Below are 70,816 nucleotides of genomic sequence, written 5' to 3' on the forward strand. Positions count from 1 at the left end.
CCCCCATATCCCCCATATCCCCCCTCCCCCATATCCCCCCTCCACCATATCCCCCATATTCCCCCCTCCCCCATATCCCCCCTCCCCCATATCCCCCATATCCCCCCTCCCCATATCCCCCCCTCCCCCATATCCCCAAGTGAATCCAGCCCTAACCTTAACCTCTGCAATGCACGCGCAACCGATGGCGTGCATTCATATACCTGCCTAACACTGTTGCCTTTTACCCCTGCCACCACCCCCCCCCCCCCCCCCAGGAGAAGCGCGCACACAACAATAGGGAGCATGTGAGGACTGGAGGAGGGCCCGCTGATGAGAGGCCACTGACCGTACACGAGGAAACGGCCCTGGAACTGGCTGGCGGACCTGAGGACCGGGAGGTTGCTGATGCAGAGGTCGGGGCCCCACGAGCAAGTGAGCCACCAACAGCCCGTCCCCATATCCCCCCTCCCCTATATCCCCCTCTCCCGTATCACCTGATCACTGCCTGATGTCTAACCATGCATGCTTCATTGTGTATCGCAGGACCAAACGTCCAGGCACCCATCCCCGCAGATGCAGACCGCCCGCAGGATGCCCCTCGGAGACCACGGGAGACGGAGAGACCCGCACCCTCCAGCATGCGACGCCCGCAGGATGCCCCTCGGAGACCACGGGAGACGGAGAGACCCGCACCCTCCAGCATGCGACGCCCGCAAGATGCCCCTCGGAGACCACGGGAGACGGAGAGACCCGAACCCTCCAGCATGCGACGCCCGCAGGATGCCCCTCGGAGACCACGGGAGACGGAGAGACCCGGACCCTCCAGCATGCGACGCCCGCAGGATGCCCCTCGGAGACCACGGGAGATGGAGAGACCCGGACCCTCCAGCATGCGACGCCCGCAGGATGCCCCTCGGAGACCACGGGAGACGGAGAGACCTGGAGCAACAGGGAGACGACACCCCCGTCACGTGCGGGAGCGACCACCCAGCGATGAGGGGGGCAGCCACAGGCCCCCGTCACATCCGAGCCAGGACACCACTACCCAGGACACCACTATGCAGGACACCCCTACCCGGGACACCACTACCCAGGACACCCCTACCCGGGACACCACTACCCGGGACAGCACTACCCGGGACAGCACTACCCGGGACAGCACTACCCGGGACAGCACTACCCAGGACACCCCTACCCGGGAAGACGAAATACCGGACAGTGACTCAGAGTGGATGGGTGGAGACGAACCCCCACCCCAAAGTGCCATGGACTCAGAGTGGGACGAAGAGCACGACACAACGCCACTGCTGTCACCAACACCCTCCACCATCGCAGAAACACTCACCACGGTTGGGCACTTTAGTGATGAGGCGTCTGGTACACTCACTGGTGCGCACAACACAGCCGTCCCGGTACAGCAGGTGGAGGTAGGAGCAGCAGAGGGACCGGGCGGTCGGAGGGCAGCCCAGGCCAAGCGAACATCTGCCGCCCAGATGGATCCCGGGTTCCTGCAGTTACCACACCCACACATAGATCCGATGCAACCACCGACACGGAGACGAGCGAATAGGGTGACGGGTGGCTTGCGGCGGCTGCGGTCGCAGGTGGAGGAGTCCACCCGCGTCCAGGAGCTGGGAGTGGTCCCGGTCATGCGTGCCACCCAGGCTGACACCGCACGGGTGGCGTCCGCGGTGGAGGCAATGGGTGCGACGGTGTCAGACATGGGGAACGGTTTGCGAGGCCTGGGGCCTTCCGTGCAGGCGGCGACTGTGGCCCAGGAAATGGCTGCCCTCTCACAGGAGGCCATGAGCCAGTGCCAGCGCCAGATGGCAGAGGCGCTCAACGCCATAGCCCAGTCTCAGCACGCCATAGCCCAGTCTCAGCAGGCCATGGCCCAGTCTCAGCAGGCCATGGCCCAGTCTCAGCAGGCCATAGCCCAGTCTCTGCAGGCCATGGCCCATTCTCAGCAGGCCATCGCTGAGGGCATCGGCGCCAGTGGCCATGTGCGAGCTGGCGTCGCACTGTCGCAGACAGGGTTCGACAACCCCCTGGGCTCCATGGCTGCAAACCTGCAGACCCCTGTCGATACCAGCACGGGCCTCCAGGACTGGCAGCGCCAGATGTCGGGGGCGCGTCGGATGGCCAGTCCGTTCGCATCCCCCACCCATGTAGAGGCCTGGGGGCCATCGGGCACCCCGAGGGAGGAGGAGGTGGTGTGGTCCGTCCCGGCTCCCTCTGTAGGGGAGGTCCCGGTACACCGCGACACCTCGGACTCCCCCCCTTCCGTCCCAGGTGCATCGGGTGGGCAACGGGCAGGACAGGCTGGCAGCTCGCCATCCCAGTCGCCCGGGCCGCAGCCTGGCCCATCTAGGCCAGGACGCCCCAGGAAACGGCCGCCAAAGGGATCCAGTATCAGAGGGCAGGAATCACAGGAGTCCACCTCCAGTTCTGCTGTACCGTCTGGGGAACCACGTAGACGTAGTCAAAGGGCCCGTAAGGCCAAACAATTAGACACTGAGTAAGTTGGCACGGGTGCAGGGCACAGATGAGTTTTAGGCGCTAGGGCACGTGCATGAACACCTTTGGTTATTAAAGTCAATGTTACACCTACCGAAGCTGCCTTTGTGCTCTGTCCAAAGTGTGCGGGGGTGTCATGTACGTTGAGCGCAAGTGTGTGTGTGAGGGGTGGTCTTACCTCAGCCCCAGGTGAGTCTGCCCCCTTCCCCCTGGGCCGCCATCAACATCCCCCGGGCAGAGGACGGGACCGTGCGCTGCAGTGTCACAGCCGCATGCAGGGATGGTCCGGGTGGATGGTGGTACTGTGGCCATGGGTCAGACATAGTCCAACGATGTAGAGCCAGGAGCTCATCGGAGGCGGGTTGTCATCATTCTCCATGGCCTGCGATAGACACGCGTCCACCCGCAACTGGGTGAGCCCGGCCCGTTGTGCCGCAGGTGGATCGGCAATTGGGAGTGGGGGGGTGGTGTGCATGCGGGTGGGGTGTGTGGGGTTGGGGAGGGGGGTGAGGGTGCTGGGTGGGTGGATGGGTGGGGGGTGTGGGTGGTCGGCTGTTGTCATGGTGTGCGGTCTGTGGCCATACTACCCGATTCCCACGCCCATCTAGTCAGTGAAGCGGGCGTCTATCAGTCTGTCCCGTGCCCGCTGGGCCAGCCGGTAACGGTGGACAGCCACCCATCTGTGTCTACCCCGTCTGCCCTGACCATTGCCCCCATCCCCCTCATCTGGGGAGGACTGGGCCTCTTCCTGCTGCTCCTCCACTCCGCCCTCCTCTGCCTGCGGCACATCGCCCCTCTGCTGGGCTATGTTGTGCAGGACGCAGCACACCACAATGATGCGGCCGACCCTATCTGACCGATACTGGAGGGCGCCCCCAGAGAGGTCCAGGCACCTGAAACACATCTTCAGCACGCCAAAGCACCTCTCGATCACTCCCCTTGTCGCTACATGGGCATCATTGTAGCGGTTCTCCGCCTCATTGCGTGGCCTCCGTATAGGCGTCATCAGCCACGATCGCAATGGGTAGCCCCTGTCGCCCAGCAACCAGCCCCTCAGCCGGGGATGGCGTCCCTCGTACATGCCGGGGATGGATGACCGCGACAACACGAATGAGTCGTGTACACTGCCTGGGTGACGGGCGCAGACATGCAGGATCATCATGCGGTGGTCGCAGACCACCTGTACGTTCATCGAATAGGTCCCCTTCCTATTAGTGAACATGGCCCTGTTATCTGCAGGTGGCCGCACGGCGACGTGCATCCCATCGATCGCGCCCTGGACCTTGGGGAACCCGGCAATGGCAGAGAAGCCCACGGCCCGGGCATCTTGGCTGGCCCGGTCCACGGGGAAGCGGATGTAGCGGTGCGCCATGGCATAAAGGGCATCTGTCACTGCCCGGATGCACCGATGCACCGATGTCTGCGATATGCCGGACAGGTCCCCACTCGGTGCCTGGAATGACCCCGTTGCATAAAAGTTCAGGGCCACCGTAACCTTGACGGACACGGGGAGAGGGTGTCCCCCGCCAGTGCCACGCGGTGACAGGTGTGCCAGCAGGTGGCAGATGTGTGCCACGGTTTCCCGGCTCATCCGGAGTCTCCTCCTGCATTCCCGGTCCGTGAGGTCCTGGTATGACTGCCGGGGCCGGTACACACGGGGCGCCCTCGGGTGCCTCCGTTGCCGTGGGGCCGCGACGTCCTCCTCCCCCTCCTCGTCCTGTCGGTCAGGTGTCCCTCCAGCCTGGGCGGCTGCCGCCTGCCCCTCTGCGGCAGCCTGCGCCGCCTCTCTGGCACGCTCCTCCTCCTCCTCCTCCTCCTCCTCCTCATCCAGGGCAACATAGACATGAGCGGCTGCCACCACGGCGGCCAACATCGCTGGATGGTCTGAAAACATGACGGCCTGGTGGGGGGGAGGGGAACGACGACATGTCATCATTGCCCATATCCCCTCCTCCCCCCAGCCAGGTGGCATGGACCGCATGGGTCCAACTGTTGGAGGCTGGCACCTGGCCAGGTGGACCAACTCATTTGCCATCCCATCACCCACCCCGGCACGGACCCCCCCCTCCCCAACCTCCACCCCGGCACGGACCCCCTCCCCAACCCCCAACCTCCACCCCAGCACAGACCCCCCCCCAACCTCCACCCCGGCACGGACCCCCTCCCCAACCCCCAACCTCCACCCCAGCACGGACCCCCCCCCAACCTCCACCCCGGCACGGACCCCCTCCCCAACCTCCACCCCGGCACGGACCCCCTCCCCAACCTCCACCCCGGCACGGACCCCCCCCCCCAACCCCCAACCTCCACCCCAGCACGGACCCCCCCCCAACCTCCACCCCGGCACGGACCCCCTCCACAACCCCCAACCTCCACCCCGGCACGGACCCCCTCCCGGCACTCCCCCGGAGCCCAGCCTACTCTAACCACCCCCCCCCCCCCCCGCCGCACACACACACAAGCCGAGACACACCTCTCCTCAGGCAATCAGTCTGCGGCCACGCCATTTCCTGCCCAGAGCCAACTCCCCAGGCCGTCACTCACCTCCTCGCTGGTCGGCGTGAGCCTGGAGCACCGGGTCACGCCGATGAAAAGGAGGTTTGATTCACGTCGACGTGAACGGTCATCACGTCGACGGGACTTCGGCCCATCCGGAAGGGAGAATATCGGCAGGCCGAAAATCGGCTGCCTTGCGCAGACCCGTGACATTCTCCGCGGCAGCGGCGCCATTAACGCCCCGCCGACTTTTCTCCCTTCGGAGACTTCGGCGGGGGCGGGATTCACGGCGGCCAACGGCCATTCTCCGACCCGGCGGGGGGTCGGAGAATGACGCCCAGAGTGTCCGTCCAGAGGGTCGCTGCAGACCCGATGGGTCAATTGTCCTCCTTCTGCACTGTTGGGATTCTATGGAACTAGGGCAGGGGAATTTTCCCAATGTTCCGACCAATATTTATTCCTCAACCAATATGACTAAAACAGGTTAGCTGGGGCGCGATTCTCCAACCCCCCACCGGGTCGGAGAATCGCCGGGGGCTGGCGTGAATCCCACCCATGCCGTGTCCCGAATTCTCCGCCACCAGAGATTCGGTGGGGGCGGGAATCGCGCCGCGCCGGTCGGGTGCCCCCATGGTGGCCTGGCCCGCGATCGGCACCCACCGATCCGCGGGCGGCCTGTGCCGTGATGGCACTCTTTTTCTTCCGCCTTCGTCATGGTCTTCACTATGGTGGAGGCGGAAGAGACCCCCTCCTCTGCGCATGCGCGGGGATGACGTCAGCAGCCGCTGATGTTTCCACGCATGTGTCGCCCGGCGAAGACCTTTCGGCGCCGGCTGGCGTGGCGCCAAAGGCCTTTCCTGCCAGCCGGCGGAGGGGAAACCACTCCGGCTCGGGCCTAGCCCCTCAAGGTGAGGGCTTGGTCCCTAAAGGTGCGGAGACTTCCGCACCTTTGGGGCGGCTCGACGCCGAAGTGGTTCCCGCCACTCCATTACGCCGGAACCCCCTGCCCCGCTGGGTAGGGGAGAATCCCGCCCCTGGTCATTATTACATATTCCTTTGTGTAATTGGTTGCTGCATTTCTTAGATTAGACAGTGACTACACTGCATAAAGTACATCACTGGCTGTAAAGTGCTTTGGAATGTCCAGTGTTTGTGAAAGTCACCATATAAATGTACTTCTTTGTTTTCACTTTTTCAAATAGCACATGGAGGAACATATCCTCCTTTTTGTAATCGATATCTATTTTGCCACATTCAAATTTTGGTTCCTATTGTTCTTCTTCCATTTGGTTTTGTACATTTGATTTGCAATACAACCGAAAGATGAGTCTCTAATGCAGCATATAAACAAAATGCTATTGCAATGGATCAGGCATTCATTAAACAGTACTAGAGCTTGCTTCTTCTCAGACTTGATGTCCGACTACATCATTCTAACATTTGCATTTATCTACGGTGCCCCAGGATGCAAAGAGATTCTGTAATTTTTAACTTTGATTTGCCAAGAAAATTACAGCGCACCGAGGCAAAACACACTTAAAACGACCTCATTAATATGCATTAAGCAGCATGAAAAACTACTCAGTGCCGTCAAATAAAACAGGTGAAACAGCTCTTTCGTGTACTGAAATGCAGCCAACACACTAAAATGAAATAGGGTTTAGCCTATTTTAATAAAAGAGACATCAAGGTTTGAAGATAATCTATGGAAATACAGTTAAAAACAGGCTCATAAATAGATTTAACGGGACAGGGATTATCCGACCAAAAAACATGGACTTTGATGAAATCTAACAGGCTACACCCTTGAAACAATTACTGTTGTCTACTAATTATATCAATGAATTGTTGGGGCCCTCAAGCTTATTAAGCTACTCAAGTTGTGCATCGTACTTTAGCTCGCTCTCAATCACCATCATAGCACAAAGCATAATGGGGTACTTTCATTATAGCCATGTTCATTATCACTGAAAGCATTGTCTTTGAGTAAAACGCATCTCATCAGCAATCATGGCTAGGTGGTGGCATAGTGATATTGTCATTGGACTAGTAATCCTGATTAACACTACACCCCTGTATGCTTCTCCTGATGTCGGTGTCCTGTAGTTACATTGTGAACTATTATGTACTTTCTTTTACTTTTCTTTTCTTTTTCTTTTCATGTACTCAATGATCTGTTGAGCTGCTCGCAGAAAAATACTTTTCACTGTACCTCGGTACATGTGACAATAAACAAACTCCAAATCCGAATCCAAATGCCTGGAATTAAAAGTCGAAAGATGACCACAAAACCATTGTTGATTGTCGTAAAATTCCATCTGGTTCACTACTGCCCTTTAGGTAAGGAAATCTGGCCTACATGTGAATCCAGATTCCGGCAATAGTACTGAAGACTTGCGCTCCAGAATTGCTGCAACCCGAACCAAGATGTTCCTGTCCAGCTAAAACACTGGCATCTACTCCGCAATGTGGGAAATTGCCCAGGTATGTCATGTACACAAGAAACAGGACCAATGCGATCCAGTCAATTACCACCCTATCAGCCTACTCTCCATCATCAGTAAAGTGATTGAAGGAGTCATGAACACTGTTATCAAGCTGCACTTACTCAGCAATAACCTGCTCACGGACGCTCAGTTTGGGTTCCGCCAGGATCACTCAGCTTCTGACATCATTTCAACCTTAGTTCAAATATGAACAAAGAGCTGAATGCCAGAGGTGAGGTGAGAGTGACTGTCCTTGACATCAAGGCAGCATTTGAGCAAGTATGGAATCAAGGAGCGTAAGGTAAACTGGAGTCAATGGGAATCAGGGAGAAAACTCTCCACTGGTTGGAGTCATACCTGGCACAAAGAAAGACGGTTGTGGTGGTTGGAGGTCAATCATCTCAGCTCCAGGACATCACTGCAGGAGTTCCTCAGGGCAGTGTCCTAGGCCCAACCATCTTCAGCTGCTTCATCAATGACCTCCCTTCCATCATAAGGCCAGAAATGTGGATGTTTACGGATGACTGCACAATGTTCAGCACCATTCACGACTCCTCAAATAATAAAGCAGTCCATGTCCAAATGCAGCAAGACCTGGACAATATCCAGGTTTGAGCTGACAAGTGGCAAGTTACATTTGCGCCACACAAGTGCCAGGCAATTACCATCCTCTACAAGAGAGGAACTAACCATCGCCCGTTGACAGTCAATGGCATTACCATCACTGAATTCCCCACAATCAACATCCTGGGGCTTATCATTGATCAGAAACTGAACTGGACCAGCCATATTAATACTGTGGCTACAAGAGCAGGTCAATGGCTAGGACAGTGAGTAACTCATCTCCTGACCCCGCCCCCCCCAAAAAAAGCCTCTCCGCCATCTACAAGGCACAAGTCAGGAGTGTAATGGAATACTCTCCAATTGCCTGGATGAATGCAGTTCCAACAACACTCAAGAAGCTCGACACTATCCAGGACAAAGCAGCCCGCTTGATTGCCCCCCCGTTCCACAAACATTTAAACCCTCCACCACCGATGAACAATGTCAGCCATGTGTGCCATCTACAAGATGCACTGTACTAACTCACCAAGGTTCCTTAGACAGCACCTTTCAAACACGCGACCACTACCATCTGGAAGGACAAGAGCAGCAGATACCTGGGAACCCCACCACCTGGATGTTCCCCTCCAAGTCACTCAACACCCTGAGTTGGAAATATATTGCCGTTCCTTCACTGTCGCTGGGACAAAATACTGGAACTCCCTCTCTCACAGCACGGTGGGTGTATCTGCACCTCAAGGACGGCAGAGGTTCAAGAAGGAAACTCACAACCACCTTCTGAAGGGCAACTAGGGATGGACAATAAATGCTGGCCTAACCAGCGATGCCCACATCCCGTAAGTGAGTTGAAAAAACGAACAGTTTAAACACACAGACACACACACACACAATCCCAATCCCAGTTGATGATATAACTGGATGCGATGGTCCCAGAATGGAAACCTGGCTCAAAAGTCTCTAACGTTTCTTTTCTTAAATTAAAATATGGAGGAACAGAGTCACTGGACCGCTAATTAGTTTTAACAACAAAAACAATTATTAAATGTGAATAAGGTAGCACGGTGGTGGCAGTGGTTAGCACTGCTGCCTCAAGGCACTGAGGACCCGGGTTCGATTCCTGCCCCGGATGACTGGGTAGAGTCTGCACATTCTCCCCGTGTCAGCGAGGGTCTCACCCCCACAACCCAAATAGGCACAGGGCAGGTGAATTGGCCACGCTAAGTTCCCCCTTAATTGGAAAAAAAGAATTGGATATTCTAAATTTATTTTTAAAAAATTAAATGTGAAACAATCAGATTGCGATACACTATGCCTTTACTCCCCCTTTATTTTAACAATTACACACAGGTTTTAGGATTAATTTGGATTAGAAAATACATCTTCATCCAGTGTTTTTCAAACTTTCTTACCCGGGACACACTTTTGCCAACCGGCGGACCTTCGGGGCGCATGCCGGCCGACGTTCGCGAGACATGCCGGCTGACGTTAGCGACCCACGGTGGTTGACCTTTGCGACATACCATTTCTGCTCACCTTTAATGCGGCACATGAGCCTGCTTGGTCCTCACAATCTCTCTTGCTTTGTCATTCAATGTTACATTTCTGCTAAGGACTTTAGTTAATGATTTAAGTTCTCATTGCATGCTTTGAAAAAAATCAAGACGGTAGTCCTCAAACTCGCCATGCTTAGTCTTCAAATGCCTTTGAAGATTTGAGGGTTTAAAACTTTCATTTGCCAGTAGTTCCCTGCATATAACACACATGGGCTTTTTCTTGATTTGCATTGGCACAATTAAAGCCATAACTCAAGAAATCATCTTTATACTGCTTTGTTCCCAATTTTAGTATTGTCTTAATTCTTTGTTCACCAGATGCCCTGGAGCTCTGGATACAGCTCACACCAGCACTGCTTTGTCCTACCGTGGACTCTCCTGTGAAGCTCTCTCCAGCAGATTCAGTTGAGAGATCCTGGTTTGTTTGTATCTCTGGCCCTCTCTTCCTTATTGCAAAATAACCCATCTTCAGTTCTTCACACAGTCCTGTTGTTTGCTTGCAGGCAGCTACAAAATGGAGGAATCTATCCTCCATGGTTTTGCACTCAAAGCATTGACGCATAGGGCGCGTCAGTGTACGTGCCTGGTGCGTGACCTTCTCTCTGCTGCTGCCTCTGGCGGAAAGACTCCGTCGTTCATACTTAAAGGCCGGTCGCGGCCAGCATTCTTTTTCTTTACTTTGAAATTTTATTTCCAATACCTAATGTTTCCAAGTTTATGACATTTTACTATTGAAAATTAAAACAATTTCAGTTGAACCTGTGCATCCTTACATTTACACACAAACTTTGATTTAAATATACTCCCATTTCTTTAGAAATTTAAATAATTATAGAAAAAAGTACAATCTTGTTTTTACTTTCCAAGCTATGACTTTAGAGGAGATGAAGTAACTTGTGAAACACACACAATGTCACACTATTTCTTACTGATTCCACTGCATTGCACTATCCAAACATCCAAGTCACCTCCTGCTCCATTCTCACCAAAAGGACTTACTTCCTGGTTTCCAGAGAGTGGCGACACAAAGTTATGACTGTGTAGGTTTCTTCCAGTGATCACATATGTCAGCACCCTTGACGGACCTCTTTTGATCAGTATTCCTTGCCGACAAACCTGGCCTGGCTTCCCTCTCACTGCATCCACCCAACCAATCCCTGATCTGTACTTGCCATCGTGGGAGTGCAAGTGGACGTTGTGCCGGCCGTTGAATGGAATGACCATGGAGCCGCTGGTTCCATACTGCCGATCGGTGGCAGGGAACGAGCCGAGCAGCGCTCGAAGGACGAGCACTAGAGCGGCGCTCCAAGCAGGGGCCACCACTGTTGGATCGCGTGTCCACATGGACGCTCGTCAGCCCCAGTCCCCCGTGCCCCCCCCACGCGCACGCGGTGACCAGCACACAGCCCAGCCTCATGCCGCCCACCCCCTCAAACGCCACAACCAATCGGGGACTGCCCGCAGCCGACATTCTTAAAAGCATGGCACGGCAGTTGAGGACTTCTTTCCGCAATCGAGAACGACACAACCGTTCTCTCCGCGACCCTCCCGACACCTGCCCGCTACCCACCTGCGGGTCGCGACCCTGAGTTTGAAAAACCGGGTGCGGGATTCTCTGACCCTGACAAAACATTGAATTCTTTACCCATCAGTCTGGCCTCAATAAAACTCGAGATGGATTTGTAGGCATAGTATTATTTATTTTTAACCAACTTCCAAGTCTGACTCGCTTCTCAGGGACACAGAACACAGAACCAGTCTCCTGGACCCCTTGGAAACGAATGAGGTCCAAGACAAAGGGATCTCTGCAAATACATTCAAATGGCATCAAGTTTGACATACACGATTCCCATAGGTCATCCTATATCCCTCCTGACCTGTCCATACATCCTAATTGGCACACTTCTCATTCCTTAACCCTGGGCCTCTTGTTACCACCATCCTTTTCTCCTCTTCCACCAGACACCCCTCCCCCTTCCGTGCCATGCTTTCTGAAATCCTTTGTCTGTGAACTCACTAGAATTAGACTGGCCTACATCTACATTACTGTAATTAATATATTTAAACTAACTATTTTATATCACATTCGTCAACCCCGGGGCCGGGTTAGAGAATCGCCGGACCGTGCGCGATTCACGCGACACCGCCCCAACGCCAGTCTGCCAATTCTCCGGTGACCGGATAATCTCCGCCATTGGCGCTGGCGCAGTCGGCGCGGCGCTGGTCGGGGGCCGCTCTACGCGCCCCCCGTCGATTCTCTGCGCGGGATGGGCCGGGTGACCGGCATGATAGCCCGAGTCCCACCGGCGCCGTTCACATATGTTCTTAACTGGCAGGACCTCGCCGTCCATTCTGCGGCCTGGAGGGCGGAAGGGGGGATCCAACCCTGAGGGGGGCCCCCACCGTGGCCTGGCCTGCGATTGGGGCCTACCGATCAGCGGGCTGGCCTCTCCTTGTGGGGGCCTCTTTTAGTACGCGCCGGCCCCTGTAGTTCTCCGCCATGTTGGGTAGGGACGGAGAAGGAAGCTACCGCGCATGCGCGAGTTTGCGCCGGTCACAGCGCGCATGCGCAGACCCGTGCCACCATTTGACGCCGGCATTGGCAGCTGGAGCTGCGTGAGTCACTCCAGTGCCGTGCTGGCCCCCTGTAGGGCTCAGTATCGCTGCTCCTTGGGGCCTGTTGATGCCGTTGTAAAATCAGAGAATTCCGCCCCAGTCTTAATCTATAATGGTTGCATTTAACTTAATTGCACTGCTAATGTAAGCCTACTTGTGGCACTAATCAAGATAATTATTATTATAAACACAAAGTTCCTTTTAAGCACACAAGATGACTGTGGGCAAAAACACTCTCCACTCTTAACCCCAAGTTAGTATCTGTGGTCGTCTCCTCAGAATCCCCCCAGAAGATTGTCACATGAGAGTTTCCAACTCCACTCCCAAAACACACTTTAAAGTCTTCTCTCATAATTATGCTTTCCCTGAGCAGTTTGAATTCTGAAAACCAAACCAGACTTTCCAAATGACTCAACAATATTTTCCACCTGGGGGTTAGATTCCAATGCCTTGGTTACCTCAGGGAACTGCATATTAGAGTGAGACTAGCTGTCTCACTCTAATATGCAGATTTGCCAAAATGTGTACCCGCCTTCAATTTGTGGGATTCACATTGCGACCTCCCGCGACGTCTAGCGGGCTAGGTAGATCCTGAGAGTGAGGTCTCCCATCATTGACTGGCCATGTTGTGCCACGATGTGCTGCTTTTCGGCTGCACCGTGCCCGGTAGAGCACCCCCTCAACCATGACTCCACGGTATGGCTTTTATTCCAGCCTTCCAAAACCAACTGCTTCTAGCAGAGCTGTGAGAGCTGCCCTCTCTCACTACATGTCTCCAACCAAAATCAAATCAGCTAACTAAAACTTCTCTATCTTACAAAGCCCTCGTTGCTGAGCAACACTCACGTGCTTATGCTTTTTATTGATTCGTCATGCTATATCTCTCTCTAAGCACAATAGAAACACAGTTGGACCAACCTCTACACAGACAAACACATTTGTCCAGCATGAATCCAACTATAAGTTTTACTCTTCTAGGCACAGAAATGTTCAATTAAACTCACGTACAACTATACCTTATTTCTAATTTTACCAATAGAAATCCCTTAAAACACCAGACACATACACCACTAAGTCATTTGGAATACAGTGCAATGGTAATGGGAGCCAACTATAGTCCATTTTCCTCTTAAACTGAAATCAATAATCACACAAAATTATGCAGCAACAAACTGGTTTCAATTGAGACATGTTCTTCTCTGTTCTGCGGTTAAATACCATATGTATATATTCTTTGATCTGAAACCATCACAAAAACTTTAATGTTTTGTAGAACAGAATTCTATAACCCTGTCATTATCATAGATATCATAGAATTTACAGTGCAGAAGGAGGCCATTCGGCCCATCGAGTCTGCACCGGCTCTTGGAAAGAGCACCCTATCCAATGTCAACACCTCCACCGTATCCCCATAACCCAGTAACCCCACCCAACACTAAGGGCAATTTTGGACACTAAGGGCAATTTATCATGGCCAATCCACCTAACCTGCACATCTTTGGACTGTGGGAGGAAACCGGAGCACCCGGAGGAAACCCACGCAGACACGGGGAGGATGTGCAGACTCCGCACAGACAGTGACCCAAGCCGGAATCGAACCTGGGACCCTGGAGCTGTGAAGCAATTATGCTAACCACCATGCTACCGTGCTGCCCATGTTGAGGGCGGGGTCTGAAAAAGCAGCGATCAGTTTAATAGTCCACTAACTTTGATGGGAGCTAAAACCCACCAATGGGGGGGGGATTGTAAAACTCCACCCACAAAACACAGAAACAGGCCATTCAGCCCATTCTGGCATTTATACTCCATTCATAGTTTAACATTGAAAGTTAATTGCTGTGATGAAAATGAAGGCTGTGATCCGAGGGTAAATTATCGCCTACAAGGCACGTACAGACAGGGAAGAGTGGGAGGCCAGGCAACCACTGATCGACTCCATCTTGTAGGTTGGCAGAAAGTACTCCAAGCCCTGACCGTAGAGCTGCTGGCGGAGAGGAAAAAGGTACAAATAGACTTTAACCTGCTATCCACCAGGAAAGCAGTGCACCAACTTCGCCAGACATGGAGGACCAACACGGGGAAAAGGCTGGCCGCCAACTGGCTCACCAGCTGAGAAAGCAGGCAGCCACAAGGGAAATAGCTCTGGTAAAAGATAGAAGAGGCAGACTGGTAGCAGAACAAAAAGAGGTAAATCGAGCATTTGAGACCTTCTACAGAGGGCTGTACACCTCCAAGCCCCCCGACGGGGACGCGGGGATGAAACAGTTCCTCGACAGACTGGATATGCCAGTTGTGGGGAAAGGCAGGTGGGGGGAACTGGAAGCACCAATAGATCTGGGAGAAATCATGGAGAGCATCAGCTCCATGCAGGCGGGAAAGGCACTGGGACCCGACGGGTTCCCGATGGACATCTACAAAACATTTGCACCGGCCCTGGCTCCACATCTAAGGGATATGTTTGCAGACTTGCTAGCAAGGGGCACCCTGCCTCCTGCACTAGCACAGGCCACGATCTCATTGAAACCCAATAAATACAAAGACCCTACGGAACGTGGCTCATATAGACCCATTTCGCTACTAAATGCAAATGCAAAGATACTCGCAAAGGTGCTGGTCAAAACGCTGGAGGGCTGCGTATCAGAGGTGGTCGCAGAGGACCAGACAGGCTTTGTCAAGTGTACGCAACTCACTGCGAACATCAGGCGGCTGATGAATATAATAATGACCTCCCACCAAGGGAGAGAACACCAGAGGTGATCGTCTCCCTGGGCGCAGAAAAGGCCTTCGACAGAGTTGAATATAAGTACCTCCTCAAGGTACTGGAATGGTTTGGGCTAGGAGCAGGATTTGCTGCCTGGGTGAAACTCCTGTACGATGTCCCCAAGGTGAGCATTCAAACCAATAACACCAACTCTGAATACTTCCAGCTGCACAGAGGCACAAGGCAGGGATGCCCGCTGTCCCGCTCCTGTTCGCCCGAGCAATTGAACCCCTGCCGATCAGCTCTGAGAGATGTGAAAAGCTAGAAGGGCATCCAAAGGGGACTTCCGGTGATGGCGGGCGGGAGGCAGCCGCACACTGGAGGGCTCCCGCTCGGGAATGGAATTTTCTGGGTCTTAACGCCCGGTCCCAGGGGCAACGGAGGCTGCAAAAGCAGTAAGAAGGCACAGTGAGGTGAAATATCCAAGTAGGGGGAAAAAACGGCCGTGAAAAACGTGGTTAATGGAAGTCCGCCGGGGAGTGCAAAGGTCAGCGCGGGGACTGCAAGGAAGGCAGAGGCTAGGGCACCAGGGGAGGCTGCATTGCTCACGGCAGAAGAAATGACCAAGGTGATGGCTGTGGAACTTGAAAAACAGTTCACAAAGCACATGGAAGCGATGAAGAAGGAGATGGGGCGGTATTGAAAGTGCTGGTGGAGGAGGCGATTGCCCGGTGAGGGCGGCGGTATTGAGCGCAGCGGCGGAGATGCGGGAGATGAAGGAAGTGAAAGAGGTATTGTCGCAGCACAGTGATCAACTCACCTCGATGGGGAAGGAGTTGCGGAGGGTGATAGAGACCAACAAGGCTCTGCGAGCCAAAATGGAAGACCTGAAAAACAGATCCAGGCAACAGAATCTGAGGATTGTAGGTCTGCCCGAAGGAGTGGAAGGCCCGATGCCGACGGAGTATTTTGCCACGATGTTGGTGAAGCTATTGGAGGAGGGGGACGATCCCTCCCAATATGAACTGGAAAGGGCTCATCGGTCGTGGCGGCCTATTGTTGCTAATTGTGTTTCTCTTTATTTGGCTCTGGAGATGGCGGCCAATATGGTCGCCTTCCTTAATTCTAATTACGTTTTGCTCTAGAGTCGCCAGGTATCTTTCGATACCGCCACAAGGTTCAAAACCGAATACTGATCAAAGATTCGATACACCAGTTAGTAAGTTCAAACTCAATGCTCATTGATTTACGCACGGTCAAATATACTCATGCATAAAACTCTACAACCTAAACTATCACTACTGCTAAACCCTATAGCTTCAGACGCCCACTCAGTCAGAGAAACAATGGCCGTTGTTCGGTTCTGAGGCTGCTGGGGTTAAACCCTTATGGAAGAACAGCTAAGAGCGTCTGTCTCGTAGCGTGCGTTGACCTTGGACTTACTTGTTCTGATGTTGCTGTTGGGCAGGTCTCTCCTTGGTGAGAGCCGGAGCCAAGAGAGCGATTCTCTCTTGGGGGTTTCTTCTCATACCCAAAAGGGGCTTTGCGTGCTTTTGGGCGGGCCTTGAACTTGGCCCCAATTAATTGGACCGTTTCCCAATCATTCCCATCGATTTCCTCCAATAAAGGGGTGGGTGCCCTGATGGCTGGGCGTGTCCTAGGTGGCCGTTAACCTGCCTTGTTCGGGGTGTCTGCCTTGGTATCGTTTACTTAAATGTTACTCTTTTGTCCCCGGGGATGGCTCATTAGTATGCTAATGGCTTTGCAGTTTCGGTCTTGTCTGGAAGCTGCGGCTCCAATCAACAGACAAACCCTGCACCTGCTTGCTTTCTCAGTATTGTCCATTTTCCCTGCAATCTTTGCAAAGTGTCCATTTTGTAATCGGGAAATGGCCATCCCAGATGGCTACACTATATCAAAGGCGAGTGAGCCGCCAAGAGTAGTGACTCTGTGTTTCCGTAGGTACAGCGTGAAGGAGAAGGCCCTATGCTGGGCAAAGCAGAAGCGGGTGGTGCAGTGGGCTGGAGCTGGTATACGCATATACCAGGACTTTACGGTGGAACTGGCGAGGAGGCGGGCTGCCTTCAGCCAGGTGAAGAAGGCACTGTACATCAGTAAGGTGCAGTGCGGCATAGTGTATCCAGCTGAGTTGAGGGTGACCTACAAATCCAAGGACTTTTGTTTTGGGACGGCGGAAGCAGGGGAGGAGTTTGCGAAGGCAGAAGTACTGTGGCAGAATTGAGAAATGGTCGTGTACCGATGTTGCTTCATATATATATGTGATATATATTTGGACAAGGGAAGAGTTGGGACTTTCATTTGCAATTATGGTTCTTTGGGGCTTGGGTGTGTATGCTGGGGTTGTGTGCTAAAGGGGATTTCTTGGTTTTCCTGGGACCGGACAAGGGGGAAGGAGACCCTGGCAGGGGCCTCCACGCTGGCTGGTTTAAGCCGGCCAGTGAACGGGAGCGAGGTGGGGGGAGGGGCTGCGGCCATCGGAGGCTGGCAGAACAGGTTTCGGTGAATCTAGCCGGGGTGAAAAGTTGGGGGAAGGAACCGAGGTTGGGGGGAGGAATTTACAAGAGGAAGTGGAGGGGAGAAGTCTGGGAGGGGGGGGGGGGGGCTGTCTGCAATTAATGGGTGTCATTCACGGTACTCTTTCAGGGATTGGATGGCATTGAATTTTAGGGGGAGGGGTTGGGGGGTGACTCTCTAGGTCAATGGTGACTGTAGGCAATTCCTGATTCCTTTTTCTTTTTTCCTTCTTTTTCACACCTTGGGAGGGATTGTTTTATTTGATGCTGATATTGTCAGGTGGGCCGTTGTTTGGGATGGTGGGAGGATGGGATTGTTGTTGTTAATAAGGGGATTGACATTGTATTCGTTACAATTTACAGTTTGTTGGTGGGTTGTAAACTCTGAAGATAATGTGAAAATGGAGAATAAAAATATTTTAAAATAAAAAAGAAGGGCATGCAAAGGGGAGACAGAGAGCACAGAATCTCACTCTATGCAGATGACCTGATCCTATACGCCTCAAAACCACAGAAATGACTGAAAGCCATTCTGAAGATCCTGAAAGAGTTTGGAACCTTCTCAGGTTACAAGCTCAACCTGGGCAAGAGCGAAGCATTCCCAATGAACTCAAATGTGGGAGGGACAGAGCTGGAGGGGCTCCCTTTAAAAATAGCTCAAAATAGATTCCGATACCTGGGGATCCAATAGGCAGAGACTGGTCATAAATGGAACCTCACCAGCCGAAAGAGGAGCCAGGAGCTTAATAAGTGTGCGAGAGGAGACAGGAGTTCATCTAGAGTGCGAGAGGAGACGGGAGTTCATGTAGAGCGCGAGTAGAGCCAGGAGATCACGTACTGCGCGAGAGGAGCCGGGAGTTCACAAAGAGCGAGACAGGAGCCAAGAGTTCACAAAGAGCGAGAAAGGAGCCGGGGCTTAAAAAGTGTGCGAGAGGATGCAGGTGTTCACGTAGAGCGTGAGAGCATCCGGGAGTTCAGAAAGAGTGGGAGAGGAGCCGGGAGCTCACACAGAGCGCGGGAAGAGGCGGGAATTCATAAAGAGCGAAAGACGAGCCAGGAGCTTAAAAAGTTTGCAAGTGGAGGCAGGAGTTCATGTCGAGCTTAAGAGGAGCCGAGAGTTCATAAAGAGTTAAAGTGAAGGCAGGAGTTTCGTAGAGTGCGAGAGGACCGGGAGTTCATAAAGAGCGAGAGGGGAGCCGGGAGTTCATTAAGAGCGAGAGAGGAGCCTGGAGGTCACAAAGAGCGAGAGTAGAGCCAGGAGTTCATAAAGAGCAAGACAGGAACTGGGGATTCATAAAGAGTGAGAGAGGAGACGGGAGTTCATAAAGAGCGAGAGAGGAGCTGGGAGTTCATAAAGAACGAGAGAGGAGCCGGGAGTTCATAAAGAGCGAGAGAGGAGCCAGGAGTTCATAAAGAGCGAGAGAGAAGCCAGGAGTTCATAAAGAGCGAGAGAGGAGCCAGGAGTTCAGAAAGAGCGAGAGAGGAGCTGGGAGTTCATAAAGAACGAGAGAGGAGCCGGGAGTTCATAAAGAGCGAGAGAGGAGCCAGGAGTTCAGAAAGAGCAAGAGAGGAGCCAGGAGTTCATAAAGAACGAGAGAGGAGCCGGGAGTTCATAAAGAGCGAGGGAGGAGCCAGGAGTTCAGAAAGAGCGAGAGAGGAGCTGGGAGTTCATAAAGAACGAGAGAGGAGCCGGGAGTTCATAAAGAGCGAGAGAGGAGCTGGGAGTTCATAAAGAACGAGAGAGGAGCCAGGAGTTCATAAAGAGCGAGAGAGGAGCTGAGACTTCATAAAGAGCGAGGGAGGAGCCGGGAGTTCATAAAGAGCGAGAGAGGAGCCGGGAGTTCATAAAGAGCGAGAGGAGCAGGGAGTTCATAAAGAGCGAGAGAGGAGCCAGGAGTTCATAAAGAGCGAGAGAGGTGCCAGGAGTTCATAAAGAGCGAGGGAGGAGCCAGGAGTTCATAAAGAGCGAGGGAGGAGCCAGGTGTTCATAAAGAGCGAGGGAGGAGCCAGGAGATCATAAAGAGTGAGAGAGGAGCCGGGAGTTCATAAAGAGCAAGAGACGATCCGGGAGTTCATAAAGAGCGAGAGAGGAGCTGTGACTTCATAAAGAGCGAGGGAGGAGCCGGGAGATCATAAAGAGCGAGAGAGGAGCTGGGAGTTCATAAAGGGTGAGAGAGGAGCTGGGAGTTCATAAAGAGCGAGATTGGAGCCAGGAGTTCATAAAGAGCGAGAGAGGTGCCTGGAGCTTAAAAGGTGTGCAAGAGGAGTCAGGAGTTCATGTCGATCTTAAGAGGAGCCGAGAGTTCATCAAGAGTGCAAGTGAAGGCAGGGGTTTCGTAGAGTGCGAGAGGAGCAGGGAGTTCATAAAGAGCGAGAGAGGAGCCAGGAGTTCATAAAGAGCGAGAGAGGTGCCAGGAGTTCATAAAGAGCGAGGGAGGAGCCAGGAGTTCATAAAGAGCGAGGGAGGAGCCAGGTGTTCATAAAGAGCGAGGGAGGAGCCAGGAGATCATAAAGAGTGAGAGAGGAGCCGGGAGTTCATAAAGAGCGAGAGACGATCCGGGAGTTCATAAAGAGCGAGAGAGGAGCTGTGACTTGATAAAGAGCGAGGGAGGAGCCGGGAGTTCATAAAGAGCGAGAGAGGAGCCGGGAGTTCATAAAGGGTGAGAGAGGAGCTGGGAGTACACACAGAGCGAGAGAGGTGCCGGGAGTTCATAAAGAGCGAGAGACGAGCTGGGAGTTCATAAAGAGCGAGAGAGGTGCCAGGAGTCATAAAGAGCGAGGGAGGAGCCAGGAGTTCATAAAGAGCGAGGGAGGAGCCAGGTGTTCATAAAGAGCGAGGGAGGAGCCAGGAGATCATAAAGAGCGAGAGAGGAGCCGGGAGTTCATAAAGAGCGAGAGACGATCCGGGAGTTCATAAAGAGCGAGAGAGGAGCTGTGACTTCATAAAGAGCGAGGGAGGAGCCGGGAGTTCATAAAGAGCGAGAGAGGAGCCGGGAGTTCATAAAGGGTGAGAGAGGAGCTGGGAGTACACACAGAGCGAGAGAGGTGCCGGGAGTTCATAAAGAGCGAGAGACGAGCTGGGAGTTCATAAAGAGCGAGAGAGGTGCCAGGAGTCATAAAGAGCGAGGGAGGAGCCAGGAGTTCATAAAGAGCGAGGGAGGAGCCAGGTGTTCATAAAGAGCGAGGGAGGAGCCAGGAGATCATAAAGAGCGAGAGAGGAGCCGGGAGTTCATAAAGAGCGAGAGACGATCCGGGAGTTCATAAAGAGCGAGAGAGGAGCTGTGACTTCATAAAGAGCGAGGGAGGAGCCGGGAGTTCATAAAGAGCGAGAGAGGAGCCGGGAGTTCATAAAGGGTGAGAGAGCAGCTGGGAGTTCACACAGAGTGAGAGAGGAGCTGGGAGTTCATAAAGAGCGAGATTGGAGCCAGAAGTTCATAAAGAGCACAGGAGGAGGTGGGAATTCAGAAAGAGCGCGAGAGGAGCATGGAGCTTAAAAGGTGTGCAAGAGGAGTCAGGAGTTCATGTCGATCTTAAGAGGAGCCGAGAGTTCATCAAGAGTGCAAGTGAAGGCAGGAGTTTCGTAGAGTGCGAAAGGAGCAGGGAGGTCATAAAGAGCGAGAGAGGAGCCAGGAGTTCATAAAGAGCGAGACAGGAGCCAGGTGTTCATAAAGAGCGAGAGAGGAGCCGGGAGTTCATAAAGAGCGAGAGAGGAGCCAGGAGTTCATAAAGAGCAAGAGAGGAGCCAGGAGTTCATAAAGAGCGAGAGAGAAGCCATGAGTTAATAAAGAGCGAGAGAGGAGCCGAGAGTTCATAAAGAGCGAGAGACGAGCCATGAGATCATAAAGAGCGAGAGAGGAGCCGAGAGTTCATAAAGAGCGAGAGAGGAGCTGGGAGTGCACACAGAGCGAGAGAGGAACCAGGAGTTCATAAAGGGAGAGAGGTGCCGGGAGTTCATAAAGAGCGAGAGAGGAGCCGGGAGTTCATAAAGAGCGAGAGAGGAGCTGAGACTTCATAAAGAGCGAGGGAGGAGCCGGGAGTTCATAAAGAGCGAGAGAGGAGCTGAGACTTCATAAAGAGCGAGAGAGGAGCTGGGAGTTCATAAAGGTGAGAGAGGAGCTGGGAATTCACACAGAGCGAGAGAGGTGCCGGGAGTTCATAAAGAGCGAGAGACGAGCTGGGAGTTCATAAAGAGCGAGATTGGAGCCAGGAGTTCATAAAGAGCACAGGAGGAGGTGGGAATTGATAAAGAGCGCAAGAGGTGCCTGGAGCTTAAAAGGTGTGCAAGAGGAGTCAGGAGTTCATGTCGATCTTAAGAGGAGCCGAGAGTTCATCAAGAGTGCAAGTGAAGGCAGGGGTTTCGTAGAGTGCGAGAGGAGCAGGGAGTTCATAAAGAGCGAGAGAGGAGCCAGGAGTTCATAAAGAGCGTGAGAGGTGCCAGGAGTTCATAAAGAGCGAGGGAGGAGCCAGGAGTTCATAAAGAGCGAGGGAGGAGCCAGGTGTTCATAAAGAGCGAGGGAGGAGCCAGGAGATCATAAAGAGCGAGAGAGGAGCCGGGAGTTCATAAAGAGCGAGAGACGATCCGGGAGTTCATAAAGAGCGAGAGAGGAGCTGTGACTTCATAAAAAGCGAGGGAGGAGCCGGGAGTTCATAAAGAGCGAGAGAGGAGCCGGGAGTTCATAAAGGGTGAGAGAGCAGCTGGGAGTTCACACAGAGTGAGAGAGGAGCTGGGAGTTCATAAAGAGCGAGAGAGGTGCCGGGAGTTCATAAAGAGCGAGAGACGAGCTGGGAGTTCATAAAGAGCGAGATTGGAGCCAGGAGTTCATAAAGAGCACAGGAGGAGGTGGGAATTCATAAAGAGCGCGAGAGGAGCATGGAGCTTAAAAGGTGTGCAAGAGGAGGCAGGAGTTCATGTCGATCTTAAGAGGAGCCGAGAGTTCATCAAGAGTGCAAGTGAAGGCAGGAGTTTCGTAGAGTGCGAGAGGAGCAGGGAGGTCATAAAGAGCGAGAGAGGAGCCAGGAGTTCATAAAGAGCGAGAGAGGTGCCAGGAGTTCATAAAGAGCGAGGGAGGAGCCAGGAGTTCATAAAGAGCGAGGGAGGAGCCAGGTGTTCATAAAGAGCGAGAGAGGAGCCTGGAGTTCATAAAGTGCGAGTGAGGAGCCGTGAGTTCATAAAGAGCGAGAGAGGAGCCGAGAGTTCACAAAGAGCGAGAGAGGAGCCAGGTGTTCATAAAGAGCCAGAGAGGAGCCGGGAGCTCACAAAGAGCGAGAGAGGAGCCAAGAGTTCATAAAGAGCGAGGGAGGAGCCAGGAGTTCACACAGCGTGAGAGAGGAGCTGGGAGTTCATAAAGAGCGAGAGAGGTGCCGGGAGTTCATAAAGAGCGAGAGAGGTGCCAGGAGTTCATAAAGAGCGAGGGAGGAGCCAGGAGTTCATAAAGAGCGAGGGAGGAGCCAGGTGTTCATAAAGAGCGAGGGAGGAGCCAGGTGTTCATAAAGAGCGAGAGACGAGCTGGGAGTTCATAAAGAGCGAGAGAGGTGCCAGGAGTTCATAAAGAGCGAGGGAGGAGCCAGGAGTTCATAAAGAGCGAGGGAGGAGCCAGGTGTTCATAAAGAGCGAGGGAGGAGCCAGGAGATCATAAAGAGCGAGAGAGGAGCCGGGAGTTCATAAAGAGCGAGAGACGATCCGGGAGTTCATAAAGAGCGAGAGAGGAGCTGTGACTTCATAAAGAGCGAGGAAGGAGCCGGGAGTTCATAAAGAGCGAGAGAGGAGCCGGGAGTTCATAGAGGGTGAGAGAGGAGCTGGGAGTTCACACAGAGTGAGAGAGGAGCTGGGAGTTCATAAAGAGCGAGAGAGGTGCCGGGAGTTCATAAAGAGCGAGAGAGGAGCTGGGAGTTCATAAAGAGCGAGATTGGAGCCAGGAGTTCATAAAGAGCACAGGAGGAGGTGGGAATTCATAAAGAGCGCGAGAGGAGCATGCAGCTTAAAAGGTGTGCAAGAGGAGTCAGGAGTTCATGTCGATCTTAAGAGGAGCCGAGAGTTCATCAAGAGTGCAAGTGAAGGCAGGAGTTTCGTAGAGTGCGAGAGGAGCAGGGAGGTCATAAAGAGCGAGAGAGGAGCCAGGAGTTCATAAAGAGCGAGACAGGAGCCAGGTGTTCATAAAGAGCGAGAGAGGAGCCGGGAGTTCATAAAGAGCGAGAGAGGAGCCAGGAGTTCATAAAGAGCAAGAGAGGAGCCAGGAGTTCATAAAGAGCGAGAGAGAAGCCAGGAGTTAATAAAGAGCGAGAGAGGAGCTGAGAGTTCATAAAGAGCGAGAGAGGAGCTGGGAGTGCACACAGAGCGAGAGAGGTACTGGGAGTTCATAAAGGTGAGAGAGGAGCTGGGATTTCACACAGAGCGAGAGAGGTGCCGGGAGTTCATAAAGAGCGAGAGACGAGCTGGGAGTTCATAAAGAGCGAGATTGGAGCCAGGAGTTCATAAAGAGCACAGGAGGAGGTGGGAATTGATAAAGAGCGCAAGAGGTGCCTGGAGCTTAAAAGGTGTGCAAGAGGAGTCAGGAGTTCATGTCGATCTTAAGAGGAGCCGAGAGTTCATCAAGAGTGCAAGTGAAGGCAGGGGTTTCGTAGAGTGCGAGAGGAGCAGGGAGTTCATAAAGAGCGAGAGAGGAGCCAGGAGTTCATAAAGAGCGAGAGAGGTGCCAGGAGTTCATAAAGAGCGAGGGAGGAGCCAGGAGTTCATAAAGAGCGAGGGAGGAGCCAGGTGTTCATAAAGAGCGAGGGAGGAGCCAGGAGATCATAAAGAGCGAGAGAGGAGCCGGGAGTTCATAAAGAGCGAGAGACGATCCGGGAGTTCATAAAGAGCGAGAGAGGAGCTGTGACTTCATTAAGAGTGAGAGAGGAGCCAGGAGTTCATCAAGAGCGAGACAGGAGCCAGGAGTCATAAGGAGCGAGAGAGGAGCCGGGAATTCAGAAAGAGCTTGAGAGGAGCCGGGACTTCTTAAGAGCGCACGAGGTGAGGTGCCGAGAGTTCACACAGAGTGAGAGAGGAGCTGAGAGTTCATAAAGAGCGAGAGAGGAGCCGGGAGTTCATAATGAGCGAGAGAGGAGCCGGGAGTTCATAAATCTCATTCTTTTTGGAGGTGACCAAGCATGTGGCTGAAGGTAAAGCAGTGGATGTAGTGTACATGGATTTTAGTATGGCATTTGATAAGGTTCCCCATGGTAGACTTCTGCAGAAAGTAAGGAGGCATGGGATAGTGGGAAATATGGCCAGTTGGATAACGAACTGGCTAACCGATAGAAATCAGAGAGTGATGGTAGATGCGAGACAGGAGCCGGCAGTTCATAAAGAGCGAGAGAGGTGACAGGAGTTCAGAGAGAGCGAGAGAGGAGCTGGGAGTTCATAAAGAACGAGAGAGGAGCCGGGAGTTCATAAAGAGCGAGAGAGGAGCTGGGAGTTCATAAAGAGCGAGATTGGAGCTGGGAGTTCATAAAGAGCGAGATTGGAGCCAGGAGTTCATAAAGAGCACAGGAGGAGGTGGGAATTCATAAAGAGCGCGAGAGGAGCATGGAGCTTAAAAGGTGTGCAAGAGGAGTCAGGAGTTCATGTCGATCTTAAGAGGAGCCGAGAGTTCATCAAGAGTGCAAGTGAAGGCAGGAGTTTCGTAGAGTGCGAGAGGAGCAGGGAGGTCATAAAGAGCGAGAGAGGAGCCAGGAGTTCATAAAGAGAGAGACAGGAGCCAGGTGTTCATAAAGAGCGAGAGAGGAGCCGGGAGTTCATAAAGAGCGAGAGAGGAGCCAGGAGTTCATAAAGAGCAAGAGAGGAGCCAGGAGTTCATAAAGAGCGAGAGAGAAGCCAGGAGTTAATAAAGAGCGAGAGAGGAGCTGAGAGTTCATAAAGAGCGAGAGAGGAGCTGGGAGTGCACACAGAGCGAGAGAGGAACCAGGAGTTCATAAAGGGAGAGAGGTGCCGGGAGTTCATAAAGAGCGAGAGAGGAACCGGGAGTTCATAAAGAGCGAGAGAGGAGCTGAGACTTCATAAAGAGCGAGGGAGGAGCCGGGAGTTCATAAAGAGCGAGAGAGGAACTGGGAGTTCATAAAGGTGAGAGAGGAGCTGGGATTTCACACAGAGCGAGAGAGGTGCCGGGAGTTCATAAAGAGCGAGAGACGAGCTGGGAGTTCATAAAGAGCGAGATTGGAGCCAGGAGTTCATAAAGAGCACAGGAGGAGGTGGGAATTGATAAAGAGCGCAAGAGGTGCCTGGAGCTTAAAAGGTGTGCAAGAGGAGTCAGGAGTTCATGTCGATCTTAAGAGGAGCCGAGAGTTCATCAAGAGTGCAAGTGAAGGCAGGGGTTTCGTAGAGTGCGAGAGGAGCAGGGAGTTCATAAAGAGCGAGAGAGGAGCCAGGAGTTCATAAAGAGCGAGAGAGGTGCCAGGAGTTCATAAAGAGCGAGGGAGGAGCCAGGAGTTCATAAAGAGCGAGGGAGGAGCCAGGTGTTCATAAAGAGCGAGGGAGGAGCCAGGAGATCATAAAGAGCGAGAGAGGAGCCGGGAGTTCATAAAGAGCGAGAGACGATCCGGGAGTTCATAAAGAGCGAGAGAGGAGCTGTGACTTCATTAAGAGTGAGAGAGGAGCCAGGAGTTCATCAAGAGCGAGACAGGAGCCAGGAGTCATAAGGAGCGAGAGAGGAGCCGGGAATTCAGAAAGAGCTTGAGAGGAGCCGGGAGTTCTTAAGAGCGCACGAGGTGAGGTGCCGAGAGTTCACACAGAGTGAGAGAGGAGCTGAGAGTTCATAAAGAGCGAGAGAGGAGCCGGGAGTTCATAATGAGCGAGAGAGGAGCCGGGAGTTCATAAATCTCATTCTTTTTGGAGGTGACCAAGCATGTGGCTGAAGGTAAAGCAGTGGATGTAGTGTACATGGATTTTAGTATGGCATTTGATAAGGTTCCCCATGGTAGACTTCTGCAGAAAGTAAGGAGGCATGGGATAGTGGGAAATATGGCCAGTTGGATAACGAACTGGCTAACCGATAGAAATCAGAGAGTGATGGTAGATGCGAGACAGGAGCCGGCAGTTCATAAAGAGCGAGAGAGGTGACAGGAGTTCAGAGAGAGCGAGAGAGGAGCTGGGAGTTCATAAAGAACGAGAGAGGAGCCGGGAGTTCATAAAGAGCGAGAGAGGAGCTGGGAGTTCATAAAGAACGAGAGAGGAGCCAGGAGTTCATAAAGAGCGAGAGAGGAGCCGGGAGTCCATAAAGAGCGAGAGAGGAGCTGAGACTTCATAAAGAGCGAGGGAGGAGCCGGGAGTTCATAAAGAGCGAGAGAGGAGCTGGGAGTTCATAAAGGGTGAGAGAGGAGCTGGGAGTTCATAAAGAGCGAGATTGGAGCCAGGAGTTCATAAAGAGCACAGGAGGAGGTGGGAATTCATAAAGAGCGCGAGAGGTGCCTGGAGCTTAAAAGGTGTGCAAGAGGAGTCAGGAGTTCATGTCGATCTTAAGAGGAGCCGAGAGTTCATCAAGAGTGCAAGTGAAGGCAGGGGTTTCGTAGAGTGCGAGAGGAGCAGGGAGTTCATAAAGAGCGAGAGAGGAGCCAGGAGTTCATAAAGAGCGAGAGAGGTGCCAGGAGTTCATAAAGAGCGAGGGAGGAGCCAGGAGTTCATAAAGAGCGAGGGAGGAGCCAGGTGTTCATAAAGAGCGAGGGAGGAGCCAGGAGATCATAAAGAGTGAGAGAGGAGCCGGGAGTTCATAAAGAGCGAGAGACGATCCGGGAGTTCATAAAGAGCGAGAGAGGAGCTGTGACTTCATAAAGAGCGAGGGAGGAGCCGGGAGATCATAAAGAGCGAGAGAGGAGCTGGGAGTTCATAAAGGGTGAGAGAGGAGCTGGGAGTTCATAAAGAGCGAGATTGGAGCCAGGAGTTCATAAAGAGCACAGGAGGAGGTGGGAATTCATAAAGAGCGCGAGAGGTGCCTGGAGCTTAAAAGGTGTGCAAGAGGAGTCAGGAGTTCATGTCGATCTTAAGAGGAGCCGAGAGTTCATCAAGAGTGCAAGTGAAGGCAGGTGTTTCGTAGAGTGCGAGAGGAGCAGGGAGTTCATAAAGAGCGAGAGAGGAGCCAGGAGTTCATAAAGAGCGAGAGAGGTGCCAGGAGTTCATAAAGAGCGAGGGAGGAGCCAGGAGTTCATAAAGAGCGAGGGAGGAGCCAGGTGTTCATAAAGAGCGAGGGAGGAGCCAGGAGATCATAAAGAGTGAGAGAGGAGCCGGGAGTTCATAAAGAGCGAGAGACGATCCGGGAGTTCATAAAGAGCGAGAGAGGAGCTGTGACTTCATAAAGAGCGAGGGAGGAGCCGGGAGTTCATAAAGAGCGAGAGAGGAGCCGGGAGTTCATAAAGGGTGAGAGAGGAGCTGGGAGTACACACAGAGTGAGAGAGGAGCTGGGAGTTCATAAAGAGCGAGAGAGGTGCCGGGAGTTCATAAAGAGCGAGAGACGAGCTGGGAGTTCATAAAGAGCGAGAGAGGTGCCAGGAGTTCATAAAGAGCGAGGGAGGAGCCAGGAGTTCATAAAGAGCGAGGGAGGAGCCAGGTGTTCATAAAGAGCGAGGGAGGAGCCAGGAGATCATAAAGAGCGAGAGAGGAGCCGGGAGTTCATAAAGAGCGAGAGACGATCCGGGAGTTCATAAAGAGCGAGAGAGGAGCTGTGACTTCATAAAGAGCGAGGGAGGAGCCGGGAGTTCATAAAGAGCGAGAGAGGAGCCGGGAGTTCATAAAGGGTGAGAGAGGAGCTGGGAGTTCACACAGAGTGAGAGAGGAGCTGGGAGTTCATAAAGAGCGAGAGAGGTGCCGGGAGTTCATAAAGAGCGAGAGAGGAGCTGGGAGTTCATAAAGAGCGAGATTGGAGCCAGAAGTTCATAAAGAGCACAGGAGGAGGTGGGAATTCAGAAAGAGCGCGAGAGGAGCATGGAGCTTAAAAGGTGTGCAAGAGGAGTCAGGAGTTCATGTCGATCTTAAGAGGAGCCGAGAGTGAAGGCAGGAGTTTCGTAGAGTGCGAAAGGAGCAGGGAGGTCATAAAGAGCGAGAGAGGAGCCAGGAGTTCATAAAGAGCGAGACAGGAACCAGGTGTTCATAAAGAGCGAGAGAGGAGCCGGGAGTTCATAAAGAGCGAGAGAGGAGCCAGGAGTTCATAAAGAGCAAGAGAGGAGCCAGGAGTTCATAAAGAGCGAGAGAGAAGCCATGAGTTAATAAAGAGCGAGAGAGGAGCCGAGAGTTCATAAAGAGCGAGAGACGAGCCATGAGATCATAAAGATCGAGAGAGGAGCTGGGAGTGCACACAGAGCGAGAGAGGAACCAGGAGTTCATAAAGGGAGAGAGGTGCCGGGAGTTCATAAAGAGCGAGAGAGGAGCCGGGAGTTCATAAAGAGCGAGAGAGGAGCTGAGACTTCATAAAGAGCGAGGGAGGAGCTGCGAATTCACACAGAGCGAGAGAGGAGCTGGGAGTTCATAAAGAGCGAGAGAGGAGCTGAGACTTCATAAAGAGCGAGGGAGGAGCCGGGAGTTCATAAAGAGCGAGAGAGGAGCTGGGAGTTCATAAACGTGAGAGAGGAGCTGGGAATTCACACAGAGCGAGAGAGGTGCCGGGAGTTCATAAAGAGCGAGAGACGAGCTGGGAGTTCATAAAGAGCGAGATTGGAGCCAGGAGTTCATAAAGAGCACAGGAGGAGGTGGGAATTGATAAAGAGCGCAAGAGGTGCCTGGAGCTTAAAAGGTGTGCAAGAGGAGTCAGGAGTTCATGTCGATCTTAAGAGGAGCCGAGAGTTCATCAAGAGTGCAAGTGAAGGCAGGGGTTTCGTAGAGTGCGAGAGGAGCAGGGAGTTCATAAAGAGCGAGAGAGGAGCCAGGAGTTCATAAAGAGCGTGAGAGGTGCCAGGAGTTCATAAAGAGCGAGGGAGGAGCCAGGAGTTCATAAAGAGCGAGGGAGGAGCCAGGTGTTCATAAAGAGCGAGGGAGGAGCCAGGAGATCATAAAGAGCGAGAGAGGAGCCGGGAGTTCATAAAGAGCGAGAGACGATCCGGGAGTTCATAAAGAGCGAGAGAGGAGCTGTGACTTCATAAAGAGCGAGGGAGGAGCCGGGAGTTCATAAAGAGCGAGAGAGGAGCCGGGAGTTCATAAAGGGTGAGAGAGCAGCTGGGAGTTCACACAGAGTGAGAGAGGAGCTGGGAGTTCATAAAGAGCGAGAGAGGTGCCGGGAGTTCATAAAGAGCGAGAGACGAGCTGGGAGTTCATAAAGAGCGAGATTGGAGCCAGGAGTTCATAAAGAGCACAGGAGGAGGTGGGAATTCATAAAGAGCGCGAGAGGAGCATGGAGCTTAAAAGGTGTGCAAGAGGAGGCAGGAGTTCATGTCGATCTTAAGAGGAGCCGAGAGTTCATCAAGAGTGCAAGTGAAGGCAGGAGTTTCGTAGAGTGCGAGAGGAGCAGGGAGGTCATAAAGAGCGAGAGGGGAGCCAGGAGTTCATAAAGAGCGAGAGAGGTGCCAGGAGTTAATAAAGAGCGAGGGAGGAGCCAGGAGTTCATAAAGAGCGAGGGAGGAGCCAGGTGTTCATAAAGAGCGAGAGAGGAGCCTGGAGTTCATAAAGTGCGAGTGAGGAGCCGTGAGTTCATAAAGAGCGAGAGAGGAGCCGAGAGTTCACAAAGAGCGAGAGAGGAGCCAGGTGTTCATAAAGAGCCAGAGAGGAGCCGGGAGCTCACAAAGAGCGAGAGAGGAGCCAAGAGTTCATAAAGAGCGAGGGAGGAGCCAGGAGATCATAAAGAGTGAGAGAGGAGCCGGGAGTTCATAAAGAGCGAGAGACGATCCGGGAGTTCATAAAGAGCGAGAGAGGAGCTGTGACTTCATAAAGAGCGAGGGAGGAGCCGGGAGTTCATAAAGAGCGAGAGAGGAGCCGGGAGTTCATAAAGGGTGAGAGAGGAGCTGGGAGTTCACACAGAGTGAGAGAGGAGCTGGGAGTTCATAAAGAGCGAGAGAGGTGCCGGGAGTTCATAAAGAGCGAGAGACGAGCTGGGAGTTCATAAAGAGCGAGAGAGGTGCCAGGAGTTCATAAAGAGCGAGGGAGGAGCCAGGAGTTCATAAAGAGCGAGGGAGGAGCCAGGTGTTCATAAAGAGCGAGGGAGGCGCCAGGAGATCATAAAGAGCGAGAGAGGAGCCGGGAGTTCATAAAGAGCGAGAGACGATCTGGGAGTTCATAAAGAGCGAGAGAGGAGCTGTGACTTCATAAAGAGCGAGGGAGGAGCCGGGAGTTCATAAAGGTGAGAGAGGAGCTGGGAGTTCATAAAGAGCGAGAGAGCTGCCGGGAGTTCATAAAGAGCGAGAGAGGAGCTGGGAGTTCATAAAGAGCGAGATTGGAGCCAGGAGTTCATAAAGAGCACAGGAGGAGGTGGGAATTCATAAAGAGCGCGAGAGGAGCATGGAGCTTAAAAGGTGTGCAAGAGGAGTCAGGAGTTCATGTCGATCTTAAGAGGAGCCGAGAGTTCATCAAGAGTGCAAGTGAAGGCAGGAGTTTCGTAGAGTGCGAGAGGAGCAGGGAGGTCATAAAGAGCGAGAGAGGAGCCGAGAGTTCATAAAGAGCGAGAGACGAGCCATGAGATCATAAAGAGCGAGAGAGGAGCCGAGAGTTCATAAAGAGCGAGAGAGGAGCTGGGAGTGCACACAGAGCGAGAGAGGAACCAGGAGTTCATAAAGGGAGAGAGGTGCCGGGAGTTCATAAAGAGCGAGAGAGGAGCCGGGAGTTCATAAAGAGCGAGAGAGGAGCTGAGACTTCATAAAGAGCGAGGGAGGAGCCGGGAGGTCATAAAGAGCGAGAGAGGACCTGGGAGTTCATAAAGGTGAGAGAGGAGCTGTGACTTCATAAAGAGCGAGGGAGGAGCCGGGAGTTCATAAAGAGCGAGAGAGGAGCCGGGAGTTCATAAAGGGTGAGAGAGGAGCTGGGAGTTCACACAGAGTGAGAGAGGAGCTGGGAGTTCATAAAGAGCGAGAGAGGTGCCGGGAGTTCATAAAGAGCGAGAGAGGAGCTGGGAGTTCATAAAGAGCGAGATTGGAGCCAGAAGTTCATAAAGAGCACAGGAGGAGGTGGGAATTCAGAAAGAGCGCGAGAGGAGCATGGAGCTTAAAAGGTGTGCAAGAGGAGTCAGGAGTTCATGTCGATCTTAAGAGGAGCCGAGAGTGAAGGCAGGAGTTTCGTAGAGTGCGAAAGGAGCAGGGAGGTCATAAAGAGCGAGAGAGGAGCCAGGAGTTCATAAAGAGCGAGACAGGAACCAGGTGTTCATAAAGAGCGAGAGAGGAGCCGGGAGTTCATAAAGAGCGAGAGAGGAGCCAGGAGTTCATAAAGAGCAAGAGAGGAGCCAGGAGTTCATAAAGAGCGAGAGAGAAGCCATGAGTTAATAAAGAGCGAGAGAGGAGCCGAGAGTTCATAAAGAGCGAGAGACGAGCCATGAGATCATAAAGATCGAGAGAGGAGCTGGGAGTGCACACAGAGCGAGAGAGGAACCAGGAGTTCATAAAGGGAGAGAGGTGCCGGGAGTTCATAAAGAGCGAGAGAGGAGCCGGGAGTTCATAAAGAGCGAGAGAGGAGCTGAGACTTCATAAAGAGCGAGGGAGGAGCTGCGAATTCACACAGAGCGAGAGAGGAGCTGGGAGTTCATAAAGAGCGAGAGAGGAGCTGAGACTTCATAAAGAGCGAGGGAGGAGCCGGGAGTTCATAAAGAGCGAGAGAGGAGCTGGGAGTTCATAAACGTGAGAGAGGAGCTGGGAATTCACACAGAGCGAGAGAGGTGCCGGGAGTTCATAAAGAGCGAGAGACGAGCTGGGAGTTCATAAAGAGCGAGATTGGAGCCAGGAGTTCATAAAGAGCACAGGAGGAGGTGGGAATTGATAAAGAGCGCAAGAGGTGCCTGGAGCTTAAAAGGTGTGCAAGAGGAGTCAGGAGTTCATGTCGATCTTAAGAGGAGCCGAGAGTTCATCAAGAGTGCAAGTGAAGGCAGGGGTTTCGTAGAGTGCGAGAGGAGCAGGGAGTTCATAAAGAGCGAGAGAGGAGCCAGGAGTTCATAAAGAGCGTGAGAGGTGCCAGGAGTTCATAAAGAGCGAGGGAGGAGCCAGGAGTTCATAAAGAGCGAGGGAGGAGCCAGGTGTTCATAAAGAGCGAGGGAGGAGCCAGGAGATCATAAAGAGCGAGAGAGGAGCCGGGAGTTCATAAAGAGCGAGAGACGATCCGGGAGTTCATAAAGAGCGAGAGAGGAGCTGTGACTTCATAAAGAGCGAGGGAGGAGCCGGGAGTTCATAAAGAGCGAGAGAGGAGCCGGGAGTTCATAAAGGGTGAGAGAGCAGCTGGGAGTTCACACAGAGTGAGAGAGGAGCTGGGAGTTCATAAAGAGCGAGAGAGGTGCCGGGAGTTCATAAAGAGCGAGAGACGAGCTGGGAGTTCATAAAGAGCGAGATTGGAGCCAGGAGTTCATAAAGAGCACAGGAGGAGGTGGGAATTCATAAAGAGCGCGAGAGGAGCATGGAGCTTAAAAGGTGTGCAAGAGGAGGCAGGAGTTCATGTCGATCTTAAGAGGAGCCGAGAGTTCATCAAGAGTGCAAGTGAAGGCAGGAGTTTCGTAGAGTGCGAGAGGAGCAGGGAGGTCATAAAGAGCGAGAGGGGAGCCAGGAGTTCATAAAGAGCGAGAGAGGTGCCAGGAGTTAATAAAGAGCGAGGGAGGAGCCAGGAGTTCATAAAGAGCGAGGGAGGAGCCAGGTGTTCATAAAGAGCGAGAGAGGAGCCTGGAGTTCATAAAGTGCGAGTGAGGAGCCGTGAGTTCATAAAGAGCGAGAGAGGAGCCGAGAGTTCACAAAGAGCGAGAGAGGAGCCAGGTGTTCATAAAGAGCCAGAGAGGAGCCGGGAGCTCACAAAGAGCGAGAGAGGAGCCAAGAGTTCATAAAGAGCGAGGGAGGAGCCAGGAGATCATAAAGAGTGAGAGAGGAGCCGGGAGTTCATAAAGAGCGAGAGACGATCCGGGAGTTCATAAAGAGCGAGAGAGGAGCTGTGACTTCATAAAGAGCGAGGGAGGAGCCGGGAGTTCATAAAGAGCGAGAGAGGAGCCGGGAGTTCATAAAGGGTGAGAGAGGAGCTGGGAGTTCACACAGAGTGAGAGAGGAGCTGGGAGTTCATAAAGAGCGAGAGAGGTGCCGGGAGTTCATAAAGAGCGAGAGACGAGCTGGGAGTTCATAAAGAGCGAGAGAGGTGCCAGGAGTTCATAAAGAGCGAGGGAGGAGCCAGGAGTTCATAAAGAGCGAGGGAGGAGCCAGGTGTTCATAAAGAGCGAGGGAGGCGCCAGGAGATCATAAAGAGCGAGAGAGGAGCCGGGAGTTCATAAAGAGCGAGAGACGATCTGGGAGTTCATAAAGAGCGAGAGAGGAGCTGTGACTTCATAAAGAGCGAGGGAGGAGCCGGGAGTTCATAAAGGTGAGAGAGGAGCTGGGAGTTCATAAAGAGCGAGAGAGCTGCCGGGAGTTCATAAAGAGCGAGAGAGGAGCTGGGAGTTCATAAAGAGCGAGATTGGAGCCAGGAGTTCATAAAGAGCACAGGAGGAGGTGGGAATTCATAAAGAGCGCGAGAGGAGCATGGAGCTTAAAAGGTGTGCAAGAGGAGTCAGGAGTTCATGTCGATCTTAAGAGGAGCCGAGAGTTCATCAAGAGTGCAAGTGAAGGCAGGAGTTTCGTAGAGTGCGAGAGGAGCAGGGAGGTCATAAAGAGCGAGAGAGGAGCCGAGAGTTCATAAAGAGCGAGAGACGAGCCATGAGATCATAAAGAGCGAGAGAGGAGCCGAGAGTTCATAAAGAGCGAGAGAGGAGCTGGGAGTGCACACAGAGCGAGAGAGGAACCAGGAGTTCATAAAGGGAGAGAGGTGCCGGGAGTTCATAAAGAGCGAGAGAGGAGCCGGGAGTTCATAAAGAGCGAGAGAGGAGCTGAGACTTCATAAAGAGCGAGGGAGGAGCCGGGAGGTCATAAAGAGCGAGAGAGGACCTGGGAGTTCATAAAGGTGAGAGAGGAGCTGGGAATTCACACAGAGCGAGAGAGGTGCCGGGAGTTCATAAAGAGCGAGAGAGGTGCCGGGAGTTCATAAAGGGTGAGAGAGGAGCTGGGAGTTCACACAGAGTGAGAGAGGAGCTGGGAGTTCACACAGAGCGAGAGAGGTGCCGGGAGTTCATAAAGAGCGAGAGACGAGCTGGGAGTTCATAAAGAGCGAGATTGGAGCCAGGAGTTCATAAAGAGCACAGGAGGAGGTGGGAATTGATAAAGAGCGCAAGAGGTGCCTGGAGCTTAAAAGGTGTGCAAGAGGAGTCAGGAGTTCATGTCGATCTTAAGAGGAGCCGAGAGTTCATCAAGAGTGCAAGTGAAGGCAGGGGTTTCGTAGAGTGCGATAGGAGCAGGGAGTTCATAAAGAGCGAGAGAGGAGCCAGGAGTTCATAAAGAACGAGAGAGGTGCCAGGAGTTCATAAAGAGCGAGGGAGGAGCCAGGAGTTCATAAAGAGCGAGGGAGGAGCCAGGTGTTCATAAAGAGCGAGGGAGGAGCCAGGAGATCATAAAGAGCGAGAGAGGAGCCGGGAGTTCATAAAGAGCGAGAGACGATCCGGGAGTTCATAAAGAGCGAGAGAGGAGCTGTGACTTCATGAAGAGCGAGGGAGGAGCCGGGAGTTCATAAAGAGCGAGAGAGGAGCCGGGAGTTCATAAAGAGTGAGAGAGGAGCTTGGAGTTCACACAGAGTGAGAGAGGAGCTGGGAGTTCATAAAGAGCGAGAGAGGTGCCGGGAGTTCATAAAGAGCGAGAGACGAGCTGGGAGTTCATAAAGAGCGAGATTGGAGCCAGGAGTTCATAAAGAGCACAGGAGGAGGTGGGAATTCATAGAGAGCGCGAGAGGAGCATGGAGCTTAAAAGGTGTGCAAGAGGAGGCAGGAGTTCATGTCGATCTTAAGAGGAGCCGAGAGTTCATCAAGAGTGCAAGTGAAGGCAGGAGTTTCGTAGAGTGCGAGAGGAGCAGGGAGGTCATAAAGAGCGAGAGAGGAGCCAGGAGTTCATAAAGAGCGAGAGAGGTGCCAGGAGTTCATAAAGAGCGAGGGAGGAGCCAGGAGTTCATAAAGAGCGAGGGAGGAGCCAGGTGTTCATAAAGAGCGAGAGAGGAGCCTGGAGTTCATAAAGTGCGAGTGAGGAGCCGTGAGTTTATAAAGAGCGAGAGAGGAGCCGAGAGTTCACAAGGAGCGAGAGAGGAGCCAGGTGTTCACAAAGAGCCAGAGAGGAGCCGGGAGCTCACAAAGAGTGAGAGAGGAGCCAAGAGTTCATAAAGAGCGAGAGAGGAGCCGAGAGTTCATAAAGAGCGAGAGAGGAGCCAGGAGTTCATAAAGAGCGTGATAGGAGCCGGGAGTTCACACAGAGCGCGAGAGGAACCAGGAGTTCATAAAGGGCGAGTGAGGAGCCAGGAGTTCAAAAAGGGCGAGAGAGGAGCCTGGAGTTCATAAAGAGTGAGAGAGGAGCCGGGAGTTCATAAAGAGCGAGAGAGGAGCCAGGAGTTCAAAAAGAGCGCGAGAGGAGCTAAGACTTCATAAAGAGCGAGAGAGGAGTCGAGAGTTCATAAAGAGCGAGAGAGGAGCTGAGACTTCATAAAGTGAGAGAGAGGAGTCGAGAGTTCATAAAGAGCGAGAGAGGAGCCGGGAGTTCATAAAGGGTGAGAGAGGAGCCGGGAGTTCATAAAGCTCATTCTTTTTGGAGGTGACCAAGCATGTGGCTGAAGGTAAAGCAGTGGATGTAGTGTACATGGATTTTAGTATGGCATTTGATAAGGTTCCCCATGGTAGACTTCTGCAGAAAGTAAGGAGGCATGGGATAGTGGGAAATTTGGCCAGTTGGATAACGAACTGGCTAACCGATAGAAATCAGAGAGTGATGGTAGATGCGAGACAGGAGCCGGCAGTTCATAAAGAGCGAGAGAGGTGACAGGAGTTCACAAAGAGCGAGAGAGGAGCCGAGAGTTCACACAGAGCGAGAGAGGAGCCGAGAGTTCACAAAGAGCGAGAGAGGAGCCAGGGGCTTAAAAAGTGTGCGAGAGGATGCAGGTGTTCACGTAGAGCGCGAGAGGATCCGGGTGTTCAGAAAGAGCGGGAGATAAGCCGGGACCTCACACAGAGCGAGGGAGAAGTCGGGAGCTCACAAAGAGTGCAAGAGGAGCTAAGAATTTACAAAAAACGCCAGAGGAGCCAGGAGATTAAAATGAATTCGAGAGGAGCCGAGAGTTCACACAGAGCGAGAGAGGGGCGGGGAGTTCATAAGAGCGCGAGTGGAGCCAGGACTTCATAAAGAGCGCGAGAGGAGCCAGGAGTTCATAAAGAGCGCGAGAGGAGCCAGGAGTTCATAAAGAGCGAGACAGGAGCCGGGAGTTCATAAAGAGCGAGGGAGGAGCCAGGTGTTCATAAAGAGCGAGGGAGGAGCCAGGAGATCATAAAGAGCGAGAGAGGAGCCGGGAGTTCATAAAGAGCGAGAGACGATCCGGGAGTTCATAAAGAGCGAGAGAGGAGCTGTGACTTCATAAAGAGCGAGGGAGGAGCCGGGAGTTCATAAAGAGCGAGAGAGGAGCCGGGAGTTCATAAAGGGTGAGAGAGCAGCTGGGAGTTCACACAGAGTGAGAGAGGAGCTGGGAGTTCATAAAGAGCGAGAGAGGTGCCGGGAGTTCATAAAGAGCGAGAGACGAGCTGGGAGTTCATAAAGAGCGAGATTGGAGCCAGGAGTTCATAAAGAGCACAGGAGGAGGTGGGAATTCATAAAGAGCGCGAGAGGAGCATGGAGCTTAAAAGGTGTGCAAGAGGAGGCAGGAGTTCATGTCGATCTTAAGAGGAGCCGAGAGTTCATCAAGAGTGCAAGTGAAGGCAGGAGTTTCGTAGAGTGCGAGAGGAGCAGGGAGGTCATAAAGAGCGAGAGAGGAGCCAGGAGTTCATAAAGAGCGAGAGAGGTGCCAGGAGTTAATAAAGAGCGAGGGAGGAGCCAGGAGTTCATAAAGAGCGAGGGAGGAGCCAGGTGTTCATAAAGAGCGAGAGAGGAGCCTGGAGTTCATAAAGTGCGAGTGAGGAGCCGTGAGTTCATAAAGAGCGAGAGAGGAGCCGAGAGTTCACAAAGAGCGAGAGAGGAGCCAGGTGTTCATAAAGAGCCAGAGAGGAGCCGGGAGCTCACAAAGAGCGAGAGAGGAGCCAAGAGTTCATAAAGAGCGAGGGAGGAGCCAGGAGATCATAAAGAGTGAGAGAGGAGCCGGGAGTTCATAAAGAGCGAGAGACGATCCGGGAGTTCATAAAGAGCGAGAGAGGAGCTGTGACTTCATAAAGAGCGAGGGAGGAGCCGGGAGTTCATAAAGAGCGAGAGAGGAGCCGGGAGTTCATAAAGGGTGAGAGAGGAGCTGGGAGTTCACACAGAGTGAGAGAGGAGCTGGGAGTTCATAAAGAGCGAGAGAGGTGCCGGGAGTTCATAAAGAGCGAGAGACGAGCTGGGAGTTCATAAAGAGCGAGAGAGGTGCCAGGAGTTCATAAAGAGCGAGGGAGGAGCCAGGAGTTCATAAAGAGCGAGGGAGGAGCCAGGTGTTCATAAAGAGCGAGGGAGGCGCCAGGAGATCATAAAGAGCGAGAGAGGAGCCGGGAGTTCATAAAGAGCGAGAGACGATCTGGGAGTTCATAAAGAGCGAGAGAGGAGCTGTGACTTCATAAAGAGCGAGGGAGGAGCCGGGAGTTCATAAAGGTGAGAGAGGAGCTGGGAGTTCATAAAGAGCGAGAGAGCTGCCGGGAGTTCATAAAGAGCGAGAGAGGAGCTGGGAGTTCATAAAGAGCGAGATTGGAGCCAGGAGTTCATAAAGAGCACAGGAGGAGGTGGGAATTCATAAAGAGCGCGAGAGGAGCATGGAGCTTAAAAGGTGTGCAAGAGGAGTCAGGAGTTCATGTCGATCTTAAGAGGAGCCGAGAGTTCACCAAGAGTGCAAGTGAAGGCAGGAGTTTCGTAGAGTGCGAGAGGAGCAGGGAGGTCATAAAGAGCGAGAGAGGAGCCGAGAGTTCATAAAGAGCGAGAGACGAGCCATGAGATCATAAAGAGCGAGAGAGGAGCCGAGAGTTCATAAAGAGCGAGAGAGGAGCTGGGAGTGCACACAGAGCGAGAGAGGAACCAGGAGTTCATAAAGGGAGAGAGGTGCCGGGAGTTCATAAAGAGCGAGAGAGGAGCCGGGAGTTCATAAAGAGCGAGAGAGGAGCTGAGACTTCATAAAGAGCGAGGGAGGAGCCGGGAGGTCATAAAGAGCGAGAGAGGACCTGGGAGTTCATAAAGGTGAGAGAGGAGCTGGGAATTCACACAGAGCGAGAGAGGTGCCGGGAGTTCATAAAGAGCGAGAGAGGTGCCGGGAGTTCATAAAGGGTGAGAGAGGAGCTGGGAGTTCACACAGAGTGAGAGAGGAGCTGGGAGTTCACACAGAGCGAGAGAGGTGCCGGGAGTTCATAAAGAGCGAGAGACGAGCTGGGAGTTCATAAAGAGCGAGATTGGAGCCAGGAGTTCATAAAGAGCACAGGAGGAGGTGGGAATTGATAAAGAGCGCAAGAGGTGCCTGGAGCTTAAAAGGTGTGCAAGAGGAGTCAGGAGTTCATGTCGATCTTAAGAGGAGCCGAGAGTTCATCAAGAGTGCAAGTGAAGGCAGGGGTTTCGTAGAGTGCGAGAGGAGCAGGGAGTTCATAAAGAGCGAGAGAGGAGCCAGGAGTTCATAAAGAACGAGAGAGGTGCCAGGAGTTCATAAAGAGCGAGGGAGGAGCCAGGAGTTCATAAAGAGCGAGGGAGGAGCCAGGTGTTCATAAAGAGCGAGGGAGGAGCCAGGAGATCATAAAGAGCGAGAGAGGAGCCGGGAGTTCATAAAGAGCGAGAGACGATCCGGGAGTTCATAAAGAGCGAGAGAGGAGCCGGGAGTTCATAAAGAGTGAGAGAGGAGCTTGGAGTTCACACAGAGTGAGAGAGGAGCTGGGAGTTCATAAAGAGCGAGAGAGGTGCCGGGAGTTCATAAAGAGCGAGAGACGAGCTGGGAGTTCATAAAGAGCGAGATTGGAGCCAGGAGTTCATAAAGAGCACAGGAGGAGGTGGGAATTCATAGAGAGCGCGAGAGGAGCATGGAGCTTAAAAGGTGTGCAAGAGGAGGCAGGAGTTCATGTCGATCTTAAGAGGAGCCGAGAGTTCATCAAGAGTGCAAGTGAAGGCAGGAGTTTCGTAGAGTGCGAGAGGAGCAGGGAGGTCATAAAGAGCGAGAGAGGAGCCAGGAGTTCATAAAGAGCGAGAGAGGTGCCAGGAGTTCATAAAGAGCGAGGGAGGAGCCAGGAGTTCATAAAGAGCGAGGGAGGAGCCAGGTGTTCATAAAGAGCGAGAGAGGAGCCTGGAGTTCATAAAGTGCGAGTGAGGAGCCGTGAGTTCATAAAGAGCGAGAGAGGAGCCGAGAGTTCACAAAGAGCGAGAGAGGAGCCAGGTGTTCACAAAGAGCCAGAGAGGAGCCGGGAGCTCACAAAGAGTGAGAGAGGAGCCAAGAGTTCATAAAGAGCGAGAGAGGAGCCGAGAGTTCATAAAGAGCGAGAGAGGAGCCAGGAGTTCATAAAGAGCGTGATAGGAGCCGGGAGTTCACACAGAGCGCGAGAGGAACCAGGAGTTCATAAAGGGCGAGTGAGGAGCCAGGAGTTCATAAAGGGCGAGAGAGGAGCCTGGAGTTCATAAAGAGTGAGAGAGGAGCCGGGAGTTCATAAAGAGCGAGAGAGGAGCCAGGAGTTCAAAAAGAGCGCGAGAGGAGCTAAGACTTCATAAAGAGCGAGAGAGGAGTCGAGAGTTCATAAAGAGCGAGAGAGGAGCTGAGACTTCATAAAGTGAGAGAGAGGAGTCGAGAGTTCATAAAGAGCGAGAGAGGAGCCGGGAGTTCATAAAGGGTGAGAGAGGAGCCGGGAGTTCATAAAGCTCATTCTTTTTGGAGGTGACCAAGCATGTGGCTGAAGGTAAAGCAGTGGATGTAGTGTACATGGATTTTAGTATGGCATTTGATAAGGTTCCCCATGGTAGACTTCTGCAGAAAGTAAGGAGGCATGGGATAGTGGGAAATTTGGCCAGTTGGATAACGAACTGGCTAACCAATAGAAATCAGAGAGTGATGGTAGATGCGAGACAGGAGCCGGCAGTTCATAAAGAGCGAGAGAGGTGACAGGAGTTCACAAAGAGCGAGAGAGGAGCCGAGAGTTCACACAGAGCGAGAGAGGAGCCGAGAGTTCACAAAGAGCGAGAGAGGAGCCAGGGGCTTAAAAAGTGTGCGAGAGGATGCAGGTGTTCACGTAGAGCGCGAGAGGATCCGGGTGTTCAGAAAGAGCGGGAGATAAGCCGGGACCTCACACAGAGCGAGGGAGAAGTCGGGAGCTCACAAAGAGTGCAAGAGGAGCTAAGAATTTACAAAAAACGCCAGAGGAGCCAGGAGATTAAAATGAATTCGAGAGGAGCCGAGAGTTCACACAGAGCGAGAGAGGGGCGGGGAGTTCATAAGAGCGCGAGTGGAGCCAGGACTTCATAAAGAGCGCGAGAGGAGCCAGGAGTTCATAAAGAGCGCGAGAGGAGCCAGGAGTTCATAAAGAGCGAGACAGGAGCCGGGAGTTCATAAGAGCGAAAGAGGAGCCGGGAGTTCATAAAGAGCGAGAGAGGAGCCGGGAGTTCATAGAGAGCGTGAGAGAAGGCGGGAATTCATAAAATGCAAAAGAGGAGCCAGGAGCTTAAAAACAGTGAAGAGGAGGCAGGAGTTCATGTCGAGCTTAAGAGGAGCCGAGAGTTCATAAAGAGTTCAAGTGAAGGCAAGAGTTTCGTATAGTGCGAGAGGAGCCGGGAGTTCATAAACAACGAGAATGGAGCCGGGCGTTCACAAAGAGCGAGAGAGGAGTCGGAAGTTCACAAAGAGTGCGAGAGCTGCTTGGAGTTCACATAGAGCACGAGAGGAGCCAACAGTTCAAGTACAGTGTGAGAGGAGTGGGGAGTTTATAAAGAGTGCGAGAGGAGCCAGTGTTTAGGTAGAGCGCGGGAGGAGCTGGGAGTTCATAAAGAGCGAGAGAGGAGCCGGGAGTTCATAAAGAGCGAGAGACGATCCGGGAGTTCATAAAGAGCGAGAGAGGAGCTGTGACTTCATAAAGAGCGAGGGAGGAGCCGGGAGTTCATAAAGAGCGAGAGAGGAGCCGGGAGTTCATAAAGGGTGAGAGAGGAGCTGGGAGTTCACACAGAGTGAGAGAGGAGCTGGGAGTTCATAAAGAGCGAGAGAGGTGCCGGGAGTTCATAAAGAGCGAGAGAGGAGCTGGGAGTTCATAAAGAGCGAGATTGGAGCCAGGAGTTCATAAAGAGCACAGGAGGAGGTGGGAATTCAGAAAGAGCGCGAGAGGAGCATGGAGCTTAAAAGGTGTGCAAGAGGAGTCAGGAGTTCATGTCGATCTTAAGAGGAGCCGAGAGTTCATCAAGAGTGCAAGTGAAGGCAGGAGTTTCGTAGAGTGCGAAAGGAGCAGGGAGGTCATAAAGAGCGAGAGAGGAGCCAGGAGTTCATAAAGAGCGAGACAGGAGCCAGGTGTTCATAAAGAGCGAGAGAGGAGCCGGGAGTTCATAAAGAGCGAGAGAGGAGCCAGGAGTTCATAAAGAGCAAGAGAGGAGCCAGGAGTTCATAAAGAGCGAGAGAGAAGCCATGAGTTAATAAAGAGCGAGAGAGGAGCCGAGAGTTCATAAAGAGCGAGAGAGGAGCTGGGAGTGCACACAGAGCGAGAGAGGAACCAGGAGTTCATAAAGGGAGAGAGGTGCCGGGAGTTCATAAAGAGCGAGAGAGGAGCCGGGAGTTCATAAAGAGCGAGAGAGGAGCTGAGACTTCATAAAGAGCGAGGGAGGAGCCGGGAGTTCATAAAGAGCGAGAGAGGAGCTGGGAGTTCATAAAGGTGAGAGAGGAGCTGGGAATTCACACAGAGCGAGAGAGGTGCCGGGAGTTCATAAAGAGCGAGAGACGAGCTGGGAGTTCATAAAGAGCGAGATTGGAGCCAGGAGTTCATAAAGAGCACAGGAGGAGGTGGGAATTGATAAAGAGCGCAAGAGGTGCCTGGAGCTTAAAAGGTGTGCAAGAGGAGTCAGGAGTTCATGTCGATCTTAAGAGGAGCCGAGAGTTCATCAAGAGTGCAAGTGAAGGCAGGGGTTTCGTAGAGTGCGAGAGGAGCAGGGAGTTCATAAAGAGCGAGAGAGGAGCCAGGAGTTCATAAAGAGCGTGAGAGGTGCCAGGAGTTCATAAAGAGCGACAGACGATCCGGGAGTTCATAAAGAGCGAGAGAGGAGCTGTGACTTCATAAAGAGCGAGGGAGGAGCCGGGAGTTCATCAAGAGCGAGACAGGAGCCGGGAGTTCATAAAGAGCGAGAGAGGAGCCGGGAGTTCATAAAGGGTGAGAGAGCAGCTGGGAGTTCACACAGAGTGAGAGAGGAGCTGGGAGTTCATACAGAGCGAGAGAGGTGCCGGGAGTTCATAAAGAGCGAGAGACGAGCTGGGAGTTCATAAAGAGCGAGATTGGAGCCAGGAGTTCATAAAGAGCACAGGAGGAGGTGGGAATTCATAAAGGGCGCGAGAGTAGCATGGAGCTTCAAAGGTGTGCAAGAGGAGGCAGGAGTTCATGTCGATCTTAAGAGGAGCCGAGAGTTCATCAAGAGTGCAAGTGAAGGCAGGAGTTTCGTAGAGTGCGAGAGGAGCAGGGAGGTCATAAAGAGCGAGAGAGGAGCCAGGAGTTCATAAAGAGCGAGAGAGGTGCCAGGAGTTCATAAAGAGCGAGGGAGGAGCCAGGAGTTCATAAAGAGCGAGGGAGGAGCCAGGTGTTCATAAAGAGCGAGAGAGGAGCCGAGAGTTCACAAAGAGCGAGAGAGGAGCCAGGTGTTCATAAAGAGCCAGAGAGGAGCCGGGAGCTCACAAAGAGCGAGAGAGGAGCCAAGAGTTCATAAAGAGCGAGGGAGGAGCCAGGAGATCATAAAGAGTGAGAGAGGAGCCGGGAGTTCATAAAGAGCGAGAGACGATCCGGGAGTTCATAAAGAGCGAGAGAGGAGCTGTGACTTCATAAAGAGCGAGGGAGGAGCCGGGAGTTCATAAAGAGCGAGAGAGGAGCCGGGAGTTCTTAAAGGGTGAGAGAGGAGCTGGGAGTTCACACAGAGTGAGAGAGGAGCTGGGAGTTCATAAAGAGCGAGAGAGGTGCCGGGAGTTCATAAAGAGCGAGAGACGAGCTGGGAGTTCATAAAGAGCGAGAGAGGTGCCAGGAGTTCATAAAGAGCGAGGGAGGAGCCAGGAGTTCATAAAGAGCGAGGGAGGAGCCAGGTGTTCATAAAGAGCGAGGGAGGAGCCAGGAGATCATAAAGAGCGAGAGAGGAGCCGGGAGTTCATAAAGAGCGAGAGACGATCCGGGAGTTCATAAAGAGCGAGAGAGGAGCTGTGACTTCATAAAGAGCGAGGGAGGAGCCGGGAGTTCATAAAGAGCGAGAGAGGAGCCGGGAGTTCATAAAGGGTGAGAGAGGAGCTGGGAGTTCACACAGAGTGAGAGAGGAGCCAGGAGTTCATAAAGAGCGAGAGAGGAGCCGGGAGTTCATAAAGGGTGAGAGAGGAGCTGGGAGTTCACACAGAGTGAGAGAGGAGCTGGGAGTTCATAAAGAGCGAGAGAGGTGCCGGGAGTTCATAAAGAGCGAGAGAGGAGCTGGGAGTTCATAAAGAGCGAGATTGGAGCCAGGAGTTCATAAAGAGCACAGGAGGAGGTGGGAATTCATAAAGAGCGCGAGAGGAGCATGGAGCTTAAAAGGTGTGCAAGAGGAGTCAGGAGTTCATGTCGATCTTAAGAGGAGCCGAGAGTTCATCAAGAGTGCAAGTGAAGGCAGGAGTTTCGTAGAGTGCGAGAGGAGCAGGGAGGTCATAAAGAGCGAGAGAGGAGCCAGGAGTTCATAAAGAGCGAGACAGGAGCCAGGTGTTCATAAAGAGCGAGAGAGGAGCCGGGAGTTCATAAAGAGCGAGAGAGGAGCCAGGAGTTCATAAAGAGCAAGAGAGGAGCCAGGAGTTCAGAAAGAGCGAGAGAGAAGCCAGGAGTTAATAAAGAGCGAGAGAGGAGCCGAGAGTTCATAAAGAGCGAGAGACGAGCCATGAGATCATAAAGAGCGAGAGAGGAGCCGAGAGTTCATAAAGAGCGAGAGAGGAGCTGGGAGTGCACACAGAGCGAGAGAGGAACCACGAGTTCATAAAGGGAGAGAGGTGCCGGGAGTTCATAAAGAGCGAGAGAGGAGCCGGGAGTTCATAAAGAGCGAGAGAGGAGCTGAGACTTCATAAAGAGCGAGGGAGGAGCCGGGAGTTCATAAAGAGCGAGAGAGGAGCTGGGAGTTCATAAAGGTGAGAGAGGAGCTGGGAATTCACACAGAGCGAGAGAGGTGCCGGGAGTTCATAAAGAGCGAGAGACGAGCTGGGAGTTCATAAAGAGCGAGATTGGAGCCAGGAGTTCATAAAGAGCACAGGAGGAGGTGGGAATTGATAAAGAGCGCAAGAGGTTGCCTGGAGCTTAAAAGGTGTGCAAGAGGAGTCAGGAGTTCATGTCGATCTTAAGAGGAGCCGAGAGTTCATCAAGAGTGCAAGTGAAGGCAGGGGTTTCGTAGAGTGCGAGAGGAGCAGGGAGTTCATAAAGAGCGAGAGAGGAGCCAGGAGTTCATAAAGAGCGAGAGAGGTTCCGGGAGTTCATAAAGAGCGAGGGAGGAGCCAGGAGTTCATAAAGAGCGAGGGAGGAGCCAGGTGTTCATAAAGAGCGAGGGAGGAGCCAGGAGATCATAAAGAGCGAGAGAGGAGCCGGGAGTTCATAAAGAGCGAGAGACGATCCGGGAGTTCATAAAGAGCGAGAGAGGAGCTGTGACTTCATAAAGAGCGAGGGAGGAGCCGGGAGTTCATAAAGAGCGAGAGAGGAGCCGGGAGTTCATAAAGGGTGAGAGAGGAGCTGGGAGTTCATAAAGAGCGAGAGAGGAGCCGGGAGTTCATAAAGAGCGAGAGACGATCCGGGAGTTCAGAAAGAGCGAGGGAGGAGCCGGGAGTTCATAAAGAGCGAGAGAGGAGCCGGGAGTTCATAAAGAGCGAGAGACGAGCTGGGAGTTCATAAAGAGCGAGATTGGAGCCAGGAGTTCATAAAGAGCACAGGAGGAGGTGGGAATTCATAGAGAGCGCGAGAGGAGCATGGAGCTTAAAAGGTGTGCAAGAGGAGGCAGGAGTTCATGTCGATCTTAAGAGGAGCCGAGAGTTCATCAAGAGTGCAAGTGAAGGCAGGAGTTTCGTAGAGTGCGAGAGGAGCAGGGAGGTCATAAAGAGCGAGAGAGGAGCCGAGAGTTCATAAAGAGCGAGAGACGAGCCAGGAGTTCATAAAGAGCGAGAGAGGTGCCAGGAGTTCATAAAGAGCGAGGGAGGAGCCAGGAGTTCATAAAGAGCGAGGGAGGAGCCAGGTGTTCATAAAGAGCGAGAGAGGAGCCTGGAGTTCATAAAGTGCGAGTGAGGAGCCAGGTGTTCATCAAGAGCCAGAGAGGAGCCGGGAGCTCACAAAGAGCGAGAGAGGAGCCAAGAGTTCATAAAGAGCGAGAGAGGAGCCGAGAGTTCATAAAGAGCGAGAGAGGAGCCAGGAGTTCATAAAGAGCGTGATAGGAGCCGGGCGTTCACACAGAGCGCGAGTGGAACCAGGAGTTCATAAAGGGCGAGTGAGGAGCCAGGAGTTCATAAAGGGCGAGAGAGGAGCCTGGAGTTCATAAAGAGCGAGAGAGGAGCCGGGAGTTCATAAAGAGCGAGAGAGGAGCCGGGAGTTCATAAAGAGCGAGAGAGGAGCCAGGAGTTCAAAAAGAGCGCGAGAGGAGCTAAGACTTCATAAAGAGCGAGAGAGGAGTCGAGAGTTCATAAAGAGCGAGAGAGGAGCTGAGACTTCATAAAGTGAGAGAGAGGAGTCGATAGTTCATATAGAGCGAGAGAGGAGCCGGGAGTTCATAAAGGGTGAGAGAGGAGCCGGGAGTTCATAAAGAGCGAGAGAGGAGCCGGGAGTTCATAAAGAGCGAGAGAGGAGCCGGGAGTTCATAAAGAGCGAGGGAGGAGCCGGGAGTTCATAAAGAGCGAGAGAGGAGCCGGGAGTTCATAAAGGGTGAGAGAGGAGCTGGGAGTTCACACAGAGTGAGAGAGGAGCTGGGAGTTCATAAAGAGCGAGAGAGGTGCCGGGAGTTCATAAAGAGCGAGAGACGAGCTGGGAGTTCATAAAGAGCGAGATTGGAGCCAGGAGTTCATAAAGAGCACAGGAGGAGGTGGGAATTCATAACGAGCAAGAGAGGAGCCTGGAGCTTAAAAGGTGTGCAAGAGGAGGCAGGAGTTCATGTCGATCTTAAGTGGAGCCGAGAGTTCATAAAGAGTGCAAGGGAAGGCAGGAGTTTCGTAGAGTGCGAGAGGAGCAGGGAGTTCATAAAGAGCGAGAGGGGAGCCGGGAGTTCATTAAGAGTGAGAGAGGAGCCAGGAGTTCATCATGAGCGAGGCAGGAGCCAGGAGTCATAAGGAGCGAGAGAGGAGCCGGGAGTTCAGAAAGAGCTTGAGAGGAGCCGGGAGTTCTTAAGAGCGCACGAGGTGAGGTGCCGAGAGTTCACACAGAGTGAGAGAGGAGCTGAGAGTTCATAAAGAGCGAGAGAGGAGCCGGGAGTTCATAATGAGCGAGAGAGGAGCCGGGAGTTCATAAAGCTCATTCTTTTTGGAGGTGACCAAGCATGTGGCTGAAGGTAAAGCAGTGGATGTAGTGTACATGGATTTTAGTATGGCATTTGATAAGGTTCCCCATGGTAGACTTCTGCAGAAAGTAAGGAGGCATGGGATAGTGGGAAATTTGGCCAGTTGGATAACGAACTGGCTAACCGATAGAAATCAGAGAGTGATGGTAGATGCGAGACAGGAGCCGGCAGTTCATAAAGAGCGAGAGAGGTGACAGGAGTTCACAAAGAGCGAGAGAGGAGCCGAGAGTTCACACAGAGCGAGAGAGGAGCCGAGAGTTCACAAAGAGCGAGAGAGGAGCCAGGGGCTTAAAAAGTGTGCGAGAGGATGCAGGTGTTCACGTAGAGCGCGAGAGGATCCGGGAGTTCAGAAAGAGCGGGAGATGAGCCGGGACCTCACACAGAGCGAGGGAGAAGTCGGGAGCTCACAAAGAGTGCAAGAGGAGCTAAGAATTTACAAAAAACGCCAGAGGAGCCAGGAGATTAAAATGAATTCGAGAGGAGCCGAGAGTTCACACAGAGCGAGAGAGGAGCCGGGAGTTCATAAACAACGAGAATGGAGCCGGGCGTTCACAAAGAGCGAGAGAGGAGTCGGAAGTTCACAAAGAGTGCGAGAGCTGCTTGGAGTTCACATAGAGCACGAGAGGAGCCAACAGTTCAAGTACAGTGTGAGAGGAGTGGGGAGTTTATAAAGAGTGCGAGAGGAGCCAGGTGTTTAGGTAGAGCGCGGGAGGAGCTGGGAGTTCATAAAGAGTGCGAGAGGAGCCAGGAATTCAGGTAGAGCGCGAGAGGAGCTCGGAGTTCATAAAGTGTGCGAGAGGAGCCACGTGTTCAGGTAGAGCGCGAGAGGAGCCAGGAGTTCATAAAGAGTGTGGGAGGAGCCGAGTTCATAAAGAACGCGAATGGAGCCGGGAGTTCACAAAGAGCGTGAGGGGAGCCGGGAGTTCACAAAGAGGGAGCGATGAACCAGGAGTTCACAAAGAGCGACAAAGGATCCGGGAGTTCACAAAGAGCATGAGAAAAGCTGAGAATTTACAAAGAGTGCCAGAGGAGCCAGGAGTTTAAAAAGAGTGAGAGCAGAGTTGGGAGTTTTAAAAGAACGTGAGAGGAACCGGGAGTCCACGAAGAGCGTGAGAGGAGCTGAGAATTTACAAAGAGCGCCAGAGGAGCCAGAGTTTAAAAAGAGCGCGAGAGGAGTGATGCATTATCAATTACGACGAGACGAGAGTAGAATGTAATCGAGGCTTTATTACACAGAGATGTGTGGCCTCCCACAGCAGCTGACGAAATGGCTGCTGTACTGGGAGCACTCATATTTATACTCAGCCTACTGGGCAGAGCCAGCAGGCAGGGATCTACCCCCGTACCTATAGTACAGGAGCCTTACCGTAAAACCCAAATATATACAGTATAATACATCAGTGGTGACTACCACATTCACCCCCTGTAATAAATGATTCCGGCGGGGGTGGTGGAGAACTATATACAGACAAGTTGCTTTTAAAAATCACAGGGAATATTACAAATTTAGGCGGTCCGGTGCCTTGATCTGTCGTCGAGAGCGCCGCAGTGCTGGTGGCGACTCAGGTGTCCGCTTGGTCTTTGGTGACTCCAGGAGCGTGTCAAAATCCTCTTCATCCCCGGGTGGGGTGTGCCAGGGGAGGGGAGGGTGGCGCCGGGGCGGAGGGGGGAGGTGTGGGGACCCAGCTGGTGCCAGGTCCCTGAGGGAGACCATGTCTTGGCGGCCGTCGTAAGCGTACTGCAGGTTGGCGTGGTGTAACTGGACCCTCTCAACCAATGGGTCCGCCTTGTGGAGTCGCACGTGTCTACGGAGGAGAACGGGTCCTGGAGCTGCCAGCCACGTTGGGAGCGAAACCCCGGAGGTGGATGTCATAATATCCACGCATGTATATAATGAAGTGCAGACAGGCAGTGATTGACACACAGGATGACCAGTAAGCACACAGCACAGTGCAGCCAATCACCAGGCAGGTCACCACCACTATAAAGCCAGAGGGCACTAGGTTTCCCGCTCTCTCTCGACCCAGCCACTGACACAGTCAGAGTCCACGAGCTAGCACAGTGCAGACACCATGCGGTAGCTAGTAAGTTTGGTCAGGCTAGTAGAAGGTCTCCAGTCAGTTCAGTATAGTGTTGACCCACAGTTAAATATGTATGTGTTGGATCTTCTACAGTGTTAGAGGTCTGTTTCTCGCATCGCTGCATCAAGTGCAGTCCACACCGAACCGACCTGCTGAACACATCATGGTACTACGGAGTGATACTGAAAATTGACGGACCTACCTCGAGTGAATCAGCATTGACCAGCAAGCAGCCACCCGGTGACATGGAAAACATCCAGCCTCCTCTGCAGCTCCGCATCTCCGGCAACCTCGACGCCAATTGGAAGCTCTTCAAGCAAAAGTTCCTCTGCTACATTGAGGCCTCCGACCTTGAAGCAGCATCGGATGCCAGGAAGATCGCGCTATTTCTCTCCACCGCGGGAGACCACGGCATCCACATCTACAATTCCCTTACGTTCGCTGACGGCGAAGGCAAAACGAAATTCAAAACAGTCCTGCTGATGTTTGACATCCATTGCGACATTGAGGTGAATGAGAGCTTTGAACGGTACGTTTTCCAGCAGAGGCTTCAGGGTAAGGATGAACCTTTTCAGTCCTTCGTCACCCACCTCCGCATCCTAGCGCAGTCATGTAACTATGTCTCGACGGCTGATTCCATGATTCGGGATCAGATCGTTCTCGGGGTCCACTCTGACTCCCTTCGGCAGCAGCTCCTGAAAGTCAAACAGTTGACCCTCTCTGTCGCTATCGAGCCGTGCGTTGTCCATGAGCATGCTAAGAATCGTTACTCCCACATCAGGGTGGCAGAAACTGCGAAGCTGGCCTCCCACGAGGCGGAACGGGTGCAGGCCATTGCACAAATGCAGCGCCTGAGCATCGAGGAGAGTGGCCATTTCGCGCGCTTTTCCTGGTTCCCTGCGCATGTGCTCCACAACCGAATGGACGACAAGCCCGACAACCCGACTGCGCAGGTGCGTATGTCGACCGACCACACTGCGCATGCGTGATGGCGCATGGAACGCGCTGACGTCGGCATCATGACGTGTCCGTATTGTGGCTCCACCCATTTAAAGCGGCAATGTCCGGCAAAAGGACGCCGGTGTCTACAGTGTGGCAAGCTTGGCTACTACGCAGCCCTTTGCAGATCTGCGCCACCGCTCAGCAGCCAACGATCCCAGCTGCGGTGCAGAAGTGTCCGCTCAATACAACAAGGCATGCCAGATTCTGATCCCGACAGCCCAACAGACCCTGTGCTGAGTGCCTCAAGTCTCCATACCGGGTGGGCATCATAACCACACATGCGCTGCCTTCCACCACACCTACGCAACGCCTCTCGATCCTCAGTGTGGATCCCGATGACAAGTGGTCTGCTGTCCTCACAGTGAACAAGGCCCGCATCAGGTTCAAACAGGACACCGGCGCATAGGCGAACCTCATCTCACAATCTGACCGCGACACCATCCGCTCCAAACCAAGCATTCTTCCACCGGCCTGCCAGCTCCTTGACTACAATGGCAATGCCATAGCTGCCAGTGGCTCGTGTCAACTGGGGGTATCCAATGAAGCGATCAAGGCGACACTGCGGTTTGAAATCGTCGGGCCTGACAGCATCTCTGCTCGGTGCTCGTGCCTGCAAGCTCTTGAACCTTGTTCAACGCGTCCACACCATGTCATCATCACCGGCGACGGCCTCGTCCGATGGAAACTTGCAAGCCGACATAGATGACATCATCACACAGTACCACAGCGTGTTCGATAGAATGGGCACGCCCCCAACTCCCATACTGATACAAAATCCTGCTCAAGCCGAACACCAACCCTGTAATTCATGCACCTAGCCGGGTGACGGCGCCCCTCAAGGATCGTCTGGAGAAGCAATTACAGGACCTCCAAGACCAGGGCATCATATCAAAGGTCACAGAGTCCACAGACTGGGTCAGCTCCATGATCTGCATCAAGAAGCCGTCAGGGGAGCTTCGCATTTGCATTGACGCTAAGGATCTAAACCGCAACATCATGAGGGAGCATTACCCGATACCAAAACGAGAAGAGTTGACCAGTGAGATGGCTCATGTCAAATTCTTCACTAAGCTCGACACCTCCAAGGAATTTTGGAAAATACAACTGGACGCATCCAGTCGCAAGTTGTGCACATTCAACACCCCGTTTGGTCGTTACTGCTACAACCGGATGCCTTTTGGCATCATATCTGCCTCTGAAGTATTTCATCACATCATGGAACAGATGATGGAGGGCATCGAGGGGGTGCGAGTGTACATTGACGATGTCATTATCTGGTCCACACGCCCCAGGAACACATCGCTTGCCTCAAGGAAGTATTCCAAAGAATCCATGAACATGGTCTTCAGCTCAACAGGGCCAAGTGCTCATTTGGTCAATTGGAGATCAAATTCCTAGGTGACCACATCTCGCAGCAGGGCGTACGGCCAGATGCCGACAAGGTCTCAGCGATCAAGGCCATGAAGACCCCAGAGGACAAAAAGGCGGTCCTCCGCCTTCTCGGAATGGTCAATTTCCTCGGGAAATTCTTTCCCAATATGGCATCCCACGCCACGGCCCTCCGCCATCTCGTCAAGAAGTCGACGGAATTCCAGTGGCTGCCCACACATGAAGAGGAATGGTGTGAGATGAAAGCAAAACTCACCACAGCCCCGGTTCTAGCGTTCTTCAACCCAACCAAGGAAACCAAGATATCAACTGATGTAAGCCAGGACGGCATTGGGGCGGTGCTCCTTCAGCCGGATGACTCCGCGTCCTGGGCTCCAGTACCGTATGCCTCCAGGGCCATGATGCCCACTGAGCAACGGAACGCTCACATTGAGAAGGGGTGTCTGGGCCTCCTAACAGGGATAGTCAAGTTACACGACTATGTTTATGGCCTGCCGAAATTCATGGTAGAAACGGACCACAGGCCTCTAGTCCACATAATCCAGAAGGATTTAAACGACATGACACCTCGGTTACAGCGTATTCTTCTTAAGCTACGCCGCTACAAATTCGAACTGGCCTACACACCAGGTAAAGAGCTGATCGTTGCAGATGCCCTGTCCAGGTCCATTACCACACCTTGTGAACAAAGTGACTTCATCTGTCACAGAGTAGCCCAAGTGCAGTTGTGTGCCTTGAACCTTCCGGCCTCCGCCGAACGGGTGGTCCAAATTCGTGAAGAGCCAGCCAAGGTTCCTCTGCTGCAGCGCGTGATGCAGCACCTCAGCAATGGCTGGCAGGAGGGACAATGTCCCCAGTTCTATAACGTAAAAGACGACCTGATGGTGGTGGAGGGAATCCTTCTGAAACTCAACCGAATCGTAATTCCTCAGAGCATGCGTGCCATGGTGCTGGACCAGCTCCATGAGAGTCACCTTGGGGTTGAGAAATGCCGTCGCAGAGCTCGGGAGGCGGTCTATTGGCCGGGCATCAGCCAGGAAATTGCCGACACAGTCCTCAATTGCCCTACCTGTCAGAAGTTTCCGCCAGCTCAACCCAAAGAAACATTGCAGCAGCACGAGATCGTGACCTCTCCGTGGTCCAAAGTCGGTGTAGACCTTTTCCACGCCAAGGGGCGTGACTACTGTAGCCACCTAAAATGGCTGATTCCCGATTAATTTGGCCAAACCCCGATGTAAAATGGCGAACTGAAAAGGCTGATGGGAAAATCAGCCAACAGGACACAAACGGACAGCTGCAGACAGAACAGTGTATTCGGCCCTGGGGAAGTCGGCCCAGACCGATACCTGCAGCCATTAACAGCACATCAACCCAGCCATCTGCAGTTTCATCGGCGATTCCCGGGAACAATTGCTACAAATTAGCAATTGAAAGCCGATCCAGACCTCTTGGCGCCAGCAGTGGCCGAGACAAAGAAAGGTGAACGACCACCCCCCGATCAAGGAATCGCCCCATTATTGGAGCATATCGAACCCAGTGATTGGGACCAAGTCCAATCACTTGGGACCAGGGTCAAGGTCCGCCCCGAGAGGCGGGAAGCCCCTGGGAACTATAAAGATAGGGGCCAAGTTCAGATCGACCCTTCTTCTCCTACTCGCAACCTTCGAGACCCTTCGACGAAAGAACAAGTAAGTCTTACTCCAGCAAGCGCTACCAGATAGGTGTTCCAGACTATCGACTCGTACCAGCCTTTTTGAATCCCGCAGGCCAGACCCAATTCGATAAGCCATTCGTTTCCCTGACCTGGTGGGCCATCACCAAAGTTAAGTATTGGCCTTGTGTGGTAGGTAATAGTCTAGAAGGAGTATGATTGTATAAGTATTTATTGCTATATATAATAAATGATCGTTCATTTAACATTTACTAAGCGGTGTGCTGCATTATTAATCATTACTGGAGCTTGAACCACGTGGCGGTATCAGAAAGATACCTGGCGACTCGTGAGCAAAGGTGACAGAATTAGAGCTAATAGAACTAAGGCTAATAAGAGCAACACTACGTACTCCTGGTCGACGACTTCTCCAGTTACCCAGAAGTAGTGAAACTGTCCGACCTCACATCAAAGGCGGTAATCAAAGCCTGCAAAGAAACTTTCGCCAGGCATGGAATACCACTCACGGTAATGAGCGACAACGGTCCTTACTTTTACAGCCAGGAATGGTCTGACTTCACACAGTCCTACAACTTCCGTCACGTTACCTCCAGTCCCCACGACCCGCAGTCAAACGGGAAGGCTGAAAAAGGGGTCCACATTGTAAAGCGGCTGCTGTGCAAAGCTGAAGATTCAGGCTCCGATTTTAACCTGGCGATGTTGGCATACAGGGCGACCCCACTGTCCACTGGATGTCTCCAGCCCAGATGCTCATGAATCGCACTCTGAGGACCACAGTTCCAGCCATCCACATTCCCGATCTTGACCACCTCACTGTCCTACAGAAAATGCAGCAGTCACGGGCCCAACAGAAAGCCACGTACGATGCCCATGCCACGGATCTGCCCGAGCTGGCCCCAACTGATCATGTTCGCGTACAGTTGCCTGAGGGCGGCTGGTCAGCCACAGCTGTTGTGCTCAAACAAGTGGCCCCAAGATCATTCCTTGTCCGCATGGCTGATGGCTCCCTGCTTGAACATAGAATTTACAGTGCAGAAGGAGGCCATTCGGCCCATCGAGTCTGCACCGGCTCTTGGAAAGAGCACCCAACCCAAGGTCCACACCTCCACCCTATCCCCACAACCCAGCAACCCCACCCAACACTAAGGGCAATTTTGAACACTAAGGGCAATTTAGCATGGCCAATCCACCTAACCTGCACATCTTTGGACTGTGGGAGGAAACCGGAGCACCCGGAGGAAACCCACGCACACACGGGGAGGATGTGCAGACTCCGCACAGACAGTGACCCAAGCCGGGAATCGAACCTGGGACCCTGAAGCTGTGAAGCAATTGTGCTATCCACAATGCTGCCGTGCTGCTACGGCGCAACAGGCGGGCACTGCGAAGAGTTCCACGCTCGCTACCTGACCGGCGTTCTCTGCCGCCGACGAAGCCTCCTCCGGACGTACCCTACCACGAGGCCACCGATCTACCAGCAATCCTGCCGGTACACACGCCCACCGCGATGCCAGCGATCCCGCCTGTCGAAGCGCAGGCGGCTCCAAATCCGCCTCTGCGGCGATCAACAAGAATCCGTCGCCCACCACAAAGATTAAATCTGTAGACTGAGCTTTTGTACATTTTTGTGACTTCACCAATTGGATCTCTGTAAACATTGTTTCATTTGCCATGTATCTGCACGATCGCAACCTTCCTATGTATATATGTTCGTTTAGACATCTTTCTGTACATAGTCAGGCACATATATAATATATTTATAAGCATCCACACCTTCGTATTTATTGAAAAACAAAAGGGGGAGATGTCATAATATCCACTCCTGTATATAATGAGATGCAGACGGGCAGTGATTGACACACAGGATGACCAGTCAGCACACAGCACAGTGCAGCCAATCACCAGACAGGACACTACCACTATAAAGCCAGAGGGCACTAGGTTTCCCGCTCTCTCTGGACCCAGCCACTGAGACACTCAGACCCCACGAGCTAGCACAGTGCAGACACCATGCGGTAGCTCGTGAGTCTGGTCAGGCTACTACAAGGTCTCCAGTCAGTTCAGTATCGTGTCGACCCACAGGTAAATATGTATGTTAGTTCCATCGTTCAATAAAACCGTGTTGGATCTTCTCCAGTGTTAGAGGTCTGTTTCTCGCATCGCTGCATCGAGTGCAGTCCACACCGAACCGACCTGCCTAACACATCAGTGGATTTCCTAGGGAAGGCAAAGAGACGTTCATGGGGGTTTTTGTTAGTCGCAATGCACAGGTGCGACCGAATGGAGTGAAATGCGTTGGGGAGGACCTCCTGCCAGTGAGAGGCCGGGAGATATCTGGACCTGCCCTTTCCCCTGGGGTTGTAGCTGGTCGTCTTGCTCGAGGCAATGTCGCTGTTGAGCAGGAACTGGCGCAGCTCATCGCTCATAAATGAGGATCCCCGGTTGCTGTGGCGTAGGCGGGGAAACCGAACAGAGCAAAGGTGGTGTTGAAGGCTTTGATGACGGTGGCAGACATCATGTCGCGATATGGGACGGCAAAGGGGAATCGGGAATATTCGTCGACCACACTGAGGAAGTACGTGTTGCAGTCGGTGGAGGGGAGGGGCCCTTTGAAGTCCACGCTGAGGTGAGCAAAGGGGCAGGAGGCCTTCACCAGACGCGCACGGTCTGGCCGGTAGAAGTACGGTTTACACTCCGCGCAGACCTGGCAGTCTCTGGTGATAGCCCTGACTTCCTCGATGGAGTAGGGCAGATAGCGGGCCTTAATTAAGTGGTAAGAATGGGTGACTCCTGGGTGACAGAGATTGTCGTGCAGGGTCCGGAGTCGGTTCACTTGTGTGCTGGCACATGTACCTCGGGATTGGGCATCGGGGGACTCGTTGACCTTATCGGGGCAATACAAAATCTCGTAATTGTAGGTGGAGAGCTCGACCCTCCACCTCAAGATTTTATCATTTTTGATCTTGCCCCGCTGTATGTTATTATATATGAAGGCAACCGACCGTTGGTCAGTGAGAAGAGTGAATCTCCTGCCAGCCAGGTAATGCCCCCAATACCGCACAGCTTCAACGATGGCTTGGGCCTCCTTTTCGACGGAGGGGTGCCGAATTTTGGAGGCATGGAGGGTGCGGGAAAAGAATGCCACGGGCCTACCTGCCTGGTTGAGGGTGGCGGCCAGAGCGGTGTCTGATGCATCGGTCTCGGCTTGGAAGGGGAGCGTCTCGTCGACCGCGTGCATCGCGGCCTTGGCGATGTCGGCCTTGATATGGTTAAAGACCTGGTGAGCCTCGGCCGTCAGTGCGAGAACGGTGGATTGAATGAGTGGGCGGGCCTTGTCCACATAGTTTGGGACCCACTGGGCATAATACAAAAAGAACACCAGGCATTGTTTGAGGGCCTTGAGCCAGTGGGGGTGGGGAGTTCCATGAGGGGGCGCATGCGATCGGGGTCGGGCCCCAGAACTCCGTTCTGGACCACATAGCCGGGGATGGCTAATCGGTTCATGCTGAACACGCACTTCTCCTTGTTATACGTGAGGTTGAGGAGAGTGGGGCTGTGGAGAACTTTGGAAAGGTTAGCGTCGTGGTCCTGCTGGTCATGGCCGCAGATGATGACGTTGTCCAGGTACGGGAAGGTGGCCCGCAGTCCATACCAGTCAACCATTCGGTCCATCTCCCATTGGAAGACCGAGACCCCGTTGGTGACGCTGAAGGGAACCCTAAGAAAGTGGTAAAGGCGGCCGTCTGCTTCGAACGCAGTGTATCCTTACGGATGGGGAGCTGGTGGTAGTCAGATTTCAGGTCCACTGTCGAGAAGACCCGGTATTGTGCAATCTGATTGACCATATCAGATATCATAGAATTATCATAGAATTTACAGTGCAGAAGGAGGCCACCCGGCCCATCGAGTCTGCACCGGCTCCTGGAAAGAGCACCCTACCCAAGGTCAACACCTCCACCCTATCCCCACAACCCAGCAACCCCACCCAACACTAAGGGTCATTTTGGACACTAAGGGCAATTTATCATGGCCAATTCACCTAACCTGCACATCTTTGGACTGTGGGAGGAAACCGGAGCACCCGGAGGAAACCCACGCACACACGGGGAGGATGTGCAGACTCCACACAGACAGTGACCCAAGCCGGAATCGAACCTGGGACCCTGGAGCTGTGAAGCAATTGTACTATCCACAATGCTACCGTGCTGCCCCGATGTGTGGGAGGGGGAATGCGTCGAGCTGCATGTACCGGTTGATGGTCTCACTGTAGTCAACGATCATCCTGTTTTTCTCCCCGGTTTTCACCACTACCACTTGGGCTCTCCAGGGGCTGTTGCTGGCCTCGATGATGCCTACCCACAGCAGCCGCTGGACCTCAAACCTGATGAAGGTCCTGTCCTGGGTGCTGTACCGTCTGCTTCTGGTGGCGACGGGTTTGCAATCCGGGGTTAGGTTTGCAGAAAGGGAAGGTGGGTCGACCTTAAGGGTCGCAAGGCCGCACACAGTATGGGGTGGTAGGGGCTCGCCAAATTTCAGGGTTAGGCTCTGGAGGTTGCACTGGAAGTCCAGGCCGAGTAACAAGGCAGCGCAGAGGTTGGGGAGGATGTAGAGGCGGAAGCCGCTGAACTCCACGCCCTGGATGGTGAGAGTGGCGATGCAGTACCCCCAGATCGCCACGGAGTGGAATCCGGAGGCCAGGGAGATTTTTTGGTTAGCGGAGTGTACCGCAAGGGAGCAGCGCCTTACCGTATCGGGGTAGATGAAGCTCTCTGTGCTCCCGGAGTCCAGAAGGCAGGAGATCTCGTGCCCGTTGACCATCACCTTTGTCGAAGCGGTCAAAAGGATGTGCGGTCAAGACTGGTCAATCGTGACCGAGGCGAGACGCGGCTGGTCGGAGGCGGTTGCAGGCGATGAGCAGTCTGATGAGGTGCCCTATGGGCAGGGGCCCTGAGGCGGGTAAGATGGTGGCGCCCACTGATTTGTTATGTTCGCGGTGTAACATAAGCGGCTTCCTTGTGGTGCACTTGACAAAGGAAGGTTCAGATGTAGAGATAACTTCAACACGTTTATTAAACTATTTACACTTCTATTACTCGGGTTCGACACCACTGCTAATCCTACTATAGCTACCCAGACTGACTAACCAGTTGCTGCAATCCACGTGGTGGGTGTAATATTGAATCAACCCTGTGACTCTACTCACTGACTGTCTCCACTGGAAAGAGACAGATCATGTGTGTGGTGTCCTTTATATATGGGCTGGTGTAATGCCCTCCTGTGGTGGTGTGTATCGTGAATGTCCATTGATCGTGTCCTATCTAACTGATCTATTGGTTGAGTGTGTGTGTGTGATGTTTCTGGTGCTCCCTCTAGTGTCTAGCTAGCCTACATGCATTTACATTGATGCACATCACCACATCCCCCCTTTTTTTATATGTTACATATTTTCTGTACACTTTGAGAAAATTGAACAAAGAACAGGTAGATACGTTAAGGTGTATACAAGTCATGGAAACAGTGATTAAACAATAAGTCCAAATCATTCGTGTGAGTCCAAAAACCATCAATCATCATGGTCAAATGTCTCTCTTGGTTATGAACGCCATCAACGTCCCTGTGCCACAGGAACCAAGAAGTGGTCAAATCACTTCGCTGTCTGATTTGGAGTCCCTTTCTTTTTCGATGTTTGTGATGGTGCTGTTGGATGGCATCTTGTAGCTGATAAGGTGTTGACGTTGAAGAGGTACCATCAACAGTATCATTCAAGGTCATGGATGTGCCATATGTTGAAGTTGGATAAGACTGTACATACTGGTTCTGGCCACGTGCTGTGCTGGAAGGGTGATCCTGCTGAGAACCGTTGAAGCTTGTCGAATTGGAAAAAGAATTGCTGCTCGCATAAATACCTGGTGATGGTGTGAAACTAGAACCTTGCATCTGATAGGAATATGCCGTCTGGCCAGGCTGGGGTGCAGCAAATCCTGGGCTGTAACTAAGGCGTCCAGTCTGTAGTGCAGATTGCGCTTGCGATAGTCCTCCTTCGGTCTTGATTACCTTAGTGGGCAATCCGTAGTGCTGGCCTGTTTGAGAATATGCTGCATAGACTGCTGGCTGCTGCATGCCTGAATACTGGGTTTGTCCAGCATGAGCTGTCATTGGCTGCACAGCTGGTGTGGAAAAAATGTGTGGATATAGCTGTGGTGAATATTGGTGTATTCCTCTTGGACTGTAGCCGCTGCTTGTTATTACTGACCCAGTGTAATTGTTAAGTGATCCATCTCCTGTCGTTGTGGCATCTGCTGTCACCCTGAGCGTGCCATCACTGAGGTTGCGGCACTCCCTGTCTGGAGTAAAGTCTGGCTTACGTGAATCAGAGTCGGCGTTGGCTTGCTCCCCATCTGGAGTCTGGTCTGTTTTAACTGAGTCAGTGTTGGTTTGTTGATGCTCCCCGTCCGGAGTCTTAGCAGGTTCACTGGAGTCAGCTGAGATTTCTTGTAGCTGCACGCCTGGAGTCGGAACATGCAGGAATACATTGATTTGTGGAGAGGTTCGAACAAATGAGGGTGGAAGTATTATGGTGTCACCGGAGTCACCCGTGGTTTCACAGTGATCGTCGAGTGTCTCTGTACACACTAGCTGAGGTCTGTCACTTTGCACATCTTACATGGGAAATGGGATGCTGTCGTCACTCGTCTCACATGCCGTGGGTAGAGCCTCGGTAGCTGCTTGTTGTTCACTTGGGTTGGGTAAATTGTCAGTGTGTTCATCTGGTGGTGCAAACAATGTGGGTGGACTGTCATTGTCTTGCTGTTGTCCTTCATTTGGGCTTGGACTGTCATCGTCGCTTTGTTCTTCACTGTAGTATGATAGACCGTCATGGTCGTCCTGCTGTGCGCTGGAACATGGTAGACTGTCATAGTCTTCTTGCTGTTCACTTGAGCATGGCAGACTTGCATCATCTGCCGCTAGTTGGTCAGAGGAGGTTGCTAGACCCTCGTGGCCTTGTTCCTGCAAGGACTGCATGTCGGAGTTTTGCGTTTCTTCTATCGTGGAGTCTGTCCACGAGCTCGCTTGAGGCTTGTGACACTGGAGTCACTTCTTGTTCGTGCAAGGACTGCGGTGTGGAGTCTTGCGTGTCTTCTTTCGTAGAGTCGGGAACCCAGAGCGGTGCGGGACCACGCTCTATGTGGCAGCAGGCCGCTCTCTGTGGGCTCGTACCGCTCTCTGTCTCTTGGTTTCAGGCCGCAGCATAATCCTGCACTCATGAGTCGGGATGTCATATCTGCTGGGCTGAAGATCCTCAAATCTGAAGAAGTCGTCGTCGGGCTCGTCAATGTGCAACACGTCTAGTTGCGGATCGGATTTAGTACTGGGGTAGCCTTCCAAAGTGAAAGGTTCGTCCAAGTCGTCGTCTTCTAGGACTATATCATCACTGTTTGCGTCGGAGCTGGCATTGGGCTCACGAGGTCCAGAGAAAATGTAACGGTTGGTTTCGAAATATTCAAGGTCGGAATCATCGGTTTGGGCGCAGGTAACTGCTTGTTGCAGGGTTCTTCGGAGGTTAATTTCATTCCATGTTTCAATTTGATGCATTGTGCTGTCATTCCAGGTGAAGGAGGGTTGTTTTACGGCATTAAAAGATTTTTTCTTTGATTTGGGACGTTTCCCTTTAAATGGGCGTGGTCCGGGGCCTCTGACTTCATGACGCATGTGACATCATACGTCGGAGCATTTGCGCATGCGCAAATCGCTGTTCCTGTACCGATGGCCGTTTTCGTGATTGTGCATGCGCGGCGTCTCGCACATGCGCAAACGGACCTTCCCGTTCTGTGCGCTTCTCGCGCAACTGCGCATGTGCAGCCCCTTTAGAAAGATGGCTGCCGATCAAAATTGTTCTCTGCTCCGGGATCTCGGCCTCGTGGTGAGTACTGGCGCTTCTCTTACCTTTTCTTGCTGGTTGGAGTGTGCTTTCCTCACAGTATTTGCTGAATTTGTCCAGGACTGCCTGGAAGTCGCTCCTGTTTTGCCCCTTGGAGAACTTGAATTTTTAAAAGATTTCTTCTGCTCTGACACCGGCGATGGTGAGGAGAAGCTCTGTCTTTTCAGCATCGGCCACGTCTTCTAGTTCGGCTGCTACCAGAAAGATTTCAAACATTTGCCGGAATGCCCGTCAGTTTTCGTGGAGATCGCCGTGGCACTGGAGCTGCTGCGGAAACCGGATCTCGAACATCTTGCCTGGGTATTAGAACATAGAACATAGAACAATACAGCGCAGTACAGGCCCTTCGGCCCACGATGTTGCACCGAAACAAAAGCCATCTAACCTACACTATGCCATTATCATCCATATGTTTATCCAATAAACTTTTAAATGCCCTCAATGTTGGCGAGTTCACTACTGTAGCAGGTAGGGCATTCCACGGCCTCACTACTCTTTGCGTAAAGAACCTACCTCTGACCTCTGTCCTATATCTATTACCCCTCAGTTTAAAGTTATGTCCCCTCGTGCCAGCCATTTCCATCCGCGGGAGAAGGCTCTCACTGTCCACCCTATCCAACCCCCTGATCATTTTGTATGCCTCTATTAAGTCTCCTCTTAACCTTCTTCTCTCCAACGAAAACAACCTCAAGTCCATCAGCCTTTCCTCATAAGATTTTCCCTCCATACCAGGCAACATCCTGGTAAATCTCCTCTGCACCCGCTCCAAAGCCTCCACGTCCTTCCTATAATGCGGTGACCAGAACTGTACGCAATACTCCAAATGTGGCCGTACCAGAGTTCTGTACAGCTGCAACATGACCTCCCGACTCCAGAACTCAATCCCTCTACCAATAAAGGCCAACACTCCATAGGCCTTCTTCACAACCCTATCAACCTGGGTGGCAACTTTCAGGGATCTATGTACATGGAAACCTAGATCCCTCTGCTCATCCACACTTTCAAGAACTTTACCATTAGCCAAATATTCCGCATTCCTGTTATTCCTTCCAAAGTGAATCACCTCACACTTGTCTACATTAAACTCCATTTGCCACCTCTCAGCCCAGCTCTGCAGCTTATCTATATCCCTCTGTAACCTGCTACATCCTTCCACACTATCGACAACACCACCGACTTTAGTATCGTCTGCAAATTTACTCACCCACCCTTCTGCGCCTTCCTCTAGGTCATTTATAAAAATGACAAACAGCAACGGCCCTAGAACAGATCCTTGTGGTACTCCACTTGTGACTGTACTCCATTCTGAACATTTCCCATCAACCACCACCCTCTGTCTTCTTTCAGCTAGCCAATTTCTGATCCACATCTCTAAATCACCCTGAATCCCCAGCCTCCGTATTTTCTGCAATAGCCTACCGTGGGGAACCTTATCAAACGCTTTGCTGAAATCCATATACACCACATCAGCTGCTCTACCCTCATCTACCTGTTCAGGCACCTTCTCAAAGAACTCAATAAGGTTTGTGAGGCATGACCTACCCTTCACAAAGCCATGCTGACTATCCCTGATCATATTATTCCTATCCAGATGATTATAAATCTTGTCTCTTATAATCCCCTCCAAGACTTTACCCACTACAGACGTGAGGCTCACCGGTCTATAGTTGCCGGGGTTGTCTCTGCTCCCCTTTTTGAACAAAGGGACCACATTTTCTGTCCTCCAGTCCTCTGGCACTATTCCTGTAGCCAATGATGACATAAAAATCAAAGCCAAAGGTCCAGCAATCTCTTCCCTGGCCTCCCAGAGAATCCTAGGATAAATCCCATCAGGTCCCGGGGACTTAAGCCTGTCCAGAATTGCCAACATCTCTTCCCTACGTACCTCAATGCCATCTATTCTATTAGCCTGGGGCTCAGCATTCTCCTCCACAACATTATCTTTTTCCTGAGTGAATACTGACGAAAAATATTCATTTAGTATCTCGCCTATCTCTTCAGACTCCACACACAATTTCCCATCCCTGTCCTTGACTGGTCCTACTCTTTCCCTAGTCATTCGCTTATTCCTGACATACCTATAGAAAGCTTTTGGGTTTTCCTTGATCCTTCCTGCCAAATACTTCTCATGTCCCCTCCTTGCTCGTCTTAGCTCTCTCTTTAGATCCTTCCTCGCTACCTTGTAACTATCCATCGCCCCAACTGAAACTTCACACAATGGGCGTCATTCTCCGACCCCCCGTCGGGTCGGAGAATGGCCGTTGGCCGCCGTGAATCCCGCCCCCGCCCCCGCCGAAGTCTCCGCTCCCGGAGATTGGGCGGGGGCGGGAATCCGGCCGCGCCGGTTGGCGGGACCCCCTGCTGGATTCTCCGGCCCGGATGGGCCGAAGTCCCGCCCAGGAATTGCCTGTCCCGCCGGCGTAAATCAAACCTGGTATTTACCGGCGGGACCAGGCGGCGTGGGCGGGCTCCGGGGTCCTGAGGGGGGGCGCGGGGCGATCTGACCCCGGGGGGTGCCCCCACGGTGGCCTGGCCCGTGATCGGGGCCCACCGATCCGCGGGCGGGCCTGTGCCGTGGGGGCACTCTTTCCCTTCCGCCTCCGCTACGGCCTCCACCATGGCGGAGGCGGAAGAGACTCTCCCCACTGTGCATGCGCGGGAAACTGACAGCGGCCGCTGACGCTCCCGCGCATGCGCTGGGAAACTGACAGCGGTCGCTGACGCTCACGCGCATGCGCCGCATTTCCGCGCCAGCTGGCGGGGCAACAAACGGCATTTCCGCCAGCTGGCGGGGCGGAAATCCCTCCGGCGTCGGCCTAGCCCCTCAATGTTGGGGCTAGGCCGCCAAAGATGCGGAGACTTCCGCACCTTTGTGCCGGCGCGATGCCCGTCTGATTGGCGCCGGCTTTGGCGCCAGTCGGCGGGCATCCCGCCGTTGGGGGAGAATTTCGCCCCTCATCTTCACATAGGCCTCCTTCTTCCTCCTAACAAGAGATTCCACTTCCTTGGTAAACCACGGTTCCCTCGCTCGATGCCTTCCTCCCTGCCTGACCGGTACATACTTATCAAGAACACGCAGTTGCTGATCCTTGAACAAGCCCCACTTATCCAGTGTGCCCAACACTTGCAGCCTACTTCTCCACCTTATCCCCCCCAAGTCACGTCTAATGGCATCATAATTGCCCTTCCCCCAGCTATAACTCTTGCCCTGCGGTGTATACTTATCCCTTTCCATCATTAACGTAAACGTCACCGAATTGTGGTCACTGTCCCCAAAGTGCTCTCCTACCTCCAAATCCAACACCTGGCCTGGTTCATTACCCAAAACCAAATCCAACGTGGCCTCGCCTCTTGTTGGCCTGTCAACATATTGTTTCAGGAAACCCTCCTGCACACACTGTACAAAAAACGACCCATCTATTGTACTCAAACTATATCTTTTCCAGTCAATATTTGGAAAGTTAAAGTCTCCCATAATAACTACCCTGTTACTTTCGCTCTTATCCAGAATCATCTTCGCCATCCTTTCCTCTACATCCCTAGAACTATTAGGAGGCCTGTAAAAAACTCCCAACAGGGTGACCTCTCCTTTCCTGTTTCTAACTTCAGCCCATACTACCTCGGAAGAAGAGTCCCCATCTAGCATCCTCTCCGCCACCGTAATACTGCTCTTGACTAGCAGCGCCACACCTCCCCCTCTTTTGCCTCCTTCTCTGAGCTTACTAAAACACCTAAACCCCGGAACCTGCAACATCCATTCCTGTCCCTGCTCTATCCATGTCTCCGAAATGGCCACAACATCGAAGTCCCAGGTACCAACCCATGCTGCCAGTTCCCCTACCTTGTTTCGTATACTCCTGGCATTGAAGTAGACACACTTCAAACCACCTACCTGAACACTGGCCCCCTCCTGCGACGTCAAATCTGTGCTCCTGACCTCTATACTCTCATTCTCCCTTACCCTAAAACTACAATCCAGGTTCCCATGCCCCTGCTGCATTAGTTTAAACCCCCCCAAAGAGCACTAACAAATCTCCCCCCCAGGATATTTGTGCCCCTCAGGTTCAGATGTAGACCATCCTGTCTGTAGAGGTCCCACCTTCCCCAGAAAGAGCCCCAGTTATCCAGAAATCTGAATCCCTCCCGCCTGCACCATCCCTGTAGCCACGTGTTTAAATGCTCTCTCTCCCTATTCCTCATCTCACTATCACGTGGCACGGGCAACAACCCAGAGATAACAACTCTGTTTGTTCTAGTTCTGAGCTTCCATCCTAACTCCCTGAAAGCCTGCCTGACATCCTTGTCCCCTTTCCTACCTATGTCGTTAGTGCCAATGTGGACCACGACTTGGGGCTGCTCCCCCTCCCCTCTAAGGACCCGGAAAACACGATCCGAGACATCACGTACCCTTGCACCTGGGAGGCAACATACCAAACGTGAGTCTCTCACGCTCCCCCAAAATCTCCTATCTGTGCCCCTGACTATAGAGTCCCCAATTACTAATGCTCTGCTCCTCTCCCCCCTTCCCTTCTGAGCAACAGGGACAGACTCCGTGCCAGAGGCCCGTACCCCATGGCTTACCCCTGGTAAGTCGTCCCCCCCACAAGTATCCAAAGCGGTATACTTGTTTCTCAGGGGAACGACTGCAGGGGATCCCTGCACTGACTGCTTTTTCCCAGTCCCTCTTATAGTTACCCACCTATCTCCAATCTTTGGTGTAACTAATTCCCTGAATTATCTATGACCCCTTCTGCCTCCCGAATGATCCGAAGTTCTTCCAACTCCAGCTCCAGTTCCCTAACTCGGTCTTGGAGGAGCTGGAGATGGCAGCACTTCCTGCAGGTAAAATCAGCAGGGACACTAACTGCATCCCTCACCTCAAACATCCTGCAGGAGGAACATTGCACTCCCTTCCCTGCCATTCCTCTAACTTTCTACCAAGATCTGGCTAACAACTAAATTAAATTTTTAATAAAAAATAATAATAATATAATAAAATATGGTACTTACCTCAGACCAATGGGTTTTATTATTAGGTTAGAGGAGGAGGGCGGGTGGGAGACACTACACGTGTAGTGTCTCGGGTTTCCTCTCCACCAGAATTTATTGGCGAGGGTCTTCCCAGACGTCCGTGGGTCGACTTCCTGTTCCCGCCTAAAACACTAATTTTTTTTTTTTAAATTCTCAGCTCCTGCTGAAATTGACTAACCAGCCAGCTCCACTCCCGCCGAAATCGACTGGCCTGCCCCTGCAAAGACAAGTGGACAGGACAAGGACAGACTTACCTCCCAGCAGCCACTTCCGCACTGCTCCCGCTGAAACTGACTCACCAGCTGTTCTCCCGCCGAAATCGACTGGCCTGCCCCTGCAAAGACAAGTGCTTTTAAAGGACAGACTTACCTCCCAGCAGCCACTTCCGCACTGCTCCCGCTGAAACTGACTCATCAGCTGTTCTCCCGCCGAAATCGACTGGCCTGCCCCTGCAAAGACAAGTGCTTTTCAAGGACAGACTTACCTCCCAGCAGCCACTTCCGCACTGCTCCCGCTGAAACTGACTCACCAGCTGTTCTCCCGCCGAAATCGACTGTTTGTTGCTGGTTGTCACTGTATGCTGAGGTATGGCTATATGGATTGAAACAGTTCAGTCCTGGTACCATGATTTGTTATGTTCTCGATGTAACATAAGCGGATTCCTTGTGGTGTACTTGACAAAGGAAGGTTCAGACGTGGAGATAACTTCAACACGTTTATTAAACTATTTACACTTCTATTACTCTGGTTCGACACTACTGCTAATCCTACTATAGCTACCCAGACTGACTAACCAGTTGCTGCAATCCACGTGGTGGGTGAAATATTGAATCAACCCTGTGTCTCTACTCACTGACTGTCTCCACTGGAAAGAGGCAGATCATGGGTTGGTGAATGCCCTCCTGTGGTGGTGCCACCTCTGTGTGTATCGTGAATGTCCATTGGTCGTGTCCTATCTAACTGATCTATTGGTTGAGTGTGTGTGTGTGATGTTTCTGATGCTCCCTCTAATGTCTAGCTAGCCTACATGCATTTACATTGATGCACATCACCACACCCACGGGCTGCACGTGTCCTGGGGGAGGCAAGATGGTGGCGCCCATTGGTTCTGAGGCAGGCAAGATGGCGGTGCCCACGGGCCGCACGTGTTGTGAGTAGAGCAAGATGGCGACACCCACGGGCCACACGTGGTCCGAGTAGGGGAAGATGACGGCGCCCACTGGCCGCACATGCGGGGTGCCAGGACAATAGCGGCGATTGAGTGGGCCTGGCACACTGCAGCGAAATGTCCCTTCTTGCCACAGGCCTTGCAGAGGGCGCTCCACGCCGGGCAGCGCTGCCATGGGTGTTTTGACTGCCCACAGAAGAAGCATTTGGGTCTCCCGGGGTTAGTTGGCTGCCGCGCGGCGCAGGCGTGGGGTTGGCTGGGGGCTGTCACTGATGGAGTCCATGATGGGGTAGCCATCGGTGGGGTCCACGATGCACAGAGGGGGTGGGCAGCACGGTCGGAGGCATAGGCCTGAACGTTGCGTGATGCGACCGTAAGCGAGAGGGCTATTATTTTGGTTGCCGCGAGGTCAAGCGTGGCCCCTTCTAAGAGGCGCTGGCGAATGTAGACAGACCCTATGCCCGTAACGAACGCGTCTCTCATCAGTAGGTTCAAGTGTTCAGTGGCCGAAACGGCCTGGCAGTCACAGTCTCTCATTAGGGCGAGCAGGGCACTCCAGAAATCTTCCACAGACTCATCGGGAAGTCGGCGCGTCCTGGACAAGGGGAAAAATGTTGGAGCTCAGCCACGTGTACAGAATCTGGACCTTCTGTGCTTCTGGGATTGGGTCTGGCGCAGACCCGATGTAAGCTTCAAAACAGGCTAGCCAATGTTCGAAGTCTTTTTTGGCATTGTTTGCGTGAGGATGCAGCTGCAGGTGATCAGGCTTGATGCGGAGGCCCATCTCTGAAAAGTCTCTGTTTAATAAGTTGATGCACTATCAATGGCGACGAGACGAGAGTAGAATGTAATCGAGGCTTTATTACACAGAGATGTGTGGCCTCCTACAGCAGCTGACGAAATGGCTGCTGTATGGCGAGCACACATATTTATACTCTGCCTACTGGGCAGAGCCAGCAGGCAGGGATCTACTCCCGTACCTATAGTACAGGGGCCTTACCGTAAAACCCATTTATGTACAGTATAATACATCAGTGGTGACTACCACAAGGAGCCATGAGTTTAAAATGAGAGAGATAGGAGCTGGGAGTTTAAAAAGAGCGTGAGTGGAGCCAGGAGTTCAAGAAGAGCATTTTTTAAAAATTCATTTACGGGTGTGGGCATCACTGTTAAGCCAGCATTTATAGCCCATCCCTAGTTGCCCTTCAGAAGATGGTGGTGAATTGTCTTCTTGGACTGCTGCAGTCCTTGAGGTGTAGGTACACCCACATTGCTGTTAGGGTGGGATTTCCAGGCTGCTGCCCCAGCGACAGTGAAGGAACAGTGATATATTTCCAGGTGGTGCGGTTCCCAGGTGTCTGCTGTTCTTGTCCTTCTAGATGGTAGTGGTCATGAGTTTGGAAGGTGATGTCTAAGGAGCCGTGGTGAGTTACTGCAGTGCATCTTGTGGATAGTACACGCGGCTGCCTCTATTCGTCAGTAGTGAAGGGTTTGAATATTTGTGGAACGGGGAGCAATCAAGCAGGCTGCTTGGTCCTGGATGATGTTGAACGTCTTGGGTGGTGTTGGAGTTGCACTCATCCAGGCAAGTGGAGAGTATTCCATTATACTCCTGACTTCTGCCTTGTAGGTGGTGGACAGGCTTTAGGGGGGTCAGGAGGTGAGTTACTCGCCACAGGATTCCTGGCCTTTGACCTGCCCTGGTAGCCACAGTATTAATGTAGCTGGTCCAGTTCAGTTTCTGATCAATGGTAATCCCCAGGATGTTCACTGTGGGGGATTCAGCGATGGTAATGCCATTGAATGTCAGGGGTCGATGGTAAGATCCTCTCTTGTAGGAGATGGTAATTGCCTGGCACTTGTGTATCGCAAAAGTAACTTGCCACTTGTCAGCCCAAGCCTGGATATTGTCCAGGTCTTGCTGCATTTCGACACGGACTGTATCATTATCTGAGGAATTACAAATGGTGCTGAACATTGTGCAGTCATCCACAAACATCCCCAATTCTGACCTCATAGAACATAGAACAGTACAGCACAGAACAGGCCCTTCCATACTGGTGTGCTCCATGTGCCTATCCAATAACCGCTTGAAAGTTCCTAAAGTATCCGACTCCACTATCACAGCAATACGATACTTTGAATGCAAGACTTTGCAGGTAATTAAGTCTTTACAGGTCCAGACGGAGCGACTGGAGAGAAGGATAATCACAGGTTAAAGAGGTGTGAATTGTCTCAAGCCAGGACAGTTGGTAGGATTTTTCAAGCCCAAGCGGGGGGTGAATGTAATGTGACATGAATCCAAGGTCCCGGTTGAGGCTGTACTCATATGTGCGGAACTTGGCTATAAGTTTCTGTGTTGTCGTGCATCCTGAAGGCCGCCTTGGAGAATGCTTACTTGAAGATCAGAGGATGAATGCCCTTGACTGCTGAAGTGTTCCCCGACTGGAAGGGAACATTCCTGCCTGGCGATTGTCCCGTGATGTTCGTTCATCCGTTGTTGCAGCGTCTGCATGGTCTCACCAATGTACCACGCTTCGGGACATCCTTTCCTGCAGCGTATGAGGTAGACAATGCTGGCCGAGTCGCACGTGTACCGTGTACCTGGTGGGTGGTGTTCTCACATGTAATGGTGGTACCCATGTCGATGATCTGGCACGTCTTGCAGAGATTGCCATGGCAGGGTTGTGTGGTGTCTTGGTCGCTGTTCTGAAGGCTGGGTAGTTTGCTGCAAACAATGGTTTGTTTGAGGTTGTGTGGTTGTTTGAAAGCAAGTAGTGGGAGTGTGGGGATGACCTTGGCAAGATGTTCATCTTCATCAATGACGTGTTGGAAGCTACGAAAAAGATGTCGTAGTTTCACCGCTCCGGGGAAGTACTGGACCTTAATACGTCTGAGACCTTAATATGTCTTCTCCTTCCGGTGACGGGAATGTGCTGAGAAGTCGTACATCAGGTGGCTCTCCTCCCATGACACTGGAAAATAGGCTTGTTATCCCAGAAATAGCCCTCTAAACCCAGGAAAAACAACCCCATACCGCTACTAACACCATGAAGAGAAGAAAATTCCAAATAGCAGCCATTCCAGAGGCCAGGTAGAAACCAGGAGCGGAGAAGCAAATGACCAAGCTGGCCGTGCATGAGGCGGCGAAGCTCGGGCCTCGCCAGAGAGAGAGGGACAGGCCCACCGCGCAAGAATCCCCCCCCGCCCCCCCCACTCCCCACACCAGGGA

The sequence above is a fragment of the Scyliorhinus torazame genome, chromosome 1 (genome assembly GCF_047496885.1).
Source record: "Scyliorhinus torazame isolate Kashiwa2021f chromosome 1, sScyTor2.1, whole genome shotgun sequence".
Lineage (NCBI taxonomy): Eukaryota > Metazoa > Chordata > Chondrichthyes > Carcharhiniformes > Scyliorhinidae > Scyliorhinus > Scyliorhinus torazame.